This window comes from Carcharhinus amblyrhynchos, chromosome 6, assembly GCF_965287045.1.
Source record: "Carcharhinus amblyrhynchos chromosome 6, sCarAmb.v2.hapA, whole genome shotgun sequence".
Classification (NCBI taxonomy): Eukaryota; Metazoa; Chordata; class Chondrichthyes; order Carcharhiniformes; family Carcharhinidae; genus Carcharhinus; species Carcharhinus amblyrhynchos.
The window spans coordinates 9069102-9141190 of NC_137329.1; the positions used below are offsets into that span (position 1 = coordinate 9069102).

The window sequence follows — 72089 nt, forward strand, 5'->3', positions numbered from 1 at the left end:
TAGGAATCCTACCCATGCTCCTATTAAGGGACCATTGAATGGGAACTAAAGGGGCTATTCCCACCCAAATTCAATTTCTAGGCTGGCGAGTATCAACTGGATCAGGGTGCAAAACTGAGAAGGTTTTCGATCGAGAGGGAAGATGGGAATGGTGGTGCGGGAGTGGGGTGTCTGAATTAGAAGGCCCTGTCAACCATGATTGAATGACAGAGGAGGCTCGATGGCCCGAGTGGCATAATTCTGCTCCTGTGTTTTATGGATTAGGGGTGCTCTCCCAACAGGGACCTGGGACCTCTGGCCCTCCCTCTCCTTTCCCTGCCATCCTCCACACTACCCTCTACATTTAACACTGCATTCTGTAAATAAACAAATTATCTAGAACAGGAGTTGTGTGCAATTTCTCACTTCACCATCTGGCTTGCGATCCATCTATCAAAATTTTCTATTATGATTTTCTGTTCATTATATTTTTCAGTGCCTCACATTAGAATCCTATCTATAACCTAGAATCCTACAGTGCAGAAGGAGGCCATTTGGCCCCTCTGTACCAACCAGAAACCCATCCAGGCCCTATCCCCATGCATTTACCCTAGCTAATCCCCCTGACACTTAGGAGCAACTTAGCACGGCCAATCAACCTAACCCGCACATCTTCGGACTGTGGGAGGGAGCTGGAGCACTTGGAGGAAACCCATGCAGACACAGGGAGAACATGCAGGCTCTACAAAGACAGTGACCCAAGCCGGGAATCGAACCCAGGTCTCTGGTGCTGTGAGGCAGCAGTGCTAACCACTGTGCCACCGTACCATCCGTATCTCTTCCATATCACACCCGCCCTCTCTTCTCTTAAGATCTGAGCTGAAATTCTCCCACCTCTCCCGTCGTGGGAATCGTAACAGGCGAGACAGAAAGTTTGGGAGAAAGTTCTAAAGTCTAAAGTTCATTGAGCTTGGGTGGTAATGTTTGATCTTGGAACACGCATGGTGGAGAATCCCGCCCCTTGGTTTCTTTAACAAAACTTTTGGTCCCCACTCCTGCCATCCCCTTTGTTAGATTAACCTCTGTTTCTCAGCGATTGTCCCTCTGTGAGGTACTTTGGGATTATATTTAATACCAAAAGTTACATGTTGTCGTGACAAGTGTCACAAACTTTGAATCACAATTCTTCTTAGCCATTTCTGTGTATCATCAAACATTTTTTTTAGCCTATATTGACTTATGAAAAATTCAGTTAGTTGCAGCTGACAAATGACTTTTTATTACAAATGTCAAATGTGAATGAGCAAAAAATATGAAGTAGCCAGTTTTTAACTGAACCCCAGGGTATTGTATTACCACATCCTAATCAGTAATATACGTTTATGAATAGTTATGTTTTACAAGAATCTCGAACACTCTTGTAACTGAGAATATAGAAGTAAATTTTATATATTTTGCATACAACAATATGTTTGTACCAGAACTGTTGTCGAGAACCTACTGCCAACATAAACATTTCTGCCCACTGATGATGAAGGGAATGCAGCTGTCTCGTCAGAATAATGGCTTAGGGCACATCTCCACATCATTCATCACTTTGACCCACATTCTTTTCCAGAATAAGAACTTAGAGTCATAGAGCTTTACAGCTCAGAAAGAGACTGATTGGCCCATTGTCTCTGTGCCAACCATCAAGCACCAACCTAGGTCAAGAGTTTCAAGTTTTTATGTGTCCAGATCACCAACAGCCTGTCCTGGTACCCCCATACCGACACTATAGTTAAGAAAGCCCACCAACATCTTTACTTTCTTAGGAGACTAAAGAAATTTGGTATGCCCACAATGACTTTCACCAACTTTTACAGATGCATCATAAAAAGCATTCTTTCTGGTTGTATCACAGCTTGGTATGGCTCCTGCTCTGCCCAAGACCACAAGAAATTGCAAAGGGTCGTGGTCGAAACCCAGTCCGTCACTCAAACCAGCCTCCCATCCATTGAAACTGTCCACTTCCTGCTGCCTCGGAAAAGCAGCCAGCATAATTAAGGACTCCACACATCCTGGACATTCTCTCTTCTATTTTCTTCCTTTGGGAAAAGATACAAAAGTCTGAGATCACGTACCAACTAACTCAAGAGCAGCTTTTTCCCTGCTGCCATCAGACTTTTGAATGGACCTATCTCGCACTAAGTTGATCTTTCTCTGCACCCTAGCTATGACTGTAACACTACGTTCTGCAGTCTCTCCTTTCCTTCTCTATGAAGGTATGCTTTGTCTGTGTAGTGTGTAGGAAACAGTACTTTTCACTGAATACCAATACATGTGACAATAATAAATCAAATCAGATCAAAAAAAAATTTCCGGTAAATACGACTTATTCAACGTGGGGGAGTCCAACATTAGGGTACAGTGCATTGAAGATGATCGCGGATAAATGTAATAAGGAATTCAATAGAAGCATCTTTACACAGACGGCAGTTTGAATGTGAAAATTGTGATCTTGTGGTGTGGTTCAGGTGAATAGTATACATGTCTAAAAGGGTGTTGACAGATATGTGAATAGAGAGGGAATAGGGGGATACCAACTGCATAGAGGCCTTAAGATCATAAGCTTGGAAAGGCGTCATGTATGAACACAGGTGTGGTGGGCCAAAGGACCTGTTCCTGTTCTGTACTATCCTATGTTTTTCTTCGAGAATTTAGCTAAACATCTGAGGGAGAAAGGAATAGAAAGATAAGCAGATTGGGTTGGATGAAGATTGGGAGGAGGTTCTTGTGGAATATAAACAGACCACAGGTCCATCACCTGATCTTGTTGCAATTTCCATCGAGATCAATAGCTTTTAAAAACATATTTGTACATCCAGTTAATAGCTGAAAGGATGAAATAACAAGATTTCACACTTTCAGACTTTCTCTTTAACAAAAGGCTAAAAGCACTATTGATCAAACACTATTTTTGTAGGCAACTTACATACTAAATGACAGAACAGAACATTTTACTTTTGCTTTTCATGTAATTGAAAACACACTTCACAAGTCCATTTACACATTATTTGATTAGATATTCATTTATCCGTGAGATAGCCCAAAATGATTCTTATGTCCCTAGGGTTTACTTCTATTCTTTTCCTGGGAACTTTTAATTTCAGATCAGTCTTTTGCAGTGAGGATTTTTCCCTGGCGAGTTATTCTCTAGTGCAAGCCAGGTAAATCTTCCTGCCTGATTTTACTTCTCATGGAGTTCGTCTTTTCCATGTGGGCAACCATGAAAGAGAGAAGAAAAACCTTCAGAAAGTGTCAAACTGATCTACATAAATGCCAATCCTGAATGTCAGTGGAAAGCCTTTGAGGAATGAAGTATGCTTTGGTCCTGGGACTCAAGTGCCGGAATTTTACCAACATGCCTGCCCCAGAATCAGGGTAGGTGAAGATCAAAGCACAGCATTTTCCATTGGCTTCAGGTGGGACCCGATGAGTCCCAGTCGGATAAGGCAGTAAACTTCCCGCAAAGGTGTCAAACAATTATACTTGGATACAGAGGGATGAATTTTCACTACCAAGACTCATTGCTCAGGTCCAGAAATTTCCTGATTGGGCAGACCTGCTTTGGTTTAAAGGGCTCCATGACACCCATTATTCTCTCATTAGACTTGAAGTAGGGAGAGAGTCAGGTTCACTAATCCTGAATTGGAGGTGGCCATGGGGGTATGCAAGGTCAAGATGGGTTGGTTAGATGGCCTGGCTCAGTTCTCTGGGACTTCATCCTAGTTGCTGTTGAAGTTTCAAGGCATTTTAGGTCTCATTCCTCATATCCTCATACAATCCACCCATTCCACCATGCCCCATGTCTTCCATACTCCCTTCATTCCTTCCATGTCACCTCCATGCCCTACATGCCTTTAATGCCCATTCATCAGTATGCATTATGTGCAGAACCAATGTACATTGACAATTGTAGAAGTATTAAGGGATGAAAAATGCATTTCAGAATCCTTCTTTGAAGAAAACTATTACTACTACAGACCTGTAACGAAGGCTTTACCACCTTACACTCTTAACTTTGTTCGAATAAACTTGGTGACATTGACGAAAGAGACCACAGAAAAAACAAACTTAATACAACCACTTAAAGATGTCAATCAAGCAAAGTTAACAATTCACATCCCTTCTCAAAACATGATTCCTGCTGAGTTAATGCATTTGTGAATCTTAGCTCTCAGCCAAGCATTCATAATGAGCATAGCTGGATAACCCAAATGACTGGCCACCTGTTCTCACAGAAAGGGCTCTCCACATATCCTCTGAGGCATGCAAATATAGGGCCAAGAGTTTCATTATTTTTTAATTTTGTTCCCTGATCATAGTTCACTGGAAGAATCAATATTCACCAAGAGATACCTAAACAATTTCCGCTTTGGGAGCTTATCAATCCTAAAACCCATCAGCAGCAGGGACTCAAGCCAAATGCACTAGGGAATTCTGAAGAGTAATATTTGATACAGGGTGGAAGAGGAAAGATATGTAACCCACTCATAGAATCCCCACAGTACAGAATGAGGCCATTCTGCCCATCAAGTCAACACCGACCACAATCCCACCTAGGCCCTATTCCCATAACCTCACATATTTACCCTGTTAATCCCCAAAAGCATCAATTTAGCATGGCCAATCAACCTAACCTGCACATTTTTGGACTGTGGAGGAAACCGGGGTACCCGGAGGAAACCCACACAGACACGAGGAGAATGTGCAAACTGTACGCAGACAATGACCCAAGGCTGGAATTGAACCTGGGTCCCTGGTGCTATGAGGCAGCAGTACTTACCACCGTGCCACCCACTTTTTTTTTCAGCCAAACCATATACCTTTCAGATCTGGAAGATATTTTTAATTCTAGAAGATCTTGAGTTCACTCACGATATTTGCTGGGAGGAGGAGTTGGTCGCACACTCCTTTCGACTGTTGCCTCACCCCTCCCAATGTGTTTATGTGCCAGATGAACATTTCAAGTGTAAAACTCCTCCAGAAGTCCCCAGCATCACAGATGCCAAGATCCAGTCGATTAGATTCACTCACGTGATAGCAAGGAACAGTTGAAGGCAGTGGATACTGCAAAGATTATGGGCCCTGACAATATCCCAGCAATGGTACTGAACATTTGTGGTCTAGAATGCCCCTGGCCAAGCTGTTCCTGTATAGCTACAATACAGCATCTAGCCAACAATGTGGAAAATTGCTCTTGTATGATCTGGACTCAAAAATCAGGACAAATGCAACTCAGCCAATTACCAACCCATTAGTCAACTCTCAATCATCAGTAAAGTGATGGAAGGCAGTGGTGCAATCAAGTGGCACTTGTTTAGCAATAAACTACTTACTGACACCAGTTTGGGTTTTGCACACTCAGCTCCTGACCCCACTGCAGTCTTGGTTCAAACGTTAACTCCAGAGGTGAGGTGAGAGTGACTGATCTTGATATCATTTGACTGAGTGTGTCGTCAAGGAGCCCAAACAAACTTGTAAACATTTGGAATCCAAATCTCTGCTGGTTGGAGCCCTCTCTGACACAAAAGAAGATGGTTGTGGTTGTTGTGGGTCAGTCAGCTCCAGGGCAGCACTGCAGGAGTGCCTGAGGAGGGTGTCCACCATCTTCATAAGGTCAGAGGTGGGGGTATTTGTTGATGATTGCACAGTATTCCACACCAATTGCAACTCCTCAGATACTGAAGTGGCCCATGTCCAAATTAGCAAGACCTGAACAATATCCAGGCTTAGGCTGGCAATTGGTAAGTAGTATTTGCAGCACACAAAGGCCAGGCAATAATCATCTTCAATAAGAGAGGTTCTAATAATCGCGGCTTGACGTTCTGTGGCATTGCCATTACTAAAGCTCTACTATCAACATCCTGGGGCCAGAAACTCAACTGGATTAGCCATATAAAGACTGTGGTTACAACAGCAGGTTAAAGGCTTGGAATCCTGCAACAAGTAACGCCCTAACTCCCTAAAATCTGTCCATCTACAAGGCACAAGTGTGATGTAATGCCCCCTCTTTGCCTGGATACGGGCAGCTCCAACAATACTCAAGAAGTTCGACATCATCCAGGGCAAAGCAGCCCATTTGATTGACTTTCCTTCCATAAATATTCACTTCATGGTGTGAAGTTGCCGGTGTTGGACTGAGAATGACATAGTAAGTGGTCTCACAACAGCAGGTTAAATTCCAACAGGTTTATCTCCGCTCCTCACGCTGTAGAACACCGTAAAAAGTAATCAACTATTGTTAACATGTCGTAAAACAGCTGCTTTAAACAAAACCCAGACGACTGTGGGGAATTTAACAAAAGATCATCATCAAGCATCAACTATGACTCAGTTATGTACAAATATATATCCCTAACGTATGAATGAAGAGTAGGTGTAGGCCATTCAGCCCCAAGAGCCTATTCTACCCTTCAATAAGATGATGTCTGATCTGACTGTGCCTCAACTCAAGTGAACATTCAGGAGCCTTCACCAACTCAATAACCTTTGAATCTCTTATTAGCCAAGGACATCAACCTCTGTTGGTAAATATGAGGTCATTCATTTTGTTTGAGGTAATAGCAAAATGGACTATTATTTAAATGGTAAAAGAAATTGCAGCATGCTGCTGTGCAGAGGGACCTGGGTGTCCTTGTGCATGAGTTTCAAGAAGTTGGTTCCTTAGACAGCACCTTCCAAGCCCACAGCCACGAACATCTGGAAGAACAAGAGCAGTAGATACCTAGGAACACCACCACCTGGGGTTCCTCCCCAAGTCACTCACCATCCTGACTTGGAAATATATTGGCTGTTCCTTCACTGTCACTGTGGGTGTACCTACACCACCTGAAATGCAGTGGCTCAAGAAGGCAGGTTATTAAGGATGGACAATAAATGCTGCCTAGGCAGCAAGAGCCTAAATCAATGAAATTATTATTTTTTTAAAAATCCTTTCTTTTATCGTGGATTCAGAAAATAGAGGTGTGCAGGTGACTTCCTATAGTGAGCTTCCTATGGAGAACTAAACCCAGAGAAGGGTCACGGTGGCACAGTGGTTAGCACTGCTGCCTCACAGCTCCTGGGACCCATGGTCACTGTTGGAGTTTGCATGTTTCCCTCGTGTCTGTGTGGGTTTCCTCCGGGTGCTCCTGTTCCCTCCCACAGTCCAAAGATGTGAGTGTTGGATGTGTTGGCCGTGCTAAATTGCCCCCTAGTGTCCCAGGATGCTTAGGTTAGAGGGATTAGCGGTGTAAATATGTGAGGTTACGGCAATAGGGCCTGGGTGGGATTGTGGTCGGTACAGACTCGATGGGCTGAGTGGCCTCCTTCTGCGCTGTAGGGTTTCTGGATCAAATAGTACTCTAACATGTAGTGGCTCAATCTCCCAAAAAATAGTTCTGTAGAAGTGCTTCTACACACAGGGAGTCGGGATTCATTTTCCACGGGGAATCCATCTCCATTCACAGAGTAATTAAACCTGCTGAGTCTGGAATAATTTCTGATATAAAGCCATGACTTTATTCATTAAGATAATGTTGCATTTTTAAAAGTAGGAATGTTTTCTTCTATGTAACAAATCACTGAATTGGTGAAACGTCAGCGAGAGAACATGATGCTTCTGTGCTTTTATCTTCTTGACATCTCCGGCAGAATGTTTAAATCACGCCTCCTGTTATTTTTTTTTTTGCTTGTGTTTTTTAACACCAGGTTTTCCGGAACTGACTTCCGTTTAAACTGGAAATTATGCTTTGCAAAATAAACACCGAGGAAATAAAAGCGTCTGGACAATCACCGTTAAAACAAAACTGCACTCAGCAAGAATCTCATATTTTGAATATTGGTGGGGAATGAATTCTGAAATCCAGGAAGGAACCTCGGGAAATTCAGTTATTCGGGATGGGATTTTCCGGCCCTTCCCGCCGGCAGGATCTTCCGATCCTACTGGATTGCTCGGCAGTGGTGGTGGGTAGGCGTGACGCGCACATTTCCATTGACTTCGATGGTACTGGAATATTCCAATGGCGGCTAGTGGTGAGACACTTTGGAAATATCTGCTGCAGTGGGTCTGGGGGTTGTGGTGTGAGGGGCTCAATTATTCCCCATAACCCACCCGCCATAACCCTTAATTCCTCCACTGTTCAAAAATGTATGTATCCTTGCCTTAAAAACGTTCATTGAGGTAGCCTCAACTGCTTCACTGGCCAGGGAATTCCATAGATTCACAACCCTTTGTGTGAAGAAGTTCCTCCTCAACTCAGTCCTAAATCGCCTTCCCCTTATTTTGAGGCCACGCCCCCCTAGTTCTGGTTTCACCCGCCAATAGAAACAATTACCCTGCTTCTACCTATCAATTTCCTTCATAATTTTATATGTTTCTATAAGATCCCCCCCTCATTCATCTGAATTCCGATGAGTATAGCCCCAGTCTACTCAGTCTCTCCTCATAAGCCAACGCTCTTAACTCTGGAATCAACCTAGTGAATCTCCTCTGCACCCCCTCCAGTGCCAGTATATCCTTTCTTAAGTAAGGAGACCAAAACTGTCCACAGTACTCCAGGTGTGGCCTCACTTGTGCATCTGCAACATAACTTCGCTGTTTTTAAACTCCATCCCTCTAGCAATGAAGGACAAAACTCCATTTGCCTTCTTAATTACCTGCTGCACCTGCAAACCAACTTCTTGAAACTCGTGCACAAGGACACCCAGGTCCCTCTGCACAGCAGCATGCTGCAATTTTTTTTTACTATTCAGATAATAGTCCATTTTGCTATTCTACCAAAATGGATGACCTCATATTTACCAACAGAGGTTGATGTCCTTGGCTAACAAGAGAGTCAAAGGTTATTGAGTTGGTGAAGGTTCCTGAATGTTCACTTGAGTTGAGGCACAGTCAGATCAGACATCATCTTATTGAAGGATGGAATAGGCTCTTGGGGCTGAATGGCCTATGCCTACTCTTCATTCATATGTTAGGAATATATATTTGTACATAACTGAGTCACAGTTGATACTTGATGATGATCTTTTATTAAATTCCCCACAGTAGTCTGGGTTTTGTTTATAGCAGCTGTTTTATGACATGTTAACAATAGTTGCTTACTTTTTCCAGTGTTCTACAGCGTGAGGAGTGGAGATAATTGAGGAAAGCAAACACCAATTGCAGCATAAGTTCTGGCATGACGAGGTAATTCAATTCAATGTAACACTTCTATACAGCAAGTAGGAAATCTGAATGACTGATTGAATGAGGATTCATTCAGGTGACGTTCAGGGAAGAGTCAGTAATACCCTATCGCATATTTTTTTCTGTTTTTTGATGTGTTGGGTTTACCAAAGTGTTCAGTAATTCTAACACCAGGGAAGCTATTATTCAAGCAGTGAATTGAACATTTAGTTGAATAATGTGTTATCTGCGCAACTCTTCATTTGGAACGATGAGTAACTCAATGATACCCTTTCATCAATTCCATCGACATTGCCTGATTACAGATTTTATTCATCTTTTATGTCATGCACAGCAGTTAACTAGTAATCTGGGCATGTGCTTCTGTATAACTGAATAGTATTGAATGAGATTCTGCTGGCAACATATTCCTCCCTTGTCTGGCATCAGTGCTGACTGTGCAGTCATTCTCTCATTTCACACAAAGTATCAACAAAAAAGTAGGAATCTCCTCCTCTCAAGGTTGCAGCATTTGAGACCATTGAGGGGAAGATGCTGTTGGCACTGAGCTGGTAATCCAGAGGCTCACACTCTGGGGAAATAAGTTCAAATCGCCCATCAGGAGTTCAAACTTGTTGTGCAATTCGGGATATCTGAGGGGTCCCATCTTGGGGAGGTGGAGGCTAGGGGAGGGTACAACTCGTCTGTGGGCCATTGGAGACTGAGTGACCTGGACCAATGTTTCAGGTCAATGGTCTTTCATCAGAACCGAAGACAAATAGAAATGTAAGAGTTTTCTGGAAACGGTGAAGCAGGCAGGTGGAATAAAAGGAAAGGTCCAGAATAGTGTGAAGGACGGTGATGATGAGGAGCAGAAAACCGAATGGTAATAGGCAGAATAAAAAGATAAAGCACCATGATTGTCTACAATACTTGGAGCAATGTCAGCAAAAATATTTGACAGGAAACAGACTCGTACAGTCATAGTAACCCAGCAGGAGGCCATTCGGCCCATCAAGTCTGCACCAACAGCAGAGCATCCTTCCCAAGCCCTATCCCTGTAACCTCACATTTTTACCCACTAATCTACATTATTGGATACTAAGAGACAATTTACTGTAGCCAATCCACCTATCCGTATATCTTTGGACTGTGGGAGGAAACCAGAGCACCCAGAGGAAACCCACGCAGACACGGGGAGAATGAGCAAACTCCACATAGACAGTGACCCAAGGCTGGAGTTGAACTAATTTCCCTGGCGCTACGAGGCAGCAGTGCTAACCATTGGGCCACCATGCCATCCAGGAGGGCTCTCTTGGGATATCTTGAATGTATATTAGAAAAAAAATGCTTTTTAAACAGTTGTCTGTTTGTGCAAAGAACCATGAACGAAGAACAGTACAGCACAGGAACAGGCCATTTGGCCCTCTGGGCCTGCACTGATCATGCTGTTCTATCAAGGTCAACCACCTGTATCCCTCTAGAACATAAGAACGTAAGAAATAGGAGCAGGAGTAGGCCATCTAGCCCTTCGAGCCTGCCCCGCCATTCAGTAAGATCATGGCTGATCTGAAGTGGCTCAGTTCCACTTTCCCGCTTTCTCCTCATAACCCTTAATTCCCTTGTCTATCAGAAACCAATCTACCCATGACTTAAATATATTCAGCGAGTTACACTCTACACCCCACCTGTTCATGTGCCTATCCAAATAAGTCTTAAATGTTGCTAACGTGTTTACCTCAACCATCTCACTTGGTAGTGCATTCCAAGCCCCAAACATCTCCTCTGAACTTTTCCCATCTGAACTTGAACTTGTTCCCCTTTGTAATTGTCATTTCTGCCCAGGGAAAAACCTTCCAACTGTTTACCTTGTTTATGCCCCTCATAATTTTATAAACTTCCATTAGGTCGCCCCCCAGCCTCTGTCTTTCCAGGGACATCAATCCCAGTTTATTCAATCTCTCCTATGGCTAACGTAGGATTCATTTTGTCAGAGAAAATGCAACATGAAGGATGGAAAAAAAAAACCTTATGCAAATTCTTGGTGCCATTGTGTTTTCTCTGCAGTTAGTGTTTTCCTCTCAGAGAGGGTGAGGAGAGTGGTTTATCCAGCTGATGAAAACAGAGGAAATAAAACATGTTGATGAGAGAAAATGTTTGCTTGGCAAATGTACACAGGGAGGCGCTTCAAGTGGCAAAGGTGAATGAGGATTTGTGTGGGGTTATGAGTCACTCAATAAAAGTGCCCAGTTTAATGTGACTAACTAGTTTAATGAGCCATTGGCCGCGATCCGAGGGCATTTGATAATAAATCAAAACTGAGTTTTGTTTCTCATGTTGGGTTGATTAGCACAGCCATATTGAGAGAGGTCTGTGTGAGTCCGAGACGTTTATCTGTAAATTAACGCAGAGTTCAACAAGAGCAATAGCTGATTCTAGAACTTAAAATCTTCAAGAATGAAAAATGACGTAAAGACTATATTCAACTGAGGAATGACGTGCAGATGCCGGTGTTGGACTGGAGTGGACGCAGTAAGAAGTCTCACAACACCAGGTTAAAGTCCAACAGGTTTATCTGATAGCACGAGCTTTCCGAGCATTGCTCCGATGAAGGAACAGCACTCCGAAAGCTCGTGCTGCCAAATAAACCTGTTGGACTTTAACCTGGTGTTGTGAGACTTGTTACTCACTCGAGGAAAACATTGTCTCAGTTTGATACACTCGATAGCTTGAAAACACAAATCAGAATTCTGCAGGAGAGGGGACTGTCTGCATTTCCAAAGTTAAATTAAAGGTTGGCTGAGATTGTGGCAAAGTACAACTGGAGTTTGAATAACTACGTATAAATAATTTAAATCTTGCTTTTGCAGTTTAATATATTAAACTTTCAAACTGTGTTCTAGCCTTCCAGCAGTATCCCATCCATCTTAGTTTTCCATTTTGTTCCTGTGGAAATATAGAAAAGAGTGGATTTAACTCATTGAAAACCAAACCCCCCCCACTTCCCCATTCAAGAGTTAAATAAGGGTGCTGCAGATCTCAGTAATCAGCCATGAATCTTACTGCGGTGAAAGTTTTAAAGTTTAAAGTTTATTTATGAGTCACAAGTAGGCTTACATTAACACTGCAATGTAGTTCCTGCGAAAATCCCCTCGTCGCCACAGTCTGGCGCCTGTTCGGGTACACTGAGGGAGAATTTAGCATGGCCAACGTACCTTCCTGCTGTCTTGGAAAAGCAGCCAGCATAATCAAGGACCCCACGCACCCCAGACAGATTTTCTTTCACCTTCTTCTGTCAGGAAAAAGACACAAAAGTTTGAGATCCCGTATCAACCAACTCAAAAACAGCTTCTTCCCTGCTGCCATCAGACTTTAGAATGGACCTACCTTGCATTAAGTTGACCTTTCTCTACACCCTAGCTGTGACTGTAACACCAATTTTCCACTCTCCCCTTTCTTTCTCTATGAACAGTATGCTTTGTCTGTATATTGCTGCAGCTGTATAGGGCATTGGTGAGGCCGCAGCTGGAGTACTGTGTGCAGTTTTGGGCGCCGCACCTGCGCAAGGATATTTTGGCCCTGGAGGGAGTGCAGAGGAGGTTTACTAGGCTGATACCGGAGTTGAGGGGATTGAGCTATGAGGAGAGGCTGAATAAACTAGGCTTGTACTCGTTAGAGTTTAGAAGAATGAGGGGAGATCTCATTGAGACGTATAAGATGATGAATGGGATGGATAGGGTAGAGGTGGAGAGACTCTTCCCGCTCAAAAAAGACAGTAGGACTAGGGGGCACAGCCTCAAGATAAAGGGGAGGCGGTTTAGAACGGAGTTGAGGAGGAACTTCTTCACTCAAAGGGTGGTGAATCTCTGGAATTCTCTGCCCGTTGAAGTGGTGGAGGCTGCCTCGCTAAATATTTTTAAGAAGCGGGTTGATGGGTTCTTGATAAGAGAAGGGATTAAGGGTTATGGGGAGAGGGCGGGAAAGTGGAACTGAGCCACGACAGATCAGCCATGATCTTATTGAATGGCGGGGCAGGCTCGAAGGGCTAGATGGCCTACTCCTGCTCCTATTTCTTATGTTCTTATAGTGTGCAAGAAACAATACTTTTCACTGTACGTTAACACATGTGACAATAATAAATCAAATCAAATCAAATAAATGGGGGTGTTTTTGCCCCAGTCAGTTAGATGGAGGTGGGGGGGGTCAGGTTTTAAAGTTTTAAAGTTTATTCATTAGTGACACAAGTAGGCTTGCATTAACACTGCAGTGAAGTTACTGTGACAATCCCCCAGTTGCCACATTCCAGCGCCTGTTCAGGTACACTGATAGAGAATTTAACATAGCTAATGTGCACGTCTTTCGGACTGTGGGAAGAAACCGGAACACCCGGAGGAATCCCATGCAGACACGGAGAGAATATGCAGACTCTGCACAGACTGTGACCCAAGCCAGGAATCGAACCCGGGTCCCCAGTGCTGTGAGGAGCAGTGCTGACTATGACTGAATTGCACATTGTAGCTAATTGAACAGCCAATAGAAATCTGATTGAAATTCCATTGTAGAAAACAGGAGAGCTGGGTCTTGGTTCCGACCACAGTGTATCACATTCAGACAAATTTAATTGGAATTTGGAAGAAATGTGGAGTCAGGGGAGGATTTTTCCATTTGTTTGACACTCGTGATGTCTGGGGAATGAGCGGCTGTTCTTGGCTGCACACTACAGTGTCCATACTGAAAATAATGGCCTGGATTTGACAGACTCCAGGGGGCAGGTGTGGGGGTTGTATAAAATTGGACACCATGCCATAGGCACTATCCTACCTCCCTAACGCTAATGCTAATGCTTAGCATGCAGCCTCTCAGCACTCGGGTGATGACCTGTCATAGTTGGAAGGGGGAATCCCTCTTTTATGGCTCCTTGTGCCCATCAGAAGCCCCTCTCCCCACGTAGGGTTTTCCTATCCCTGCATATCTCCACTCCCCTGCCCCGTCCAACGTGAGTTAGATGTTAAATTCGCCCTCAGTGTAATCCAAACAGCTGCTGGAGTGTGGCAACCAAGGGATTTTCATAGTAATTCCATTGCAGTGTTAATGCAAGCCTACTTGTGACACTAATAAATAAACCTTAACTTTAAAAAATCTTCACTTAGTCATTTAGATGATATTGAAAAAAAAATGCTTATGTTTAATTTATTCTTCAACCATCATCTGAAATGGCACTTGAGCAATTATTTTTAATCTTGCCGGAAAGTAAACCCTGCCAAAAGCTGCACATTAAAGCTCAGTGATTTCAGATTAACTGCTTCAAGACCTTCCAGCAAATCACTTGTATCGTTTATTAGCAATAGATATTTGATGCAGTTGAAAATGTTGTAAAACATAGGGTTTTTAATATCATTCCAGAATAACTCACCTGGATTTATCCTTCTACTCGTTCTGAGATTGGTGCGGTCCCCATGACCATCCCCGTAATAGATCAAGGGTGATTCAATGTAATGTTAAATAACAAGAGTATTTACACGGCAACGTCAGCCAGATTACAACGCAATTGTTCTACTCAACTCCAACAGCGAGTCTCCCGTTGACCTATGGTCCACACCGTCCCGCCAATTGGTTCAGCTACCTGCGGGGATGATCCATCTGGTCACGTGACTCTTGGGGAGGTGCTGGCCTCGTGGTATTATCACCAAACTATTATTCCACATACTCAGCTAATGTTCTGGTGGTCCAGGTTCGAATCCCACCACGGCAGCTAGTGGAACTTGAATACAATTTTAAAAAATCTGGGATTAAGACTCTACTGATGACCATGAAACCATTGTTGATTGTCAGGAAAGACCCATCTGGTTCACTAATGTCCTTTAGGGAAGGAAATCTGCCCTCCTTACCTGGTCTGGCCTCCATGTGACTCCAGAGCCACAGCAACGTGGTTGAATCTCAACTGCCCTCGGGTAACTAGGGATGGGCAATAAATTCTGGCCCAGCCAGTGGTGCCCATGTCCCATGAATGAATAAAAAAAAAATTAAATCATTATCAGCACTCACTATCTGAAAAATGGGAGCAGGAGCCTTACCAAGCTTTATGGACTCTGTTTAGAAAAGAACAACCTGATTTTGGTACTAAAATTATCTTGTACCAGTTTGAATCTGTGAAGTAATGATGAAATGATTGGGATCATTTGTAATTCATCATGATACAACAATGAGGGAATATAGAGGACTTCCCATATCTTGAGATGCAAATCACATGCTGACATCTTTTATGCAGGTTGTTCTTCCTGGAATAAGTAGTTAGATTGAAACCAGAGGCTGTCGATTGAAATGTATCATTCTGCATTAAGCATGGCTGACCAGGAGTATCACCTACTCCTTCTACAGGCACATCGGAAGGACTTGCAGTTTGCTAACTAATCTGTTTAGCCACGTTACGAGTGCAACTTCCATGGTCATCGAATCTTGAATTGGGACTCAAACCGAAACATCTGGCTCAGAGGCAGGGGTAGTACACATGGTGCCGACAGAACATCTGGGTCAAAATGCTGGAAGTCCCTTCCTAACAGCACTCTGGGTGTACCTACAAAACGCAGACTGCAGCGGTTAAAGATGGAAAGATAGATGCAAGAAGGATGTTCCTGATGGCGGGGCTGTCTAGAATCAGGGCTCTGAGGATACAGGGTAGACTTCAAGTTTAGGACAGAGACAAGGAGAATTTTCTTCACCCAAAGAGTGGTCAGCTGATGGAATTCGTTACCACGAAAAGTAATTGATGTTAAAACAGCGAATGTTTTCAATAAGCAATTCGATGTGGCACTTGAGGCAAAGGGGATCAAAGGATTTAACTTCATTTATTAATGTCACAACCAGGCTTACACTAACACTACAATGAAGTTATTGTGAAAATCCCCTAGTCGCCACACTCCGGCGACTGTTCAGGTACACTGAGGGAGAATTTAGCATGGCCAATCCACCTAACCAGCGCGTCTTTTGGACTGTGGGAGGAAACCAAAGCATCTGGAGGAAACCCACACAGACACTGGGAGAACATGCAGACTCCAATCAGACATTGACCCAACCTGGGAATCAAACCCAGGTCCCTGGCGCTGTGAGGCAGCAGTGCTAACTGCTGTGCCATGGATCAGGCTATTGAATTTGATGATCGGCTACGATCATAATGAATGGCGGGGCAGGCTTGAAGGGCCGAATGGCCTCCTCGTGCTCCTATTATCTATTTCGAAGAAGGCAGCTCACCACCACCTGCTTAAGTACAGTTAGAAATGGACAACAAATGCTGGCTTTTATCCAGAGGTACCTACATCCCAGGAAAGAATTAGAACAAAGACCTTTCCTTATTGAAGGAACTGGAGTTTCATTGATGGATGAATTAAAATTGGGTAAAATATTTTCCTTCATCTTCTAACGAGTTAGGCAGTTTGGCATTATAGCTGCTAATTTTTTTTTCCATAACGCAGAGTTGTTGGTAATACTCAGCAGTACGCAGTTTGCCTCAGGTTTGTTCGGGCTGATAAATAGACGACAATAGGCAGCATATTTCACTGTGATGTTTCAAAGGTTGTTTTTCAAAGCCGATGAGTGAGCAATGTGCTGGAATATAAAGCAGGGGCTGAGAACCTGGCCACAGGTCTCAGTATTCCCATCGATCAGAAACAAAACACACACAAACACCTTCACTGACAAGGTACAAAACAGCAATTCCTCTCAGGAAATTGAATGACAGGAAGGCACCGAGGGGGAGTAATTTTTCAAGGGGAGAAGGACGTGCATTAAAACTGCTCCAGCAAGAAATTAAAACCGTTTAAGGTTAAAGTTTATTTATTAGTGTCACAAATAGATGATCTGGAGGAGGGAACCGAGTGCAGGGTGTCGAAATTTGCTGATGACACCAAGATTGGGGGAAAGGCAAATTGTGCGGAGGGTGTGGAGAGTCTGCAGAAGGATCTAGATAGGCTGGGCGAATGGGCCAGGAAATGGCAAATGGAATTTAATGTTGGCAAGTGTGAGGTGGTCCACTTTGGTAGGAAGAATGGTAGGAAGGACTATTACTTACGTGGCGAAAAACTGCAGCAGGCGACGGTGCAGAGGGACCTCGGGGTCCTTGTGCATGAGTCGCAAAAACCCAGCTTGCAGGTGCAGCAGGTGGTGAGGAAGGCGAATGGGATGCTGGCCTTCATAGCGAGGGGGATTGAATATAAAAGTAGGGAGGTCTTGCTGCAGCTGTATAGGGCATTGGTGAGGCCGCAGCTGGAGTACTGTGTGCAGTTTTGGGCGCCGCACCTGCGCAAGGATATTTTGGCCTTGGAGGGAGTGCAGAGGAGGTTTACTAGGCTGATGCCGGAGTTGAGGGGGTTGAGCTATGAGGAGAGGCTGAATAAACTAGGCTTGTACTCGTTAGAGTTTAGAAGAATGAGGGGAGATCTCATTGAGACGTATAAGATGATGAATGGGATGGATAGGATAGAGGTGGAAAGACTCTTCCCGCTCAAAAAAGACAGTAGGACTAGGGGGCACAGCCTCAAGATAAAGGGGGGGCGGTTTAGAACGGAGTTGAGGAGGAACTTCTTCACTCAAAGGGTGGTGAATCTCTGGAATTCTCTGCCCGTTGAAGTGGTGGAGGCTGCCTCGCTAAATATTTTTAAGAAGCGGGTTGATGGGTTTTTGATAAGAGAGGGGATTAAGGGTTATGGGGAGAGGGCGGGAAAGTGGAACTGAGCCACGACAGATCAGCCATGATCTTATTGAATGGCGGGGCAGGCTCGAAGGGCCAGATGGCCTACTCCTGCTCCTATTTCTTATGTTCTTATGTTCTTAAATACGCTCACATTAACACTGCAGTGAAGTTACTGTGAAAATCCCCAAGTCACCACACTTCAGCGGCTGTCTGGGTACACTGAGGGAGAATTTAGCATGGCCCATGCACCTAATCAGCATGCCTTTCAGGCTGATGGAGGAGCATCCAGAGGGAACCTATGGAGATACAGAGAGAGCATGCAGACTTCACACAGACAGTGACTCAAGCCAGGGTTCGAACCCATATCCCTGAGACTGTGAGGCAGCAATGCTAACCATTGTGTCACCGTGCTACCCTGTGTACAGTGAGCGTGCACGGGAGGATAGGGGTTGGTTGCTGGAGTGCAGAATATCTGGTGGCTCATCTGAGGAGCTGAATCAGTTAAGACAAATCATTATGCAAAATACCAAATTTTAAGTTAATTTATATATATTATATGTGTGTGTGTGTGTGTGTGTGTGTGTGTGTGTGTGTGTGTGTGTTAAGAGGGGTAAAAGTGACTTCAGTTTCACTTTGGTTTTGTGTATGAATCTTGGTTCCTGAGAGCCTGGATAGATTTGTAACGTAAAGTTTTCAGGCCTTTTTGTGTTTGTAGACTGACATTTTTAACGAGGCCTTACAACCCATCCTGTTAAAGTGAGGGGTCAAAAATGGTTGAAAGTTAAATGATTCTCGTTAGGGTGGGTGGCGTGCAAACAGTAGAAAAGCTGTACTGTTGCCTGATGAACAAAGAACAATACAACACGGGAGCAGGCCCTTCGGCCCTCCAAGCCTGAGCCAATCACATTTGCCTATCTAGACCAACCACTTATCTCCCTCTATTCTCCGTTTGTTCATGTGTCCATCAAAATAAGTCTTAAATGTCGCCAACGTAACTGCCTCAACCACCTCACTTGGCAGTGCATTCCAGACCCCATTACCCTCTCTGTGTAAAAAAGTCCCCCCCACATCGCGACTGAACCTTCCCCCTCTTATCCTGAACTTGTGACCCCTTGTAATTGTCATTTCTGTCCTGAGGAAAAAAGCTTCCAACTGTTGACCCTATCTATACCACTCATAATTTTATAAACTTCTATCAGGTCGCCCCTCAGTCTCTGTCCTTCCAGGGAGGACAATCCCAGTTTATTCAATCCCGACAGCGATCCAGTGACACAGACGCAGAAAATACAGGGGATTAGGGGGGGTGGGGGTGTTGGTGGTTGAGGAGGATGAAGAGGAGGAGGAGGAGGAGTGACTGAGTCAGTGTGGAGGAGGGGTTTCAGAGTAGGTGTCAGAGAGAGAAGACAGGGATCTTGAGTGCCTCAGAGAGGAAAGATACAGCAAGGCTGCTGCAACAGGGGTTAACTGAACAGTCAGTTCCAGGACTGCCTGGGAGGGTGGAGGGGGTGGGTTGCCTCACATCCTTTAAAAAGCACCTGGATGAGCACTTGGCACATCATAACATTCAGGGCTACGAGCCAAGTGCTGACAAATGTTATCTCTTAAAAAGCGTTTGGACGGTTACATGGATAAGATGGGTATAGAGGGATACTCATTCAAAAGGTCAAAAAAAAAAGCGGCCTGGACAAGTTGGGCCAAAGGGTCTTGTTTCCATGCTGTAAACCTCTACGACTCTATGGAATTAAGTGGGAGTTCAGGTGTTTCTCATGTGTCGTCGCAGACTCAATGTGCTGTGTGATTCTATGATTCGATAACTCAGTAGAGTGATCAGTTTAACAGAGGTGCCACTGAAAGGCTGAGCTTAGGAAGCAGGTTTGTTGTCTCTGCTATTGAAGAAACTGGGTTTAGAATGCCACGTTTGGGTGTCTCAGGGGAGGTACCAGTTGGCCAAGAAGCATTGAGTGAATGCTAAGGAGTTCACCAGAAGCCGTAAGCGAGAAACCTTTGTGTCAAACTAGTTTTCTTTTTATTTGTTCACAGGGTGTGTGTGTCACTGGCTGGGCCAGCATTTTACTGCCCATCCCCAACTGCCCTTCATTTCAGAGGGCATTTGAGAGTCAACCACACTGCTGTGGCTCTGGAGTCACATGTAGGCCAGACCAGATAAGGATGGCAGATTTCCTTGCCTAAAGGATATTAATGAACCAGATGGGTTTTTACGACAATCAATAATGCTTTCATGGTCATCAGTAGACTCTTAATTCCAGGTTTTTTTTTATTGAATTCAAATATCACCATCTGCCATGGTGGGATTTGAACCCGGATTCCCAGAGCATTACCCTAGGACTCTGGATTATAACATTGCCATTGCCTCCTCCAAGAGTGGTAACTCTTCACTGGTTTATGTGCCTGAAAAGATATTGCTGGGATAAAGGAATAGTGAGGATTTGAACCATCGGCTTGCATTTGTAATGAGATCTTTTTGACCTTTTTGTCGGGTGTAATTTGGTTTATTTTTCTTGTTTTTTAAGTAAATATTATAACCTTTCTATTAAAAGTTCATCAGCAGACTCCTATGAATTTGTTCAATAACTTACATCCACAATTTCTAAAACAAAAATTAGGATCTATGAATCAAGATCCTAGTTTGAGATCTGACCAGCATTAGCAGCTGGGATTGTAACAAAAGGATAGACCAGGGGTAAGAATCAACCCATCGAGGAGACCAGAGGGTTGGAGGAGTGAGAAATGGGTCTGGAATCTTCTGGGAGCCAGTACAGCCCAGGGGTGAACTTGGGACATTTCGGTCACATTTTAGTTCATAATGTAGATTATCTGAATGATTGGGGAACATAAGCAAAATCATTGCAGGAAATCTGGTCTTTTTCTGCACAGGGACATTATAGATTACTGGTGACAATGGGTGAGAGTTCACACAATACCTGTTTCACCCATGGGTGCACTAAAATAGATGGATAATTGATTTACTAAAAAAAAATCATCATGGTGTTAGATGCCAAATTATAATAAAGGCAAAAATAAAACAATTAGAATTCATAACATAACCCCCTCCATCCCTACCCAAGCACCCCACTCCCTCCACATGACATTCCTTACCCATCTGGTTCACTAATGCCCTTTAGGGAAGGAAATCTGCCATCCTTATCTGGCCTACATGTGACTCCAGAGCCACAGCAATGTGGTTGACTCTCAACTGCCCTCGGGCAACTAGGGATGGGCAATAAATGCTGGCCAGCCAGCGACAGCCATGTCCCACAAATGAATAAACCAATAGGCCACAAGAAAGAAAGAAACTATAAACCCATCCTAATCTCATTCTTTAGCTCGTTCCTTTTACACCAATCATAGAATTCCTACCGTGCAGAAGGAGGCCATTCGGTCCATCAAGGCTGCATCGACTCTCTGACGTAGTCTTATCCAGGCACTCTGCTCCACCCTATCCCCTTTACCCCATGGTTAAACCATCTAGCTACACATCTTTGGACAGTAAGGGAGTATTTATCATGGCCAATCCACCTAGACGGCATGTCTTTCGGACTGTGGGAGGAAACCAGAGCACCCAGACGAGACCCATGCAGACACAGGGAGAACGTGCAAATTCCACGCAACCACTCAAGGCTGCTGGAGCCGGGAATTTGCTTCCCTTCTTGAATGTCACCTGGCCTGAGTCAGGAAGGACAGGCAAGGCATGCTTTGAGTGCAGGTAAGTCATTACAGAGTGACAATCTGCCACTGATTGCCATTCTGAGGAAATTATGGAGCAACAGTTGCATTCTCTAATCTGTTACAGCAATGTACTTGCCTCGGGGAGACAGTCAAGTTTAAGTTTGTCTTCTCTTTGAGATTTGGATTTTTCACAAATTGTCTGCATGCATTTACTTACAAACAAGTCATGTTGAGCAATCTTTCGACAGCGCACTTGTCTCACTCGAATTTTGTGCCCTCCTTGTTTGATCTAACAGAATTCCATCCCATACAGCCAGCTGTCTGACTACTAAAGCCAGATACAAACAACATGACTGCAGAGTTCCAAGGTTGTTGATTATTTAATGAAAACACTCTGAGACGTGGTAATATTCTTTGTACGTCAAGATATCAGCTGTGACATTGCTCTGTGATTAATCAGCTGAAATTTGCAGCATTTTTTTTTGTTTCTTCATTCTTGTGGAACATCCACCTTGCTTCAAATCCATTGTTCTATTTCTACCTTTCTCACAAGTTTACACGTGTAAATCATATTGAGACTCCTTGATCCTCACTGATAATATGGGAGCGGGCATTTTACAAGTTCCGTAACCTCACGAAAGTGATGGAAATCGTACAGGACGATAAGTTAATGAATGATATTTTAGTTCACTTAGCTGCAAAATTTCCACTGAAGGATCTTCCTGTCAGAATTCCCAAAGGTTCTGCTGATGTCTGGGCTGAATCTGAAGCAGCTGTGATAACAGGTCAGAGATTTGTTCATTAATTAACCCACGTACTGCACTCAAAACCCCCGAGGCAGCCATTCCTCGGCACTGACTGAATATTTTCACTGATTTGAGCCAACTTTAACTGTGTTTTTCACTGAACAGCTGATTGACAAGTCTGTCAAAGGATACACTGAGGGTGGCCATGGGGTGGCACGGTGGCACAGTGGTTAGCACTGCTGCCTCACAGCGCCAGGGACCCGGGTTCAATTCCCTGCTTGGATCACTGTCGGTGCGGAGTCTACACATTCTCCCCGTGTCCGGCTTCCTCCTACACTCCAAAGATGTGCGGATTAGTGCATTGGCCATGCTAAATTCTCCCTCAGTGTACCCAAACAGGTGCCGGAGTGTGGCAACCAGGAGATTTTCACAGTAACTTCATTGCAGTGTTAATGTAAGCCTACTTCTGACAAAATAGATAAACCTTAAAATGACATCTTGTTGAATAGACTAACTTCACAGTTACTGCTAAGCACCTTTACTGGACCTGAAAAGTTAATCTTACATTAGTAGATGACCACATTTCTCTATAATGATCAGAATAAAATGAACATTCTTCTTTAAAGAAGTTTTAAAAGGTTTTGCTCTTTATTTTCGGGTGACAGAAGCAGAGACCATCAATGATTTATAAATTAGACCAGCAGTTGAAGGAAACTATGTTGCCGGATTACAAGGATGGAACACTGACTGGATTCCCCCATGCAGAACAGGCACAGAACCGTTGGGCTGAATGATCTCCATCTGCACAGGCTATGGCTTGAGGGGTAGGATTCTCCCATGCCACTTGCGGCATGCTGAGCGGCAGGTGGGAGTGAGCGAGCACCAAAAAGTCGGAAAGCCACTGATGGAAAAGCACATGGTAATTCTCCCGATGTGTTAATGGCAGGTCAGTTTGCCAGCTGCTTGGTGCCGTAAATGGCATTGTCATTTATTTGCAGGTCAGGAACATGCATTAATGCCCAGTGGCATTATCGCTAGACTATTAATCCAGAAACTGAGCTAATGTTCTGGGAACCTGAGTTCAAATCCCACTACGGCAGATAGTGGAATTTAAATTCATAAAATAAAATCTGGAATTAAGAACCTACTGATGACTGTGAAACCATTGCTGATTGTCAGAAAACCCATTTGGTTCACTGATGTCCTTTACGGAAGGAAATTTGCCGTCCTTACCAGGTCTGACACTACCCAGGGAATGTGGGCTGTAGCAGGAGAGGAATGAATGGAAAGGATAAAACAGACAACCTGACTATAGTATCCACACTCACTGCAGGCAGACAGGACAAAATACATATAACTACATCTCAGCACTAAAACAGTCACAGGTGGTATCACTGCAAGGTTAACAACTACATGAGAATTGGTATCACTTATCAATGCTTCAAAAGGTTTACAGGAACCATTGTGCTTCTGAAAACTTAATTGAGTATCCAGCAGATGGGATAATTTACACCCTATCAAAATCAGTTTAACAAACACAATGCTTTGGTATTGTAAACAAGAAGGCAGGAGATGTCCAGAAAATGATTCAAAGTTAAAGCACACAAGACAATGGAACCATATAATGTAATCAAAACCAGAACTGTAGACATTTCAAAGTAACAAAATGATGGTCTGATGTGAATGCAATGCTTTGTAATGTAAAGAAAGGGGTATAAGAATCTGTAATAACCAATGCTCAGTAGAATAACTCGGAAGCAAGCTGTAGTTACAGCCCCAAGTTCTGGTCTCTTTCATGCATGTTGAATAAAGCCATTTTTGTTGAAGTTTCACATGGTTTCAGAAGACTCAATCATTCACTCCCTCCTACACCCACTTAACCTGCTTTCGCTGTGCAGCCTAATCACAAGTTTTACTAAGGGGCACTCGATAAAAGTGAAATTATGTGCAGTTCCCAGTCAGCCAAAGGCAGCATGCACTAATCTCAAAGACATGGAAGAAGTTGATCTTACGAGGTCCATTTTCTGGCTGCAGTACCAGAGGACTTCATGGCTGGAAGGATGGGAAAACATGGAGTGCAGTTAACTGGAAAAGATGCCCACTGGTATCCAGTCTGGAAAATCCCACCCAGATTTTTCTGCCTCCCACCAAATTAGGTGTCTCAGTGCGCCACAATTCTCACTGTTGGTGGGCCTGGAAAATTCTGCAGTTCTGTTGCCGGAATACATTAAGGTATTTTTTTTTTACGGATTTTCAATTGTAGCTGACTTTGAATAATGACGGATTTTAAATAGCCAAGGTAGTCTGAACTAAGATAAATGAGTGCAGGTTCAGTAGGGAATGGTTCTTAGAATTGGTTGAATATTGTTTCATTTTGAATGGTTACAAATCCAGCAAGAATTGCAGCAATTGCAGATATGCTAAAAACCAGCACAGTAAGTAACTTTAAGATGTATCAATGCTTGTGAGGTAAGCTAATTAAATTTACATTGAAAATTAATTAAAAAGAACAGGAAAGATAACATTGTGGAAATTAGTAAATTTCAGTGCGATGGAAGGATACAGAGCAAATTAATTAGTGTTGCATAGCCAGAGATTTGTATATAGAGTTTCTACATAAGTTACAGTTTATTTATTAGTGGCTTACATTAACACTGCAATGAAGTTACTGTGAAAGCCCTCTAGTCGCCACAGTCTGGTGCCTGTTCGGGTACACTGAGGGAGAATTTAGCATGGGCAATCCACCTAACCAGCAGGTCTTTGGACTGTGGGAGTCATGATGTGGAGATGCCAGTGTTGGACTGGGGTAAACACAGTAAGAAGTCTCACAACACCAGGTTAAAGTCCAATGGGTTTATTTGGTAGCAAAATCCACTAGCATTCAGAGCATTGCTTGAAGGGGCAGCGCTCCGAAAGCTAGTAGCTTTTGCTACCAAATAAACCTGTTGGACTTTAATCTGGTGTTGTGAGACTTCTTAACGTGGGAGGAAATCAGAGCACCCAGAGGAAACACATGCAGAAACAGGGAGAATGTGCAGACTCTGCACGGTGACCCAAACTGGGAATCGAACCCGGGTCCCTGGCACCTGTGAGGCAGCAGTGCTAAACATTGTGCCACTTTACTTGAGATAAAGCAAAATAGGAGAAGCCTTGCGTAAGTGCCCAAACGACTTCTTCATCCCTTAAGAATTTATAATTCCCAACATATAGATATTGCAGCAAAAAAGTCAAGGGGAGTGATTCTCCCATCCCACTGCATTGTTTTTGGAGTGCAGCAGCCGGGGGACTTGAGTAGAGGTTGTTTCGTGGGCTGCCCAGTTCTGGATTTCCAGCACTTCAGCTCTGCACCAGAAGTCGGCGAGCAGCTGCCTATTACACCCAGAACTTCTTTTAGGTAGGATTTAAATGTCATTAGTGGGCCCAGGGCTAAAGTCTCCAGGTCCACTAGCCTCTCCACCCCTCCCCCGCCCCCACTCTGGCCAGGACTGGTTTATTCCAGCGGGGTTTACAATTGCTCCCCATTTTCGGGAAGCTGGTGGCCCAACCGTGCTGGAGTGAAGGGAGGACAATGAGGCCTCCAGAGGGTCGGACACTGGGGGGGTGCCCCCTGGGCATTACCTCTTGGGCAAAGTGACCATGCCCAGGGGTATCTTGGCATTGCCAACAGGGCATGGGGCAGTTCCAAGGGGGAAGAGGGGTGGGGCCTGATAGGGAGAGGCCTCCAAGGGCATTTGGAGTGGCTGGAGGTGGGGGTGGTCCTGCCACCCATTCTGCACTTTGGGCTGAGTGACAGAAGGAGGGAGGCCAGCGATCAGGGTTGACCATTGGGGTGGATGGGGGCAGCCTGTTGGGGTTGGAGGAGGGAATTGGGACTGCGGAGGGGGGTCAGTCAGCAGGGGGATAGTTCAGGGGTAGGGGGGGTCTGAAGATTGGGCCTGCGGGGGGCGGGTGGACCTGGACATGTTCCGAGAGACAGCAATCGGGCCGTGGTGGGGTGGCGGGGGGTGGGGGTGCGGTTTGCATGGCTGGCAATGTGGTGGTGGTAGGGCTGGCCAGCAATTGGGAGGCTGGTAGACAGAGGCCACTGCGCGTGCTATGATATCCACTATGACAGATCGGCGCACGCGCAGTGGCGCACTCAGTGCTATGCTGCCGGCCTCTCCATTGGGAATAGACCCCACCCGCTGATTCCTGGATGATTTACGATGGAGCACTCAGCAGTGCATAGAGTGTGGGAGATTCATTTTGAAACTCCCACGGAAAAAAACAGCAGGATTTACTCCAGTTTTTGCGTAAATTTGAAACTTAGAATTTTTTTGGGAAAATCACTCTGAAATCGTGAAAGTCACGGGCAATACCTAATTCCAAGGTGGCACTGGAGCGAGGCAACTTCTTGCAAATTGTGCCCAGCATATCTTCTGATTCTATCTTTTACTTTTGTTCTATGCTTCTAAAACTTCATTCTAACTCTTTTAAGCTTTCTAGCAATGCTTTAATGCAATTTCCTATCTTTCTCTACACCCTAGCTATGTCTGTAACACTACATTCTGCACTCACTCATTTCCTTCTCCATGAATGGTATGTTTTGTCTGTATAGCGCGCAAGAAACAATGTATGTTAATTCATGTGACAATAATAATAAATCAAATCAAATCAACAGGAATAAAGAGTGGTTTAATTAAGGATGTGTTCCTTTTTTGAAAAAAAGGACTCAATGTGTACTATTAATTTTCTAAATGTATTTGGGCATGATTGCGCATTAACAGGAAAATGGATTGCCTTCATTGGTAAACCACCCAGAAATATATTCCTATATATAAAAATGAAATGTCAACTTATCCACTTGTTAGTTGGTAAATTGCTTCAAGGTCCTGGGGCCAATTTTAACCAAGTTTGGTGCAATAATAGTTTAGATTAAGAGGCCTGTCATGGAAGATTTGACATCTAACCAAGAACACAGTTACAAAGAAAGGCCAGTGGGGGTCAGGCACCGTGGGATGCCCCCTGGGCATTGCCTCTTGGGCAAAGTGACCATGCCCAGGGGAATCTTGGCACTGCCAATAGGGCATGGGGCAGTTCCAAGGGAGAAGGGCCCAATGAGGAGTGCGGCCTGATAAGGAGGGGCCTCTATGATAGTGGACAGTGAAGAATCATAGAATCATAGAACCCTATAGTGCAGAAAGAGGCCCTTCGGCCCATCGAGACTGCACCGAACACATTCCCACCCAGGCCCTACCCCCATATCCCTACATTTTATATCCACTAATCCCTCTAACCTACGCGTCCCTGGACACTAAGGGTCAATTTCTTAGCATGGCCAATCAACCTAACCCCGCACATCTTTGGACTGTGGGAGGAAACCGGAGTACCCGGAAACCCACGCAGACACAACGAGAATGTGCAAACTCCACACAGACAGTGACCCGAGCTGGGAATCGAATCCAGGACCCTGGAGCTGTGAAGCAGCAGGTTATCTTGGATTGCAAATGAATCTTGATCAATTGGGCCAGCAGGCTGACGAATGGCAGATGGAGTTTAATTTAGATAACTGCGAGGTGATGCATTTTGGTAGATTGAACCAGGGCAGGACTTACTCAGTTAATGGTAGGGCGTTGGGGACAGTTACAGAACAAAGAGATCTGGGTCTACAAATTAATAGCTCCTTGAAAGTGGGGTCACAGATGGACAGAGTGGTGAAGAAGGCATTCAGCATGCTTGGTTTCATTGGTCAGGACATTGAGTACAGGAGTTGGGATGTCTTGCTGAAGTTATGCAAGACATTAGTAAGGCCACACTTGGAATACTGAGTTTAGCTCTGAGTCACCCTATTATAGAAAGGATATTATTAAACCAGAAAGAGTTCAGAAAAGATTTACTAGAATGCTACTGCGACTTGATGGTTTGAGTTATAAGGAGAGGTTGGGTAGACTGGGATTATTTTCTCTGGAGGTTAGAAGGCTAAGGGGTGATCTTATAGAGATCTATAAAACAATGAGGGGCACAGATCAGCTGGATACTCAATATCTTTTCCCAAAGGTAGGAAAGTCTAAAATGAGAGGGCATAGGTTTAAGGTGAGAGGGGAGACATACAAAAGGGTCCAGGGGGGCAATTTTTTCACACATAGGGTGGTGAGTGTCTGGAATGAGTTGCCAGAGGTAATAGTAGAGACAGGTACAATTTTGTCTTTTAAAAAGCATTTAGACAGTTACATGGGTAAGATGGGTAGAAAGGGATATGGGCCAAATGCAGGATTAGTTTAGGGTTTAAAAACAAAAAGGTGGCATGGACAAGTTGGGCCGAAGGGCCTGTTTCCATGCTGTAAACCTCAATGACTCCATTTTTCACATTTGATTTGTTTTTATTTCTCAGTTTCTATTTGCTTTGTGTAAGTTGTGTTCTGAGACACTACGCACATCATTTGGTAAGCGAAAGTGACAGGAGGCACAGGGAGCCAGGGAAGATGAAGAGTCGAGAAGTTGACACAAAGCGACAGAATACAAGAGCAGTGCTGCAAGGAAGAGACAAAAACAAGACTCTCGAAGGAAACTTTTGTTAGTGAGCCTTATCATAATTCTGAGTCAGATCCAGAATGTGATATCGGCAGTAGACTGGGTGTATGTGACTATTGTGGTGGAACAAAGTGGGAAAAGGAAGATCCACCTGTATTGTGTGAATGGTAAAGTAGGGTTGTCACCCTTAAGTGAGCCACCCGACCCACTGAATGTTCTCACAAGACAACAACAAAATGGAAACACTTACGTCAAAAGATATATCAGCTGAGCAGCATCACCAAGAAATTATTTTGTCTCAAGGAGGGAAGAGCTTGCAATGTGATTTATCAGGACTAGAGGGCACAGCCTCAAGATAAGGGGGGGCAGTTTAGAACGGAGTTGAGGAGGAACTTCTTCACTCAAAGGGTGGTGAATCTCTGGAACTCTCTGCCCGTTGAAGTGGTGGAGGCTACTTCGCTGAATATATTTAAGTCACGGGTAGATAGGTTTTTGATAGACAGGGGAATTAAGGGTTATGGGGAGAAAGCGGGAAAGTGGAACTGATCCACTTCAGATCAGCCATGATCTTATGGATTGGCGGGGCAGGCTCGAAGGGCTAGATGGTCTACTCCTGCTCCTATTTCTTATGTTCTTATGTTCTTATCATGAAGATTAGCCATGATAAGTATTTGGGGTTACAGGGATTTGATTCGATTTGATTTGGGGGAGATGGTGGCATAGTGGTCCTGTCACTGGTCGGGTAATCAAGGGGCCCCAACTAATGCTCCAGGGGCACAGGTTCAAACCCCAGCAGGGCAGCTGGTGGAACTCTAATGTCGATCAAGAAAATTAAGTTTGTAATTATGGGTGGCACGGTGATTAGCACTGTGTCAACGACCCAGGTTTGATTCCCGGCTTGGGTTGTTGTCTGTGTGGAGTTTGCATGTTCTCCTGTGTCTTCATGCTTTTCCTTTGCGTGTTCTGGTTTCCTCCCACCGTCCGAAAGATGTGCAGGTTAGGTGGACTGGCCATGGCAAATTGCCTCTTAGTGTCAGGGGAATTGACTAGGGTAAATGCATGGAGTTATGGGAACAGGGCCTGGGTGGGATTGTGCTCACTGCAGAGTCAATGGACCAAATGGCCTCATTCTGCACTGTAGGGATTCTATGATTTGATTCATTATTGTCACATATACCAAGATACAGTGCAAAATATTGTGGGAATTCTATTCATATTCAGTTTTCGCACTAACTCAGTGGTGCTGAATATTAAATTCTAAACCGCACCTAGTGTTGAGATGGTGTTGGATGCAGAATGTGTCTGCTAAAGAAGTCTTCAGAGCCTGCTGCGTACTAATGACAAGTCTTAATAAATTACTTGCAGCTTTATACCTATGTGTGGTAAAGAGTAAGGCAGGGATCTATCTCCATATCTGGGTCTTTACACACAATCTTTCAACAGCACACTGACACTAGCTCTGGGTCATGTGCCTTCTGACATCATCATATAGGCAGTAGTGTACTCAGTCCCACATTAACCCTATATGTACCAGACATTCATACTACACCAATTTACCATAAAAAAATAAGATTCCCATAACAATTATTCCAAGCAGAATCACATCATTTAGGAGTTAGTGTCAATGTTATAGAAGAGATTTAAAGACAGCCCATATTTTCAAATATGGCCAAAACGTTTCAAGAAGAAATTAGATATAGCGCTTGGAGATAAAGAGATCAAGGGATATGGGGGGGAAGGGGGGAATCAGGATATTGAATTCGATGATCAGCCATGATCAAGATGAATGGCAGAGCAAGCTCAAAGGGCTGAATGGTCTATTCCTGCTTCTAGTTACTATTCCTTTATTTGCCACGTATAAAACAGCTCGGGAAACTTTTCCTCTATCAAAACGAAATGCACAGCTCTGGGTTGAGCAGGTAGGTAATGAGAAACAAGATGCATTCCAGTAGCAGCTAAAATACAAAGTATCCTATTACTTGTGCCAACCCAGCAGCATGGTGGTACGATGGTTAGCACTGCTGCCTCACAGTGCTAGGGTCCAGGGTTCAATTCCGGCATTGGGTGACTGTCTATGTGGAGTTTGCACATTCTCCCATTGTCTGTGTGGATTTCCTCCCACAGTCCAAAGATTTGCAGGTCAGTTGGACTGGCCATTGCTAAATTGCTCCTTAGTGTCCAAAGAGCTGTAGGTTGGAGGGATTAAACATGGTAAGTGTGTGGGTTTACGGCGATAGGACATGAGCCCAGATAAGACATTCGGTTAGAGACTTGGTGCAGACTGTCAGGTTGGCACAGTTTAAAGACATTTAAAGGCATCTTTTTCTACGCCCCATTGCAAAGTGTGTTTTATGGTGGTACCAACTCATTGGATAATGTTTCCGCGTACAATTAAAATGGAATTTCACCATTTTTCATATAATAACCCCTGGATTATCTGGATGTGATTATGGTTAGTAACAGCAGAGAAACAATCACTTACTCACTGAGGGTAATTGAAAGCTTGGCTTGTAAACTTGCCCCATCGGGAATTGCAGACAATGCTACTGTTTACTGCCTTCATAAGGATATAGCTTCAGAGAGAACTGCAATTTCAATCTGAATTGCTTTGAACATTTTTTTATATATAACCGTGTGTAAACCTATAATTAAACCATTGTTGTTCAAACTGAAACTTGGTCTAAAATTCAGACCAAATCGGACCAGAGCCAAGAAATACCCCTCCCTTAAACAGCGACATTCTATTGCATGCATGTTTCTTAACATTACGGGCATAAGGATTCTTCCATTTGAGAGTAAATCATTATGGATTACTTTAATACACACTGCATTATCTCTTTGCAAGGATTCTGAACACATGCTGGTCTGATATTAGTTGTGTTATCCAAACTCATAGCAAAGAACAAAGAACAAAAAAAGGCACATGAATAGGCCCTTCAGCCCTCCAAGCCTGCATAGCCCATGCTGCCAGACTGAGCTAAAACCCCCTACCCTTCCGGGAACCATATCCTTCTATTGCCATCTTATTCATGTATTTGTCAAGACACCCCTTAAAAGTCACTATTGTATCCGCTTCCACTACCTCCTCCAGCAAGTTCCAGACACCCACTACTCTCTGTGTAAAAAATCTGCCTCCTACATCTCCTTTAAACCTTGCTCCTTTCACCTTAAAACTATGCCCCCTAGTCATTGACTCTTCCACCCTGGGAAAAAGCTCTTGACTATCCATTCTGTCCATGCCTCTCATAATCTTGTAGACTTCTATCATGTTGCCCCTCAACCTCTGTCGTTCCAATGAAAACAAGCCAAGTATCTCCAATCTCTCCTCATAACTAATGGCCTCCATACCTGGCAACATCCTGATAAATCTTTTCTGTACCCTCTCCAAAGCCTCCACATCCTTCTGGTAGTGTGGCGACCAGAATTGAACGCTATATTCCAAGTGCGGCCTAATTAAGGTTCTGTAAAGCTACAACATGATTTGCCAAACTCAATGCCCTGGCTGATGAAGGCAAGCATGCTGTATGCCTTCTTCACTACCTTCTCCACCTGCATTACCACTTTCAGTGACCTGTGTACCTGTACACACAGATCCTTTTGCCTATCAATACTCCTAAGGGTCCTGCCATTTACTGTATATTTCCTATCTGTATTAGACTTTCCAAAATGCATCACCTCACATTTGTCCGGATTAAATTCCATCTGCCATCTTTCCTCCCAAGTCTCTGACTGGTCCATACCCTGCTGTATCCTCTGATGCTCCTCATCGCTTTCCGCAAATCCACCAACCTTTGTGTCACCCACAAACTTACTAATCAAACCAGTTACATTTTCCTCCAAATCATTTATATATATTACAAACAGCAAAGGTCCCAGCACTGATCCCTGAGGAATACTACTTGTCACAGCCCTCCATTCAGAAACACACCCTTCCACTGCTACTCTCTGTCTTCTTTGACCGAACCATATATATTAATTTAGCCTTTTTAGCATCTTTTGCTTTTTTTTAAACTGTGCTATTCAAAAAAATCTTGGCCATTCATCAGCAGAGGCAAACTGTTTTCTCACAGGAAAGTAAGTTCAGTAGATGTAACACACCAGCTTGGCTAATGGCAAAGAAACATCTCATTTAATCAAGTTTTGTCTCATCGCCAGGGTCTACAAGGGCAAGAATTAAGAATGCTTCCACATTTAGACACCATTTAAAGTAAAGTTACGCTGCAAATGTATTGATTACATACAAGTGAAATGTCAGATTTGCTTTCAATGGAACATAGAATCATAGAATCCCTACAGTGCAGAAGGAAGCCATTGGGCCCATTGAGTTTACACTGACCACAATCCCAGGCAACCCCTATCCTGTAGCCCCACCTATTTGTCCTGCTACTCCCTCTGACATTAAGTAGCAATTTAACATGACCAATCAACCTAACCCACGCACCTTTGGGTCTTTACATAGAACATAGAACAGTACAGCACAGTACATGCCCTTCGGCCCTCAATGTTGTGCCGAGCTATGTTCAAACCCAAGATCAAGCTATCCCCCTTTCCTTTGGGGGAAACCGGAGCACCCAGAGGAAATTCGCACAAACACAGGCAGAACATGCAAACTCCACACAGGCAGTGACCCAAGTCGGGAATCGAACCTGGGTCCCTGGCACTGTGAGGAAGCAGTGCTAAAACCACTGTGCTACCGTGTCACCCCCCCCCCCCCCCCCCCCCAACATCATCGAGATATTGACCCAGAATTTGCTGGGATGAGGCATATTTTGACATTCCCCATTGGATGGTTTTCCCTTGCCCGTCAGTTCAGAGGTAGTATCCCCAGTTAGTAACTGGTAGTGTGATGATAAAGGGAGACCTGGAATCTCTGAATGATGGGACCAACAGTCTATCCCCTCAACCAATTAGATTGTACAATTAAGGAAGAAATATGGGAATGTCAGAGAAGGGAATAGACTGATTGAAATCTATGCAGGCACTTGCTTCCATCATCCTGCCTCCTTACTTGAATCAGAGGAGGACATTCGGCCCAGCAAATCTGCACTGGCTCTTCGACAGAATATCTTACCCAGGTCTACCTCCACCCTATCCCTGTAACCCTGTGCATTTACCCCACTAATCCCCCTAACCTACACATTTAGTATGGTCAATCCACCTAACGTGCACACCTTTGGGAAGAAACCAGAGCACCTGGAGGAAACCCATGCAGACACGGGGAGAATGCGCAAACTCCCCACTGACTGTGACCCAAGGCTGGAATTGAACCCCAGTCCTTGTCACTGTGATGGGGTTGCATCAATCCTCAAGCATTACAATGAGAAAATGTGCAGGGAACACAACGGTAAATAGTGGCACAGGTTAAATGAAGTGTGAAACACTCTTGTGAAAGAAGAATTAATTGGATTTGTTCTTGTAGATGGGTACATCGAGGAGAAACATTGTGCTGGTCTGTAGTTCTAATCACATAAATTAACCTTGCAACAAAAATAACATCTCCATCATTGAACTGTGAAAGCACATTTCCTTCTGCGCATCTCACTTGGCCCGATTCAATGTTACGTTTTTTTTTCCAAAAGCAATAAACAACTGAAACATTGTGATGCCCCCCAACTGTGCCTCTTGTCACATTGAATACGAAATATGGAACATTTAGTGAAGGAAGCAAAACGTGAGAAAAAATTGAAAATTCTGACCTTATATCGGTTCCGGAGAAAACGCTGCCACAATCCTCAAAGTTTAATAACGCATGGCTGGTGTTTTCAGGGCTACAGTTCATTAAACTTCCTGGGGAAAAAAAAAACCATCCTTTGGTGTAATCCTGGTTCGAACCAGATCCCTGGAATATGGTACAGATCTCAGGTATCTGGTTTGGAGGCATGACAATGGAAGTGAGTACCTGTCTGGATTTCAATCAGTCTCTGTCATTCTCATGCTTGTTTCTTAATTATACAATCTAATTTGTTGAGGAGATAAACTGTTGGTCCCATCATTCTTGGATGTCTCTTTATCATTACACTACCAGCTATTAACTGGGAATACTATCTCGGAATTAACGAGTGAGGAAACAATCCAATGGGGAATGTCAAGAGATTCTTCCTCGCAGCAAATTCTGGGTCAATATCGCTCCCATTGAAAGCAAACCTTTCATAAAATAACCAATAAATGTAATAGTTGGCTATGGCATGAATGAGGACTGAAAGGCCTCAAGGTCCAATCCTTCCATTGTCCATTCTCCCTGATAAACATATACATGATGTGGGTATGCCGGCGTTGGACTGGCGTAAACACAGTAAAACCTGGTGTTGTCAGACTTTTTACTAAACATATACAGTCACAGAGGTTTACAGCATGGAAACAGGCTCTTTGGCCCAACTTGTTCATGCTACCCTTTCTTTTTTAAATCCCCTAAGATAATCCCAATGGCCTGCATTTGGCCCATATCCCTCTGTACTCATCTTACCCATGTAACTGTCTAAATGCTTTTTAAAAGACAAAATTGTACCTGCAAAAATGGTAGCTTGTTGCAGACACTCACCTCTGTGCGAAAAAAATTGCCTCTCTGGGCACTTTTGTTTTTCTCCCCTCTCACCTTAAACTTATGCTCTCTAGTTTTAGACTCCCCTACCTTTGGAAAAGATATTGATTATCCGGCTGATCCGTGCCTCTCATTATTTTATAGACCTCTATAAGATCACCCCTTCTACAGTCCAGAGAAAAAAGTCACAGTCTTTCCAGCCTCTCCTTATAACTCAATCTGCCAAATCCCAGTAGCATCCTAGTAAATCTTTTCTGCACTCTTTCTAGATTAATAATACCCTTTCTATAATAGGGTGACCAGAACTGCACACAGTATTCCAAGTGTGGCGTTATCAATGTCTTACCATTGTCAGTATATATCAGATGCCCACATTGCCATTGTCACAGCCACAATGAACAGCTGAAATCTAATGCCTGTGTAGAAAGTAAAGAGTTAATATATTCGCCAATCAACACAACAATAGTCAAGCTGTGAGAACCTATAAAGATGCAGCTGTGTTTTGCACCATATGATGGTATCACAGGTCAAGTTAATATGCTACTGTTATCTTTATATGTTGTTTTCCAAACTTGCATGTTTATACCAAGTCTCACACAGAAGTTGTTTGTGCTACACCAGAAAAGGGGTGGCTACACTATGAGTAAATTGGACTTTACCTTGGACTCGGATAGTAAGCTTGACCAGCTATCTGATGGGTAGAAGGGCACGAGACTTGTTACTTGTTTTCATTTCTCTTGTACTTATTTCATGTTATTGACTCTTTTGTAACAAACCATTTTACTAGTTTAGGGATTGTAATTCTAGCCTGTCTCTTATTTGATATTCTCCCGGGCCATGAAAAGATCAAAACAGAACAAGCCCTAGAAATCCATTGCACATGATGAACATTCCTGCATCTCACAAGAAGCTGATTAATCTGAGCCACAACTGGGGTGAAAAATGTTATTCAGCATACACAACCTGAGTCAATTGATGATGGAGACTCCATTCTTGCTGATGTTGTGAGTTATCATGCATTGGAAGCTCTGATCGGCAGCGCACCATTCGAGAAGGGTGCAAAATCCATGGGGAAACGACACAGCAGCATTGCTGGAAATGGGAAGATTGTTGTGGTGCGGCAGGGCGAGGGATGGGACCACAGGTGTGGAAAGAAGGCAGGATTAAAGGGGTTGAGGGACATTGAAGATGAATGAGAGAGTCATGGACTTCTGGAAGCATAGTGGAGGGTCTGCATCAATGGGGACAAAGTAGAAATGGTTGAAAACTTCAAGGTTTTAGGTGTCCAGATCACCAACAATCTGTCCTGGCCCTTCCATGTGGACACTGCAGCTGAGAAAGGCCACCAACATCTCTACTTTCTCAGGAGACTAAGAAAATTTGGCATGTCGTGACAACTCTCACTAATTTCTACAGATGCACCATAGAAAGCATTCTTTCTGGCTGTATCACATGTTGGTATGGCTCCTGCTCTGTCCAAGACCGCAAGGAACTACAAAAGGTCATGAATGAAGCCCAGTCCATCACTCAAACCAGCCTCCCATCCATTGACTCTGTCGACACTTCCCGCTGCCTTGGAAAAGCAGCCAGCATAATCACGATCCTTGCCTTTTCCTGCCCTTTCTCCCCATGTTAAATGGATGGGTTGACATCGAGTTGACACTTTGTTGATGTCAATTTACATGGCATCAGCTCTAGGACCCTGATTTGCATGCAGGTGTGAGGACCCCACATGTTCTAAAGGGGAACACTGAGTAACTAAATCAAAAGTTGTTTAAAAATTCCACTGGGTGGCCATTGTAATGATTTCAAACAGGCCATTGAAGCTGGCCAATTGGAGTATATCTGCCGTCCTTGCTCAGTCTGACCTACATGTGACTCCGGAGCCACAGCAATGTGGTTGACTCTCAATTGCCCTACAAGGGCAACTATGGATGGGCAATAAATGCTGGACAGCTAGTATGCCCCATGCCCCATGAATGAATAAAAAGAAATTCAATTGCGAGTGTCAGTTCCTTTGGCACTCCCAAGAGCAGACAGCTGACTGGAAGCACTCTGTGACTGCTGTTGGAATTGCAAAGGGGTCTTGGTGAAGGGACTCCTGCCTCTGTAGACTTATTACAGCCATCGAATTGGAAGTTGGCAGGGTGATCGAGCTGTGATAAAAAGCTACAGAGAACCAAAATCAGGGGCCACCATTTCACCAATAGCCTAAAATGGAATGCATTGCCATTTGTCTTTTCACAATATGTGGCCATAACTGGCAGCGGGGGCTCTGACACCTCAGAAACTGTTCCCTTAATTCCAATAAAAATAATACTTGTGAGGCATCACATGGGGCAGTCATGATTAAATGCCATTGCGCACGACAGACCGGGTAATATCAGATAACATCGATACACTTCAATGGTGCCACATTGCAAACATATATATTCAAAGTCTACCAGCTTAGTTCAGCAATGATGAGCATGTGGAAGGACATGCGGAAGGATATATTGGCCTTGGAGGGAGTGCAGAGGAGGTTCACTAGGCTGATACTGGAGATGAGGGGGTTGGACTATGAAGAGAGATTGAATAGACTGAGTCTGTACTCGTTGGAGTTTAGAAGGATGAGGGGGGATCTTGTCGAGACATATAAGATAATGAAAGAGATGGATAGGGTAGAGGTAGAGAGATTCTTCCCACTTAGAAAGGACAGCAGGACTAGAGGACACAGCCTCAAGATAAGGGGGGGGCAGTTTAGATCAGAGTTGAGGAGGAACTTCTTTACTCAAAGGGTGGTGAATCTCTGGAATTCTCTGCCCATTGAAGTGGTGGAGGCTACCCCACTAAATATATTTAAGTCACGGGTAGATAGGTTTCTGATAGACAGAGGAATTAAGGGTTATGGGGAGAAAGCGGGAAAGTGGAACTGATCCACTTCAGATCAGCCATGATCTTATTGAATGGAGGGGCAGGCTCGAAGGGCTAGATGGCCTACTCCTGCTCCTATTTCTTCTGTTCTTATGTAGTTCCATCAAAGAGTGATAACATGAAGTAATAATGACCCTGTTGTACTTGACATGCGGCATTCGGTAAAATTATCTCTTATCATGCAAAACCACAAGACTGCCATTCCTGTGGGCAGGATTTAATAATTAAGAGATGTAGAGATAAGGAATAGAATTTATTTTAAATCAAAATGATTATCTATGGCCTAATGATAGATTGCATGAGCTTCTAATCTGTCTTGCTGAGTTTGAATACCAGATTCAATTGGCATTGGAACTTGTGAGTGAGTTCAGTTCCCAGTTCAGCCAGCAGGTGGACTAACTGCATAGAAGCAGAGGGCTTGAATTGTGAAAGAAGTGAAGCTTGCTGGTTTTTCCCCTGGTAAAGGATCTTTCTTTGTGGCACCTGTTTAAGAAGCTGCATTTGCTTATGGAATGTCCATTCTGTGTGCGTACCCGAAGAGGAACAATGCAGCATCAGGAAAGAGATCATAAAAGACAAAATCTGAATGCGTTGTAGTCACTCTGCCTCCCACCGTCAACTTTTGATATCTTGGTTCCTGTCATTCCAAATAATACTCTTCATTACTTTCAATTCAAATCTACAAGTTATGTATCGTCGTATTATCTGTAAATACCTCAGAACGGTGTAGCTTGGAGCTGATGTGTTACATACAAGTATTCTAGGGGGTTACATTTCACAGTTGCACAAGAGTCTGTAACAGGCAGCTTGGCAAAATTAAATATAATGGACGTGATCCGAATGTCTTGTCCCACCTCTTATGCGAGGCGAGGTGGTAAGATTGTGTAAGGTAAGAGGCAAAAAATGGGATTTGCCCTCATTTTCTCACCGCACACCGCCTTACCGGTATTGGACAAAATCAAGAAGGGCACGTGGTTGATTTAAATATTAATCGCCGCAGAATTCCGACAGTGCAAAAAGAGGCTATTTGGCCAATCGAGTCTGCACCGAGAACAATCCCACCTAGGCTCTATCCCCGTAACCTTATGCATTTACCCTGCTAATCCCCGTGATAGTAAGGGGCAATTTAGCATGGCCAATCAACCTAACCTGCACATCTTTGGACTGTGGGAGGAAACCGGAGCATCCAGAGGAAACCCACGCAGACACAGGGAGAACATGCAAGATCCACATAGACAGTCACCCGAGATCTGGGTCCGTGGTGCTGTGAGGTAACAGTGCCAACCATGTTTAACATGTCATTAACGAATCCCTGCTCAGTTCAACTTACCCGGTTCACCGGTCGAGCTTCACACTGGCGAGATACACAGCTAGCCTCCTGGAGAGTGTTCATTAACACGATGGGTCAAATAGTCTCCTTCTGTACTCTAACCATTCTCTGATTTGACAGCTTTATTTTGATGCCCAGAGTTGCCTCAAACTATTCTTAAGTAAGACAATTGTTTTTCAAATGAAGTTCCGGGCTTTGAAAAGCCTCATTAACGAGAATTGGCTCCAGGCTTAAATTAGTTTGACCAAACAAGCAGGCGAGAGCTTTGTGAGAATTGAAGTGCCTTCAGTTCAGTGAGGCCATTTCAGATGGAGATTTCTGTTCAAGCTTGGGTGAACATTTCAAAACTTTCCCTCAAGCCAGGTCTTACTCTGTCACCCAAGTTAACAAAACAATATCTGAAGGATGTCTTCAGTGAGTACTTCAGTTATCAAGACCTGTTTGTGATGAATGCAGATCCATATGGAATAGGACTAACCAAACAATTCATGAATTTCCCAACTTTAATGATCAGGGAATAGCCTTTGTTACGACCAAGTGAGACCGGATGAAATGTTCCCCCTCTACACAACCTTCTCAGTTGGACACAAAAGAGGTTTAAATTTACTTTTTTATGAGGATGTGCCTTTTCCAAATGAGAATGCATTTAATTATTTGAGCTGTGAGTCAATCAAGCAAGATTTTCTTTGAGTCAAAGAATCTTAGAATCCCTTCAGTGCCATTCAGCCCATCGAGTCAGCACCAATCACAAACCTACCCATCTAGTCCTATAACTCCATATATTTACCCTGCTAGTCTCCCTGACACTAGGGTCAATTTAACATGGCCAATCAACCTAACCTGCACAGCTTTGTACTGTAGGAGGAAACCAGAGCACCCAGAGGAAACCCATGCAGGCAACAGGGACAACCTGCAAACTTCACACAGACAGTGACCCGAGGCCGGAATTGAACCTGGGCTCCTGGCACTGTGAGGCAGCAATGCTAACCACTGTGCCACCGGGCTGCCCTCATGGCCCAAAGAAAGAGTAGACTTATTAGCCCCTAATCCCAAGAGGATAATAAAAATGCAATGTCAAGCATTCAGCCCTTATACAGTCAATTGGACAGACACACACACGCACACGCACACACACACATGTACACACACACTCAGAAACACACGCATGCACACACAAACACATGCAGTGCACACGCACACATATGCACATAGACAGACAGATATCAGAAATGAGTGGCATTAGAGTCAAATAAAAAAGGGTAAAATAATGTACAGCTAAGTGTCCTATAACTTTCCTTGAGGTGTGGGTTTTAAAATGCCATGGCTAGTTTGGTAGATGTCACAATCCTTAGAAGATCTTGGTTCACTGGTAGGTTTCTGATAGATTTGGCTTCTTAAACTGGGCAAGACACTTATTCTGAAAGAGAGGAAGGGAAAGGGAACAGCCCTCCGCCTGCTTCCTCTACTTAAGATTTCCTTGACACCACTTGTGTCACATGCAATCTCTCTCTTAAGAGGCTGGGTATCCTTTCCTTGAAATGTGTCTTTCCAAGGGGTTTTGAGTGTGTCGGCCTGTGGCAGTCATTGTTTCAATGTCCTGTACTTAGCACTTCCTTAGTCACAAAGTTTGTTGGGTGTCTCAATTATAGGAAACGTCCCTCTCTGAGGGCAATTTGTTTATTTCTCACAATCATGATGGAATGTTGTCTTGCATTTTTTAGAAGTTAGACCTGTCCCTGTTCAAATTGCAGAATGTCGATTCAGTTGAGGATCTAAAAAAAATCAATTTTCAGAAACAAAGGGGACAGTCTCGTGCCACTCTCATCACAAAGAATGAAATGAGATTCATCCGTTTTGTTACAAGATAAACAACACAGAAAAAAATTACATTCCCTTCCGTTCACTCACTTTGCCTGGGTCTCAATTATCTTTGATGTGGAGGTGCCAGTGTTGGACTGGGATAAACACAGTAAGAAGTCTCACAATACCAAGTTAAAGTCCAACAGGATTATTTGGTAGCACAAGCTACTAGCTTTCGGAGCACTGCCCCTTCATCAGGTGATCCACTGGCCTTTGATAGTTGACTGGGACATTTCTGACTCCAAATGGTAGGACTTAACACTGGTAGAAGCCATGTAGAATCACAAAGGCAGAGATATTTTCGTGCAGGCAGTCAAGGGAACCTGCCGGTGTGTCTTGAGTAAATCTATCTTTGTAAAGTAGACTGCATTACCCATCCTAGCTATGTAGTCTTCCAACACAGTGTTGGGTAGAAGTTGGCTCAGGTCACTGCATTAATCTTTTGGAAGTCAATGCAAAGCCTTGTGGAGATGCCTGGCTTGTGCACAAATACAACTGGAGATCTCTAGCAACTGCTGCTGGAATCTAATAGTTGGTGCTCAGGGAAGGCAATGGCCTAGTGGTATTATCACCAGACTATTAATCCAGAAACTCAGCAGGGAGAGAGGGGATTAAGGGTTATGGGGAGAGGGCGGGAAAGTGGAACTGAGCCACAACAGATCAGCCATGATCTTATTGAATGGCGGGGCAGGCTCGAAGGGCTAGATGGCCTACTCCTGCTCCTATTTCTTATGTTCTTATGTTCTTATGACCCAGGTTCAAACCCCTCCTCTGCAGATAGTGGAATGTGAATTCAATAAAATATATCTGGAATTGAGAATCTACTGATGATCATGAAATGATTGTCGGAAAAACCCATCTGGGTCACTAATATCCTTTAGGGGAAGGAAATCTGCCGTCCTTACCTGGTTTAGCTACTCCAGAGTCACAGCAATGTGGTTGACTCTCAACTGCCTTCTGAAATGGTCTTGCAAGCCACTCAGTTGTATTAATATTTCAAGAAGACAGTTCTCCACCACCTTCTCAAGGGCAAGTAGGGATGGGCAATAAATGCTGGCCAGCCAGTGATCCCACATCCCACGAATGAATAAAAGAAGTGTAGTTATTCTGCTGAACTTTGGCCGGTTTTTTTGTACCCAGACGATATCTATGTTGCCTGATGTGAAAGGCCTCTAATGCATCCTGTTGTGTTAAAGTAATGCAGCCTGGCTATAAAGGGGTTGGACATGTACCCTCCTTCAATGCCCTTTAACCAATATCTTGACACTTACTGCACTGCCTGGTGGAAAGTTCATGATTTTTCCAGCAGTAGAACATAAGGAAAGGATGTTCTTGCACTCAAGGGAGTGCAGCGAAGGTTTACCAGGCTGATTCTGGGAATGGCGGGATTGATGTATGAGGAGAGAATGAATAGATTACAATTGTTTTCACTGGAGTTCAGACGAATAAGCAGGGATCTCATAGAGACTTATAAAACTCTAACAGGACTAGACAGGGTAGATGCAGGGATGATGTTCCCTATGGTGGGGGTGTCCAGATCCAGGGGTCACAGTCTGAGGGTAGATCATTTAGGAGGGAAATGAGGAGACATTTCTTCATCCAAAGAGTGTGAGCTTGTGGAATTATTACCACAAGAAGTAGTTGACGCCAAAACATTGAATGTATTCAAGAGGTGGCTGGATATAGCACTTGTGGGAATGGAATCAAAGGTTATGGGGAGATAGCAGGATTAGGCTATTGAGTTGGATGATCAAGCATGATCATAATGAATGGTGGAGCAGGCTTGAGGGGCCAAATGGCCTCCTCCTGCTCCTATCTTCTATGTTTCTATGTTCCTATCTGCTTGTGGTAGTTCCCTCACCAGAACGTGTCTTCAATGGGCACAGGGGGATTCTTCCTTCACAGCTCGAGCTCTTTTGATTTAATCTCCTTTTCCTTTTCACTTTCCCTTCCTGAATTTCTCTATCTTCTTTTTGTTCCTGCCTCTCTCTCCCTCCTTTTCCTGTTCTTGCCTCCCTCTCTCTCTCCCTTTCCTCAAATTCGCATTCCAATTCCCATTGCTCAAATTTTAATTTCTCTAATGTTATTTTCCCTTTTTCAGTGTCCTCATTTTCCACCTCTAAATGTTTCACTACCCATTTTAAAGTTTCCAATTTCCTGGCTTTTGGGTGGAACGTTACCTCTAAGGAGAGTGTCCTTAACCTCTCGTCAGTTATCTCATCCCGATCTATGAAAGCATTGACATAGAAGCGGACATTTTAGCATTTTAATATTACACATCCAACTGCAAATTTGTTGTGGTTTTTAAAACTGCTTTTGAAAGACAATTTACTTTCCCAGCCCAGCCCAATTCTTCCATCCATCTGTGGGACCAATTCCAGACATGGGCCCCCAAATTTAGTACCATCAGGTGTGTGGTTGGCACGGTGGCACACAGTGGTTAGCACTGCTGCCTCACAGCACCAGGGATCTGGATTTGGCTTTGGTGACTCTATGGAGTTTGCACATTCTCCCTGTGTCTGCATGAGTTTCCTCTGGTTTCCTCTCACAGTCTAAAAGACATGCTGGTTAGGTATATTGACCATGCTAAGTTCTCCCTCAGTGGACCCGAACAGGTGCTGGAGTGCAGCGACAAGAGGATTTTCACAGTAACTTCATTTGCAGTGCTAACGTCAACCTATTTGTCATACAAATAAATAAACTTAAAGGAGCAGTTAACAGCAATAACGATGATGTGAAAGTTTCCCTGAACGTACAGCAATATTGTCTGACACGTATTGTATGGAAAAGATCTTTTCCAGGGAGCCCTTAACTCCCCATCTTTTCTTTCAGTAACAAAACAGTTTTCTGATTTCAAAAATCCAATAATCTTCTCGAGTTCATCACTGATGTATAAAACACACACAGCTTTCCTCTTCTGACAGGTTCAGGTTGAGAATGATCCGTGCTCACACAGAACTCAATTTCCCAGGGGCACAAATCAAAGCACGAAGCAAGTGTGTCCCATGGCACTGCCGCAGAACCAAATATTCCAAAATCAGACAGCCGTGTGACACGATAGAAGCTCTGACTACAAATGTGCTGCTGAAGATATTGCAGACAGCTCACCGCTGCCAGGGCGCTTGTCTGTTTATTCTGATGAGGCATCGCAAGCGTGGTGTATTAATAATTCTTTCAAAGTTGCAATCAAGTTGTTTCGCTTCAAGCTAATGAGGCTGCGTCGAAAGGACAATTTAACTCAAAGCTTTGGCACCTGGTTGCAAAATATTTTATCTGAGTCAAGCTTTTTATGAAGTAAATCTTTCCTTAGTCTCTAATCCTATCTCAAACATTGAAGAATTCATCCTCAAATTGACTCATCATGGTGTTTAATACAGAAACATGCACACTTAACTGGATGTTTGCACTCATGACCAATATCATCTGATATTTCTATTTAAATCCGTATATAAATATACAATCCCCACCGCTTAATCCACCAATGTAATTGTAAACAATCATTTGTACTAAGTTTAATTTATTTATTAGTGTCACAAGTAGGCTTACATTAACACTGCAGTGAAGCTACTGTGAAAATCCCCCTAGTCACCACACTCCAGCGCCTGTTTGGGTACACTAAGGGAGAATTTAGCATGGCCAATGCACCTGACCAGCACGTCTTTCAGACTGTGGGAGGAAACCGAAGTGCCTGGAGGAAACCCACGCAGATATGAGGAGGATGTGCAGACTCTGTGCAGACAGTGACCCAAGGCAGGAATGGAACCTGGGTCTCTGGCATGGTGAGGCAGCAATGCAAACCACTGTGCCAGCGTGCCACCTACTAGGTAGCTAGTGGTCCCAACTTGCCATTCCCACGGATGTTAATTACAGGTCACTGCGTACATAAAAATCCAGCTACTTCAGGCAGTCAGCTTTTCCAACAGATGTTTAATCAGTTCTTCACGCCTCATCAAGATACAATTACCTGGAACACTTAAATGTGAGTCTTTAATCAGCCTCCAGGGCAGAGGAGCCTTTACAGGAACTGTGAGAACCTGTTTCAGTGAGTAATATCTGTGCAGTCCAGGTGAAATCAGCCAGCGCTGAAGGATTTTTTAAGAAATGTGATAGAATTCCTCTAGGCCAGTCTCTCAGGGTCGAGGATTTGCTCCCATTCCAGTTCGATGGGTTTGGAGATGGGTGATAAGTCCAATGTGTGAACTGTGGGCTCTGCCACTTGTAAGGCAGGTGGTGCTTGAAGGTTGAGTTGGTGCATTACTCACAGGATTGTGCACCCTGTCAGACACTTCCACTTCACCACCACATGTTCCCGATGAAACCTCTCAATATCTCTGGTACCTTCCCGAATGAACTTTCCTCCACTTTGGTTGGTGAACCCAGTGAGTTAGTGATGGAAGAAACCCTATAGTGATAAAGGAGGCCATTCAGCCCATCACCTGCTCTGCCCAAGACCACAAGAAACTACAAAGGTTCGTGAATGAAGCCTAATCCATCATTCTCTGATAGAACGTCTCACTCCAGCCCACCCCTCCCACATTTCCCATGGCCAAGGCACCTAATCTACACATTGTTGGACTGTGGGAGGGAATCAGAGCACCTGGAGGAAACCCACGCGGACGTAGGGGGAATGTGCAAACTCTGACTATACTGGAAGTTTGGAAAAGGAATGGGTGACGGACAAGGTGGAGATGGACAGAGATGTTCAGCCAACATTGTGACAACTACAAGCAAAGGAAGCTGAAAGAGTAAGTAGATGAAGTATATTACAATTTGTTGTTTAGGCCTTGTTATATAGAGCAGAAATGCAGACAGCAGCAAGAAAGGAGGGATAATGAATGGAGACAAATGAGGTGCGGATGCAGGGGTGGCTGTGTGGAAAGGAACAAGTCAGGAACCAACATATCAGGGGGACAGGGAGGATTGGGGGAGCATGGAAATAAGTGACTAAGAGATTAAAATGGTCATGTGTTGTGAAGCAGAAGATAATCTGTGGGGCAAGTGATGAAGACGAGACTATTAGGAAGAAGCAGCAATGGAAGAGAATCTGGTGAACTGGCGCGAAGGCAATAATCTCTCCCCCAATGTCAACACAATGAAGGGGATTGTCATCGAGTTCAGGAAGCGTAGTGGAGGACACGCCCTGTCTACATCAATGGGGACGAAGTAGAAAGGGTCGAGAGCTTCAAAATTTTAGGTGCCCAGATCACCAACAGCCTGTCCTGGTCCCCCTATGCTGACACTATAGTTAAGAAAGCCCACCAACAGCCTCTACTTTCTCAGAAAGCAAAAGAAATTTGGTGTGTCCACTACGGCTCTCAACAACTTTTGCAGGTGCACCATAGAAAGAATTCTTCCTGGTTGTATCGCAGCTTGCTGTGGCTCCTGCTCTGCCCAAGACCGCAAGAAACTATAAAGGTTCGTGAATGAAGCCTAATCCATCATTCAAACCAGCGTCCCACCCATTGATATTGTCCATAATTCTCGCTGCCTTGGAAAAGCAGCCAGCATAATTAAGGACCACATACTCTCTTCCATCTTCTTCCATTGGGAAAAAGTCTGAGGTCATGTAGAACATAGAACATAGAATACTACAGCACAAACAGGCCCTTCGGCCCACGAGTTGCGCCGATCACATCAACACCTACCAATCTATAGACCTATCTATAACCCCCAATCCCATAAAACCCCATATACTCATCCAGAAGTCTTTTAAAAGACCCCAGCGAGTTCACCTCCACCACCACTGACGGCAGCCGATTCCATTCACTCACCACCCTCTGAGTGAAAAACTTACCCCTAACATCACTTCTGTACTTTCCTCCCCGCACCTTAAATCTGTGTCCTCTCGTAGCAACCATTTCAACCCGGGGAAATAGCCTCTGAGAATCCACCCTATCTATCCCTCTCAACATTTTATAAACTTCTATCAGGTCGCCTCTCAACCTTCGTCTCTCCAGGGAAAAGAGACCCAGCTCCCTCAACCTAACTTCATAAGGCATGCCTCCCAGTCCAGGCAACACCCTTGTAAATCTCCTCTGTACCCTTTCAATAGCTTCTACGTCTTTCCTATAGTGAGGTGACCAGAACTGCGCACAGTACTCCAAATGAGGCCTGACAAGGGTCTTGTACCAATGGACTCAAGAACAACTTCTTCCCTGCTGCTGTCGGACTTTTGAATGGAGCTACCTCGCATTAAGTTGACCTTTCTCTACATCTTAATGATGACTATAACATTGCATTCTTCACCCTCTCCTTTCCTTCTCTATGAATGGTATGCTTTCTCTGTATAGTGTGGAAGAAACAATACTTTTCACTGTATACTAATACGTGTGCTAATACTAAAAGAAATCAAATCCAATCAAATCAGATGGAAGGATCCAGTGGTGAGATTCATAAATGCTGGAAGTTTGGAAGAGGAGTGGGTGATGGACAAGGTGGAGATGGACAGGGATGTTCAACCAGCATTGTGACAACTACGAGCAAAGGAAGCTGAAAGAAAAAGTAGATGAAGTAAGACTGTTGGGTAATTATCAGAAGTCAGTTCAGTCAAAATGGAACCACAAGTACTTTGTTTCAAACATATAATTTTGAAAAATATGCAGGAAGACTTGATTCGCTTCACTGTAGGAAAATGCACAAAATATCCCATAAAGCTGGGGAGGGCCATTGTGCAAACTGTGAAATATCCAACTGGGTGCAATTCCTTTTCGAGCATGTCATTATAAAACACCTCTTCCAGAATGACTAACCTACTTTAAAGGTGAAGAGAGCCAGCGGCAATGTATTTGTCTCTCGCCTAATGATGAAAATATGATTCAGATTTTGTAACAATGCCCTTGCCAACAAACATAATCACACAAATCACATTAGGTGGACATTTTTACTGGTGCTCCACGCTGGAGAATCTCACAAGGAGCGAATTGAGTTGATGAGGTTCTCTGTTCTAGCCTTTTGCTTTGTAACACAGACGATTTAAGGAAAGCAAGAATTATGATTTATAGAGAACCAATTGCAACGATGGCACATCCCAAAGCACTTTACTACACTTTCACGTACTTTTGAATTGTAGTTGCTCTTGTAAGGTAAGAAATACAGATGCCAATTTGGCCACAGCAAGATGGCACAAAGTGCTAGGTGATGGTGACTCGATCATCTTGTTTTGTTCCAGTGATGACAGCTGAAAGATAACAGTTGGCCTGGAAACCACAGAGAATCCCTTGCTTTTCTGCAAATAATTCTGGACAGAATGTAGAAATGATTTACTAGGATGCTACCGGGACTTGATGGTTTGAGTTATAAGGAGAGGCTGGGTAGACTGGCACTTTTTTCGCTGGAGCGTAGGAGGCTGAGGGGTGATCTTATGAGGTCTATAAAGTAGTGAGGGGCACAGATCAGTTAGGTAGTCAACACCTTTTCCCAAAGGTAAGGGACTCTAAAACTAGAGGGTATAGATTTAAGGTGAGAGGGGAGAGATTCAAAAGAGTCCAGAGGGGCAATTCCTTTCACACAGAGGGTGGTGAGTGTCTGGAACAAGCTGCCAGAAGCAGTAGTAGAGACAGGTACAATTTTGTCTTTTAAAAAACATTTAGACAGTTACATGGGTAATGTGGGCATTGGATAATGTCGACCAAATGTGGACAGTTGGGACTAGCTTCGTGGTAAAAACTGGGCAGCATGGGCAAGTTGGGTCAAAGGGCCTGTTTCCATGCTGTAAACCTCTACGACTCTATTGCCATGGGATCTGTTACATTCCCGAGAGTGTAGATAGGATGTGAAAGATGCCAATTCCAACAGCACAACTCTCCCTCAGCACTGCACTCAAGTGCCAACATAGATTTAATGCTGAAGTCATTATTGAGGGCAGTCCCTTGCCTGCTCTGATTCCCGTGATGGGGGGGGATGGTAAAATTCCAGCCTGAGAGTCAGAACGCCCCATTGTTGTTACATTTGATGTTATAATATTGAATCAATGACACTAATATTAACAATAATTATTGAATTTGGCTGTGAGCTGTTACTGATTTCTCTCCTCATGGCTGAATCCATAACTAGGGGGCACGGTTTTAAAAGTAGAAGTTGCACTTTTAGGACAAAGATGAGGAGAACATGCCTCTATCTACATTAATGGAGATGAAGTAGAAGTGGTCGATAGCTTCATGTTTTTAGGTGTCCAGATCACCAACAACCTATCCTGGTTCCAGCATGCAGACACTATAGTTGAGAAAGCCCACCAAAGCCTCTACTTTCTCAGAAGACTACGGAAATTTGGCATGTCAGCTACAACTCTCACTAACTTCTACAAATGCAACATAGAAAGCATCTTTTCTGGTTGTATCCCAGCTTGATATGGTTCCTGCTCTGCCCAAAACCACAAGAAACTACAAAGGGTCATGAATGGAGAGCAGTCCATCACTCAAACCAATCTCCCATTCATTGACCCTGTCTACACTTCCCACTGCCTCAGAAAAGCAGCCAGCCTAATCAAGGATTGCACGCACCCTGGGCATTCTCTCTCCCAGGGATTTTCACATTGCAGTGTTCATGTAAGCCCTACTTGTGATACTTGTAAACTTTAGATGAGTCTAAGATTTAAACATATATAATGGCAAAGCCCTGTCACACCCTGCCTGCTCAAGTACTGTGGAGGTGGCAGCGTTGGACTGGGGTGGACACAGTAAGAAGTTTCACAATACCAGGTTAAAGTCCAACAGGTTTATTTGGTAGCACGAGCTTTTGGAGCGCTGCTCCTTCATCAGGTGAGTGGAGAGTCGGGTTCACAAACACGGCATATGTAGAAACATTACAAGATAATGGTTAGAATGTGAGTCTTTACGGGTAATCAGGTCTTTACAGACGCAGACAATACAAGTGGAGAGAGGGATGATCATAGGTTAAAGAGGTGTGAATTGTCTCAAGCCAGGACAATTAGTAAAATTGGGCCCAGGTCAAATGGTGGGGGTTACAGATAGTGTGACATGTACCCAAGATCCCGGTTGAGGCCATCCTCATGCGTGCGGAACTTGGCTATTATTTTCTCTTGGCGATTCTGCGTTGTCGTGTGTCTTGAAGCCACCTCGGAGAACGCTTATCCGGAGATCAGAGGCTGAACGCCCTCGCCTGCTGAAGTGTCCCCCCCAGTAAGAAATCTCACATCGCCAGGTTAAAGTCCAAAAGGTTTATTTGGTAGCACAAGCTTTCGGAGCGTCGCCCCTCCTTCAGGTGAGTGACGTTCCTGGCAGGAAGGGAACACTCCTGTCCGGAATTTAACCTGGTGTTACGAGACTTCTTGCGCTCGAGTGCTAACACTGTTGCTGCGTTTTTGCTTTGTGGCATCAGCATCTCGATAAGCATGCAGTTCCCTAACAACGACACTGGGCGGCACAGCACAATAGAGGGATATATTTAAAAAGCTGCTCTTACCAGCATCAGAATACTCCTCCCCGACACGATAACCAGATGATCAAAAACTGCAAGCAATTTAAATAATGGTTTCAACACTAATGCATTCCTGATGGACGGGAGAGTGTCAGTGGGAGAAAGGGTGTGGGGGGCTAGGAGGTGGGAGGAATGGCGGGGGGGGGAGGTGGGAGGGAGGGGTGGGGGTGGTGGGGGGGGGGGGGCTCGGCAGGGGGCGATGGCGGTTAGATCGCAAGCAGGAAATGGGGAAAGCAGCCCCAAGCTTTCACATGGGTTTTCTCCGGGTGCTCCGGTTTCCTCCCACCTCCCAAAAACGTGCTTTTTAGGCTGATTGGTGTCAATAAATTGCCTCTGAATTTAATTTAATTTAACCCTGGAGAGAGAGATGGGAAACATTTAATACATCTCAACCAGGCACCCCCAGCACAATGAGGGGTTGAATTTAACTTGTGCAGAATACAGCAGTCACTCAGATCTTGATGCAGTTACTCAGTGCAGAGAGTGAACTTTCTACCACGGAGATACACGTGCCAACGTTCACAACCATACATGCAGGTTAGTGCTTCTCGCTCTCCAGTGGGGTATTCGTACTCAATTGCTAATGGGTATTAGTGATAAGCTCTACAATTCATTCAACTGTTTTATAAGTGTACAGCTCCATTTGATATACATTCTGATGTACCGTGGGCAGCACGGTAACACAGTGGTTAGCACGGCTGCTTCACAGCTCCGGGGTCCTGGGTTCGATTCCCGGCTCGGGTCACTGTCTGTGTGGAGTTTGCACGTTCTCCTCGTGTCTGCGTGGGTTTCCTCCGGTTTCCTCCCGCAGTCCAAAGATGTGTGGGTTAGGTTGATTGGCCATGCTAAAAAATTGTCCCTTAGTGTCTAGGGATGCGTAGGTTAGAGGGATTAGTGGGTATACTATATAGGGAGATGGGGATAGGATGGGATTGTGTTCGGTGCAGACTCGATGGGCCAAAGGGCCTCTTTCTGCACTGTAGGGTTCTATGATTCCCACATGTGGATTGAAATCAGCAAGGACTGGCTATCTTCAACTTCAACTTTGTGATCAAAGTCCAAACGGACAGCGACCCGAGGCTGGAATCGAACCCATGTCCCTGGAGCTGTGAGGCAGCAGTACTAGCCACCGTGCCACCCCAAATCATTGCCCCGCCATCCTACATTTGAAGATTTTCTGTTACAGGAGTGAGAGAAGGTTGCAAAAAATACTGACGATGGAACTTGTCACTCAATACAGATACTTCTGCAGCAACATCAATAAGAGTGACATTGATCTCCCTGCAAGTCAACTCAGCACTCCTCCAGATGACCTTGCGTTTTACCATTCTAGATCATACACACACATGCTGTACCTCATTCTCAGCAAGAGACTCCCCTACATGTCAAACCAATGAAATTCCCCACGTCAGTAACCTGTACACCTTTGTAAAGCGATCCTACTTGTCAGCATGATTCATACATTTTCCCTTAGTCATGACATAGAATCATAGAATCCCTACAGTGCAGAAGGAGGCCATTCAGCCCTTTCAGCCTGCACCAACAACCATGCCCTATCCCTGTAACCCCATGTGTTTATCCTATTAATCCTGCTGTCACTAAGGGGCAATTTAGTCTGGCCAATCAACTTAGCCTACACATCTTTGGACACTAAGGGGCAATTCAGTCTGGCCAATCAAACTAGCCTGCAGATCCTTGGACACTAAGGGGCAATTTAGCATGGCCATTCAACCTAACTTACACATCTTTGGACTGTGGGATCAAAACCGGAGCACTCGGAGGAAACCCACACAGACATGGAGAGAAGGTACAAACTCCACACAGTCACCCGTGGCTGGAATTGAGCCCAGGTCCCTGGGGCAGTGAGGCAGTAAGTGCTAACCACTGTGCCACCATGGTGGCCACATAATGCTGAAATTTGGGCACACATGTTTTTGGGCGTCTGACTGAGATTGGACACATCTTGATGAGATTGCTGAAGTGTCTTTGTCCGCAACCCTGCTTGGGCAAGCTGTGTCTCAGACCTTGGCCGGCATTCTCCTACCTTGCCCGCGGCTGGGATTCTCCAGTCCCGTCGCTGTGAACGGAGATTTGGCTGGGCACCAAATTCTCCATTCTTACTGGCAGCAATGACAGAGGTGTGAGAGGCCTATCCCCCACTGAGCGTACATTTAGGTGTAGCTTTTTGAAATCAAACATGGCAGGTTCAATTTGGACTGCACTGTGAAGGTGAAACCATCACCCTCCATGAACAGACACTCCATAACTCACAGAACACTTCCTTTTGCCCTACTTTGATGGAGAGCTTGATGAAGCTTCAAGTTCTACTCAAATTCATTTCTAATCAAAGGGCCCATGACCATCTTTACCTTTAGTGTCTTTTATGAAAAGCTAAAGAGAAACTAACTAAAATGGATGCCGATTACAAAATCACTATTTCCACATGTGGCAAATCCTACTTTGCTGCTTTTCATCAGGGTCAGCATTCCCTCAGGATGAAAGCAGATTACTGCGGATGCTGGAATCTAAAACCAAATGAGAAAATGCTGGAAAATCTGAGCAGGTCCGGCAGCATTTATAAGGAGAGAAAAGAGCTGAGGTTTCGGGTCCACATGACCCTATATCAACGCTGCTTTGTGTGACAGCTTTGACATAGGGTCATCTGGACTTGAAACATCAGCTCTTTTCTCTCTTTACAGATGCTGCCAGACCTGCTGAGATTTTCTAGCATTTTCTCTCATTGGATTCAACATTTCCTAAGCCATTTTCACTCTTCATCACATGGCAGTGATGTTAGTTTGTGACTGAATTAATATTGTGTGACACAAATCATTTAATTTGTTATTTAGGCCATCAAACACATTGATGTGAGGTCAATGCATTGTAATAATCAGCTGTAAACTGGCTTTGCCGTTTTCAGTTCAAATTTGTGTAAAATTTCTTCTGGTGAATCTGTTCCCTTCATTATGTACTTTATCACATCAACGTGATGTTGCAAGTTGGTCCCTCTCCAATTCTCTTTATGCCTATTCATGGCATGGATGGCACGGTGGCGCAGTGGTTAGCACTGCTGCTTCACAGGAGGAACTTCTTCACCCAGAGGGTTTATGTAGATGAACGCAGATTGTCTATGACTCCAGGGCTGAAAAGTGACCACATATTGGCCCAGATTTTCCATCCTCATTTCAGCTGGCGTGCCACATTTTCCATTCTCGCTGGTGAACAGATCCCGCGATGGATGGGACCGCAGAATCCCGCCCATTGTACCAGCAGCAACAAGCTTCCCTATATCACTGGTCGATATATCAGAAGCCAGACTGGAACATGATCTCTTCACCAGGTGGAAACATATGGCACCATCAGACCATATTTGATTTGATTTGATTTATTATTATCACATGTATTAGTCTACAGTGAAAAGTATTGTTTCTTGCATACTACACAGGCAAAGCATACTGTTCATAGATAAGGAAAGGAAGAGTGCAGAAGGCAGTATTACAATCATAGCTAGGGCGTAGAGAAAGATCAACTTAATGCAAGGTAGGTTCATTCAAAAGTGTGATGGCAGCAGGGAAGAACATAGAACACTACAGCACAAACAGGCCCTTCGGCCCACAAGTTGCGCTGATCGCATCCATACCTACCAAGCCATAGAACTATCTGTAACTCCCAATCCCATTAAATCCCATAAACTCACCCAGAAGTCTTTTAAAAGACCCCAGTGAGTTTGCCTCTACCACCACTGACGGCAGCCGATTCCACTCACTCACCACCCTCTGAGTGAAAAACTTACCCCTAACATCTCCTCTGTACTTGCTTCCCAGCACCTTAAACCTGAGTCCTCTCGTAGCGACCATTTCAGCCCTGGGAAATAGACTCCGAGAATCCACCCTATCTATTCCTCTCAACATTTTATAAACCTCTATCAGAAGATGTTTTTGATTCGGTTGGTTCATCACCTTAGACTTCTGTATCTTTCTCTTGACAGAAGAAAGTGGAAGAGAGAATGCCCAGGCTGCGTGAGGTCCTTAATTATGCTGGCTGCTTTTTCAAGGCAGCGGGAAGTATAGACAGAGTGAATGGATGAGAGGCTGGTTTGAGTGATGGACTGGGCTTCATTCATGACCTTTTGTAGTTTCTTGCGCTCTTGGGCAGAGCAGGAGCCCATACCAAGCTGTGATACAACCAGAAATAATGCTTTCTATGGTGCCTCTGTAAAAGTATAATTGAGACTGAAACCATAAGGAAATGTGTTCAAAAATTAAATACACACAGAAGCAAAATATTGGAGCAGCTAATAAATATATTGTTCAATTTAGATCAATATTTAACGCAGTTTCCAGAGGCAAAATCATTCATTTTTAAAAGTTATTGGCAATAAGATTTTAATTGAAGAATGTCTGAGAATTTCATCTCACTGCGATAATGTAAGAATACAGATAACAGAATAATCTGAAGAAATGTTGCGTGCCTTATAAAGATCGGCTCTGATCGATTTGAATGGTCTACTTGTGTTCCCGTGTCCCTACTTCCCTCTCCTTGAAGAATGACACAGAACTGGCAGAAGAAGGACACAATGTGGAGATGCCAGCGCTGGACTGGGGTAAACACAGTAAGAAGCCTCACAACACCAGGTTAAAATCCAACCAGTTTATTTGATAGTAAACCCACAAGCTTTCGGAAACGCTGTTGTTCTCCAGAGCTTTCCACACACCTGGCGAAGGAACAGCGTATCCGAAAGCTTGTGGGTTTACTATCAAATAAACTGGTTGGACTTTGACCTGGTGTTGTGAGACTTCTTACTGAAGAAGGGCACAACAGTGGGAAATGCATCTTTCTGTTATTGGTTCAATCATCCATAACATCCACTCAGAATCACAGGATCATAGAATCCCTACAGTGCAGAAGCAGGCCATTCAGCCCATCAAATCTATAAAATAATGAGGGGCACAGGCCAACTAGATGGTCAACACCGTTTCCCAAAGATAAGGGAGTCTAAAACTAGAGGGCATAGGTTTAAGGTGAGGGGGGAGATACAAAAGGGTCCAGAGGGGCAATTTTTTCGCAGAGAGGGTGGTGAGTTTCTGGAACAAGCTGCCAGAGGTAGTAGTGGAGGCAGGTACAATTTTGACTTTTAAAAAGCATTTAGATAGTTACGTGGATAAGATGGGTATAGAGGGATATCGGCCAAACACAGGCAATTGGTTTGGTTTTAGCTTAATGGTAAAAAAAAGGCGGCATGGGCCGAAGGGCCTGTTTCCATGCTGTAAACCTCCGTGACGCTATGTCTGCACCAACTCTCTGACAGATTTTTACTACAAAGGGTCAGGAACAAAGCCCAGTCCATCACGCAAACCAGCCTCCCATCCATCGACACTATCTACACTTCCCGCTGCCTCGGAAAGTAGCCAGCATAATCAAGGACCCCATCCACCCCGGACATGTTCTCTTCCATCGGAAAAAAGATACAAAAGTCTGAGATCACATACCAACCGACTCAAGAACAGCTTCTTCCTTTTGAATGGACTTAACCATATATTAATCTGACCTTTCTGTTGATTGTAACACTACATTCTATACTACACTTCTATGATTGTAACACTACGTTCTGCACGCTCGCCTTTCCTTTGCTATGTACCATATGCTTTGTCTGTAAAGCGTGCAAGAAACAATACTTTTTGTGACAATAATAAATCAAATCAAATTATCAAGGCCCTTTCCCCCACCCTATCCCCGTAACCCCACATACTCACCGTAATCTGTCTAACCTTCACATCTTGGGATACTAAGGGGCAATTTAGCATAGCCAACCCACCTAACCTGAAAATCTATGGGCTATGGGAGGAAACCAGAGCACCTGGAGGAACAGGGAGAACGTACAAACTCCGTACAGTCACCCAAGGCTGGAGTGGAAGCCGGGTCCCTGGCACTGTGAGGCAGCAGTGCTAACCACTGTGTCACTGTAACGCAGACAATGTGCATTTGAACTTCCTCTTACAGCAGTAACATTTTCCTGGTGGCCCATCCATTGGAGGTAATGAAGGCATTTGCCAGATTACATGCTTCTAGAAGTTTCAGGACCATGGAAGAATTGCTGCGGCAATTAATCTTGACAGTAATTTATGGATTTGGCTCTGCCCAGTCCCACACAAAGGCCACTTTATTAAAAAAAAGCAGCCAGCATATGTTCACAATACTTGGCCTCATTATCCACAATCCACTGATGTCTCCTTCCATAGTCAGAATTCACATTTGATATCTGGCAGTGGAAATCTGCATGTGATCAATCACTTACCTATTTATTTCACTCTGAGAGAAGCTTTTGTCTGCCTGTTCACTTACTGCTGCATCAGATGTCTACACCAGTCCTGTCACCGCCCTGGAAATCACTACTGGATGAACTCAGTATTTTTATAGTTGTTTCTCACGGAAAGATTGAAAGTAAACTCAGGGTGAATAGAAAACATTAAGCATTAAACAGGGCACTCGATCTAACAGTCTGCAGTCCACCTTCAATCTGCAGTCAGATCTCCATTGACCCACCTTAGCATGCACTCTCACACATACATACATAAGAGCACATGTGTTAGGAGCATTTGATTTGATTTATTATTGTCATATGTATTGGGATACAGTGAAAAATATTATTTCTTGCACGCTATGCAGACAAAACATAGCCTTCATAGAGTATATCGGGGAGACGGAAAGGAGCAGGTACAGAATGTAATGTTACAGTCATAGCTAGGGTGTAGAGAAAGATCAACTTAATGCAAGGTAGGTCCATTCAAAAGTCTGACGGCAGCAGGAAATAAGTTGTTTTTTTAACTGGTTGGTATGTGACCTTAGACTTTTGTACCTTTTTCCCAAGGGAAGAAGGTGGAAGAGAGAATGTCCAGTGTACATGGGGTCCTTAATTATGCTGGCTGCTTTTCCAAGATTGTGGGAAGTGTAGACATAGTCAATGGGTCAGAGACTGGTTTGCGTGATGGACTGGGCATCGTTCAGGACCCTCTGTGGTTTCTTGCAATCTTGATCAGAGCAAGATCCATACTGAACTCTGATACATATGGAAAGGATGCTTTTTATGGGGCATCTGTAAAAATTAGTGAGTTGTAGCGAATGTGCTGAATTTCCTTAGCCTCTAGGAGGAGGCTATTCGGTCCCTCGAGCCTGCTCCACCCTCCTATAAGATTATGGCTGATCTGATTGTAACCTCATTCCCACATCCCTGGGGGTAATCTTTCACCACCTTGTTTATCAAGGATCTATCTATCTCTGTTTTTAAAATATTCAAAGGCACGGCTTCACTCCTTCTTGAGGCAAAGAGTTCCAGAGACTCCCTATCCTCCGAGGGAAAAAGACTCTCTTCATTTCTGTTTTAGATAAGCCACCTGTAATTTTTAAACAGTGACCCAGCCCTTTCTCCCTATCCCCTTAGTTCCCCTAGCAGAGGAAACATCCTTTCAGTATCCACCCTGTCAATAATCCTCAGGATCTTAAAAGCAAAATGCTGCTGATGCTGGAATCTCAAACAAAGACAAAGGGCCATCCAGACTTGAAACATTGGCTCCATTCCCTCTCCACAGATGCTGTCAGATCTGCTGAGATTTTCTACTATTTTCTGTTTCTGCTTCCTTCGGGATAAGAACATAAGAAATAGGAGCAGGAGTAGGCCATCTAGCCCTTCGAGCCTGCCCCGCCATTCAATAAGATCATGGCTGATCTGTCGTGGCTCAGCTCCACATTCCCGCCCTCTCCCCATAACCCTTAATCCCCTCGCTTATCAAAAACCCATCAACCCGCGTCTTAAAAATATTTAGCGAGGCAGCCTCCACCACTTCAACGGGCAGAGAATTCCAGAGATTCACCACCCTTTGAGTGAAGAAATTCTTCCTCAACTCCGTTCTAAACCGCCCCCCCTTTATCTTGAGGCTGTGCCCCCGAGTCCTACTGTCCTTTCTGAGTGGGAAGAGTCTCTCCATCTCTATCCTATCCATCCCATTCATCATCTTATACGTCTCAGTGAGATCTCCCCTCATTCTTCTAAACTCTAACGAGTACAAGCCTAGTTTATTCAGCCTCTCCTCATAGCTCAACCCCCTCAACTCCGGCATCAGCCTAGTAAACCTCCTCTGCACTCCCTCCAAGGCCAAAATATCCTTGCGTAAGTGCGGCGCCCAAAACTGCACACAGTACTCCAGCTGCGGCCTTACCAATGCCCTATATAGCCGCAGCAAGACCTCCCTCCTTCTATATTCAATCCCCCTCGCTATGAAGGCCAGCATCCCATTCGCCTTCCTGACCACCTGCTGCACCTGCAAGCTGGGTTTTTGCGACTCATGCACAAGGACCCCGAGGTCCCTCTGCACCGTCGCCTGCTGCAGTTTTTCTCCACGTAAGTAATAATCCTTCCTACCATTATTCCTACCAAAGTGGACCACCTCACACTTGCCAACATTAAATTCCATTTGCCATTTCCTGGCCCATTCGCCCAGCCTATCTAGATCCTTCTGTAGACTCTCCACACCCTCCGCACAATTTGCCTTTCCACCAATCTTGGTGTCATCAGCAAATTTTGACACCCTACACTCGGTTCCCTCCTCCAGATCATCTATATAAGTGGTAAATAGCTGAGGCCCCAGCACCGACCCCTGGGGCACTCCACTAGTCACCATCCGCCAATCCGAATAGCACCCATTGACCCCCACTCTCTGCCTCCTATTTGACAACCAATCCTCTATCCATGCTAACACCCTACCCCCAACTCCATGCCCCCTTACCTTCTGCAATAACCTCTTGTGAGGCACTTTGTCAAACGCCTTCTGAAAATGAAGAAAGACCACATCCACCGGCTCTCCTCTATCCACCGCCCTAGAATCTTATGGGTTTCAGTCAGGTCATCTCTTACCCTTCTAAACTCCAGTGGATGCAAGCCTAGACAGTCCAACCTTTCCTCAAAAGACCACGTCTTCCTTTGTTTGTATGTGAGAGTGCATCCTAACAGCCTCCTACACCCCAGGGAAAAATGGCCCAGTCGATCCAGCCTCTTCTTATAACTCAAACCATCAAGTCCCAGTAGCATCCTGGTAAATCATTCCTGCACTCTTTCTAGTTTAATAATATTGTTAGAAAATTGACAGCCTTTCTCTGAGTAATCATGGGGCTCTTTAGAGGCCTGACGTATGAGTGCTTGCTGCATACTGCTTAATGTAACGTGCCACAACCAAGGTGCAACTCTGCCCACACATTCTGCCTTCAAAAAATATGAACATTAGAGTTAGGCACGATGGTGTTAGTTTTGGAAAATCCTGGAGCTCCCTTCCTAACAGCATATTGGCGTATCTACACTTCAGGACCCACAACAGTTCAAGAAGGCAGCTCACCACCACCTTCTTCAGGGCAATTAAGGACAAATTAGCCACTAACATACACATCGTGTGAACAATTACAAAAAAAAACAAAACCTGCCACTGGGGGTTAGAAATTAGCCAGGGCCCATCTCCATGGGAACTCTCTCTCTCTATGTTAAAATGTGTGAAAAAATGCAGCTGTTTTTTACACAACCACAAGAAAAACTTTTGATTTGATTTGATTTATTATTGTCACATGTATTAGTATACAGTGAAAAGTGTACTTTTTTGCGCGCCAAACAGAGAAAGCATACAGTACATAGGGAAGGAAAGGAGAGAGTGTAGAGTGTGGTGTTACAGTCATGGCTAGGGTGCAGAGAAAGATCAACTTAATATGAGGTAGGTCCATTCAAAAGTCTGATGGCAACAGAATAGAAGTTGTTCTTGAGTCGGTTGGTACGTGACCTCAGACTTTTGTATCTTTTTCCTGACTAAAGAAGGTGGAAGGGAGAATGTCCAGGGTGTGTGGGGTCCTTGATTATGCTGGCTACTTTTCCAAGGCAACAGGAAGTGTAGACAGTGGGTGAGATGAGAGGCTGGTTTGAGTGATGGACTGGTCTACGTTCATGACCCTTTGTAGTTTATTGCGGTCTTGGATAGAGCAGAAGCCATATCAAGCTACAATACATCCGCGACACATCAATACGCTCATTAACACCTTCTTGCATTCTAGAATGACAGCAACTCACTGCTCTCCAGGCTGGGAGAAGAGTGAATCCACTGTACTCAGAGGAAATCCATGCAGACATGGGGAGAATGTACAAACTCCACATGGACAGTGACCCAAGGCGGAAATTGAACCTGGGTCTCTAGTGCTGTGAGGCAACAGTGCTAAAGAGTGTTTAAAGTTTATCAGTTCACAAGTAGGCTTACATTAACACTGCACTGAAGTTACTGTGAAAATCCCCTAGTCGCCACACTCTGGTGCGTGTTCGGGTACACCAATGGAGAACTTTAGCATGGCCAATGTACCCTAACCAGTACATCTTTTGGACTGTGGGAGGAAACCAGAGCACTCAGAGGAAGAACCTACATACTCCACACCGACAGTGGTCCAAGCTGGGATTCGAACCGGGGTCCCTGGTGCTGTCAGACAGCAATGCTAAAGGCAGAAAATAAGTACACTTTGGTCTAGATACTAACAAGAGATTTTCAGCATCTCAATTCCATTGTGCTGCATTCAAAATCCCAATGACACTTTTCCCCAGTTGCAAGAATGATCTGAACTTAGCAATTTATTTTGCATTGTGTTTGTTCTTCATCCTTTCAGCATAAGCTTGTACCAAAAACAGTGTTTTCCTACGCTTCACTCTCCCTATTTCCCCTCTGAATACTGTTCTGTCCAGTATATTCCAACACTCATTGAAGAATCCCGATCACCATTCCCTCACAGCCCTGTATTGCTTTGGGAGACATGCTGATCTCTTTATAGTTGAGTTAAAGAGCAGCTGAGACTGGTTAATTTCAACTGCAGCCCATTATTACTCAAGTACAGTGGAATTGCTGCTTTCATGTGAAGTTAGAACTCAGAGGGTGCAATTCTCCCAATGGGATGAAGCTCCCCCCCACTGGCACCAGGGGGGAAACGGGACTGTTTCCTGTTGGTGTTGGCAGTGCCTCCCAGCTGGACGATGCAAATGTATGCATCTCTGGTGACACAGTAAGAAGTCTCACAACACCAGGTTACAGTCCAACAGGTTTATTTGGTAGCAAAAGCCACAAGCTTTTGGAGAGCTGGCTGCCCCTTTGCCTGATGAAGAAACAGCCAGCTCTCCGAAAGTTAGTGGCTTTTGCTACCAAATAAACCTGTTGGACTGTAACCTGGTGTTGTGAGACTTCTTACTGTGTTTACCCCAGTCCAATGCCGGCATCTCCGTATAATCTCTGGCAATACGCCAAGCAGGCTAGCTGTTCAGAGATTGGGGCACCCTTATTAACTGAGGCACGGTGGCACAGTGGTTAGCACTGCTGCCTCACAGCGCCAGAGACCCAGGTTCGAATCCCGGCTTGGGTCACTGTCTGTACAGAGTTTGCACGTTCTCCTCGTGTCTGCGTAGATTTCCTCCAGCTACTCCGGTTTCCCTCCAGCTACTCCGGTTTCCTTCCAAAGTCCAAAGATGTGCAGGTTCGATGGATTGGCCATACTAACTTGCCCCTTTGTGTCAGGGGGCTAGCTAGGGTAAATACATGGGGTTGTGGGGAACAGGGCCTGAGTGAGATTGCGTTCACTGCAGACTCAATGGGTGAATGCCCTCCTTCTGCACTGTATGATTAAAGGGTGCCCCAATGTCTATGGCCACTGGGAGCAACCCCTCTCGCACCCCACATTGGAAGCAGTGATACCCACTGGCAAGGAGAGTACCCAACCACTCAGCACAGAGGGTTATCCTCCTCCTACAACCAAGAAATGGTCACCCACAACCCATCCTCCCCCCCCCCCCCCCCGCCCACCCTACACCACACAGGCACGAGGGTGGGGGGGAGGAGGCAGGGGATCAGAGCACAACAGGTTTCCAGCTGGCGTGGGGTGATGTCAATGGAATTCCCTTCGACAGCAGTGGGGCCAGAGAATCCCACTGCTAATAAACAACCCACCACCTCCCACTGGCAGGAAACACACAGGTGGGAGGCCGGAGAATCTCATCCCAAATGTCTAACTTTAGATGTGCTTCCATGATTGGACAGCACTTGCTGAACAATCCCGAGTGTGATGAGAATTATACGAACAATAAAGTTAAGAATAGGTCGGGCTCAAAGTTCAATTATTCTTGCTTGGACTACATGTGTTCTTATGCAGAGGCTTATCCTCTGCAGGCAAACGGAATATGTCCAGATATTGCACTTTTTGAATAAAAAAACCATTGGGGCAATAATTCGCTGTTGCATTTGCCCAAGTAACATCTTAACCAATCAGAACCGATTTATCAACCAATCTGTTCTCATGCAGTATAAATTGTTGTTTCCTTTGAAATTTGGCATTCTTGTATCTATCCTAACTGGTTCAGACAAAAAGCCATGGTAACACACCTCTTTCTTTCAGCAATGCTCAAAATCTCTACAACCTAGTGGCTGATTTGCAACCACCACCATAGAATCAAGGTATCCCTACAGTGCAGAAGGAGGCCATATAGCCCATCAAGTCTGCACCGAACACAATCCCACCCAGGTCCTATCCCCGCAACCCCATGTGTTTAACCCTTTAATCCCCGAATGCTAGGGGGCAATTTAGCATGGCCAAGCCACTTAACCTGCACACCTCTTGAATGGGGGAGGGAACCAGAACACTTGGAGGAAATCCACGCAGACACGGGGAGAATGTGCAAACTCCGCAAAGGCAGTGACCCGAGGCCGGAATTGAACCACGCTGTGAGGCAGCAGTGCTAACCATTGTGCCACCGCATACCGCCCCATTGAATGCACAACTCAAAGGTAGGGGTAAACCTTGTCACTTCATCCAAGGAAAAGATATAATTCCATCTTATTATAAACAATTCTACTAATAAACACAGAAAATGTGTGATCCTTGTCCAATTTAACATAAAACTCAATCATCTCATCATCATTAGCAATAGATTGGCTGCAACTTTCTTCAGGCAGCCTAATGGCTCATAGTTTACTGCCAAAATTGTAGCAAGGTTAATAACGCCCATTGTCACTTACACGACTTTATCTTCAGACACGGGCAGGTGCATGATTAAATGTGGAAGTCCAAATGTTCCTGTCTTAGCTTCACCATGAGGCGTTTGGCCACAGCAGGTTACAGCCGCACTATCTGGTGATCATCTGGAATCTGATCGTGTTGGGTCTATGAGTGAACACGTCCTCAAATAGCTGAATTGGGAATAGTGTGACACGAAAACAAAAACAACAGTGAATTAAGTAGCAGAGCACGGGATAGATATGTTACAGCGGCTACAGTATATATCTGTAATGATCTGCGCTCTATCAATGCAGTTGACAAATGCAAAGTCTCCTTTTCCTCCGCTATCCATTTAGCTGAGATGAATATGAGTTGGGATGAGCAATCCAAGACCTCCTGCCTCTTTCTCCCGGACTCACAGCCCTCTGTCACCCAAGTGTAAAAGTCTTCTTTAAAATTGGCATTGGGCTCACCCCAAGAAACCTTTCCCCCCTCCACCGATCCATTTGTCCAAACCTCAACAGTAAGTTGAAGAAGAGTTCCAGAGGTAGAACTTTCCAACTTAACCATGAGAACCAGGCTGGAATTTTCCCCACCGTCACAGCCAGAGAGGTCGGAGAATTTGGCACACAGCCAAACTTCCGTTCACTGCAGCCAGATAGGAGAATACCGCTGGCATGAACGGCCAGAGAATCCCTCTCAAGGTCTATAATTGCATCAGAACAATGAAAGCATCGTAGAATCATAGAATCCCTACAGTGCAGAAAGAGGACATTCGGACCATCAAGGCTGCAGCAGCAACCAGGCTCTATCCCGTAACCACATGTATCTACCCCGTTAATCCCCCTGACACTATGGGGAATTTAGCATAGCCAATCAACCTAATCCACACATTGTTGGATCGCAGAAAACATGAGGAGACTTTTCAGCCCGTCTTTTCCAATTTAGCCTTACCCTCCCGTCCCTTTTTATTGTCTCAAAATTCCTTTCGGAAGCTACTATTGAATCTGCTTCCACCATCCTTTCGGTAGTTGGATTCCAGATCAGAATAACCGGATAATTATACCTCACTTCTTCCCCGGATTTCCTGCCGATGACCTTAAATCTGTGTTCTGTGCAGCTGAAGGCTGTTTCTTGGTGTGGTTGCCCGAACCAGGCTCAGCCAGCGAATGAGATACAAACAGAAGTCAGGGGTAGCACAGTGGCACAGTGGTTAGCACTTCTGCCTCACAGCACCCGGGAGCCGGGTTTGATTCCCAGCTTGGGTCACTGTACACAGTCTGCACGTTCTCCCCGGGATTGCGTGGGTTCATTCCGGGCGCTCCGGATTCCCCGCATAGTCTGAAACATGTGCTGGTTAGGCGCATTGGCCATGCAAAATTCTCCCTCAGTGTACCCGAACAGGCACCAGAATGTGATGACTGGGGGATTTTCACAGTGTTAATGTCAGCCTCTTTGTGACTAATAAATAGATGTAAGAAAAAACACTGAGGAACATCAGGGCAAAAGATGGACCTCAAAACATTTCATCTGAACCCCGCAGTATTACATAGAACATGCACTGTGGGTGGAAGACTAAAGTGTAATGGCATGAGATTCTGAATGGTGCCTAATTCTGGCGTCTAACAGCATATAATTAGATATAATTTGACTATAGGCATTAGAGTTTCATTTGGGTAAGTGAAAATATACCTCAGCAAACATGTCTAGAAAGAAATGATGCTGCAAAGCACTTGAAAACGGAATCCCAACGATTAGCGTAGAACGTGCCCCGAACTCCTAAAGACATTGAATTAGTTTTTGCACAGGATAGTTGGGTCATGAATAATTACTGTAGTGCACAGCAAACTCATTAATAATGAGCTAGCCTCTATCAGTTACAACAAACAGTTACCTTCATTATCGCTTGCATCAAAGACCGTGGGCCTTCTATTTGTTCAATGAAAATCAGTGGAATAACAGGCTCCTTGTCTACAGCTTTGTCTGATTAAGATCTACCCCATCTCAGCTAACAGGCTAGGATTAAGCTCTCCAACAGGAAACCGTAACTCTTGTTGCTATCACCATGTTATGTTGGGTATTACTGCATGCGGTGTCTTAGTGTTCAGAGCTAACAATGCGGTGTACAAAGAAATATGCATGCTTAACTGCTTTCACAAGAGTAACATTTGCAGAACATTTAACAAAAGGAGCATTAATTGAGAATGAGGGAACCTATGTCAGGGAGAAATCCTTGGTTCTTCTCATGAGTGCATTGAGTTCAAACCCAGCCCCATCCACAGCACATTTGCTCATGATTCTTACAGCTATATTTTCATCGCCGAGACAGATAACAGGACAAGTACATGGGACTTAATAGGATTGAGGGTTATAGGTAAGCCTAGTAAGTAGAGATATGATCGGCGCAACTTGTGGACTGAAAGGCTTGTTTGTGCTTTAGATTTTCTATGATTCTATGATTCTAAGTCAGGAGAAAGTGCCCACCAGTTTAGGAATTTCATTGGGTGGTGTGGGGGTAGAGGGGGGTGGTCAATCTAGCTGTAGGGTGCAGAGGTACGTTGTTTAAAAGGCCCATGTTGGGTGGGAAAGGTTTAGAGGGACATGGGCCAAATGTGGACAAATGGGACTAGTTCAGTTTACTGAGGTCAGTATGGACAGTTGGACTAAAGGGCCCATTTCTGCACTGTATATCTCCCATACACTACCAATGCCTCATCCGTGCTACCTCATAGCCCTCCACACATCCTGTGACCACTTTTGCCCTCCCATGTCAAAATATGCCACCAATCCATCCCCTACAATCTCTTATGCCCCATCAACCAACCTTTCTGGACTCTCAAGTCCCTCATCCCAAGGTATTCCTCCACCCATCCCTATGTCCCCTCATTCTCCCCATGCCAAGCTATGGTACTTCCATGCCAATTCGCACACTATACACTGTAAAGAACCAAGAAAATCTATAATGACAGTACAATGTGTTTAAAATGCTTACAAAAATTAATTTCTAAGTGATAACTTTCCCAAAGAAATCTACTTTTTACTGCATCCAGATCCTCTAAAATATTAATAATAGGAACCACAATCCCTTGAACCCTCTTTATCAGGTGTTTCAGTACTCCAATGGACTTCTGGACTCTCAGATAAAAATACATAATAACACATGGCTGAGAGCCCAGAAAATCATTAATCTGTTGAAATATCTAGGCCCCAGGAGAAATATTGCTGGATTGATAACTCTGGCTCTCTGATCTATACTGTCAATTGCACTTTTTTATATTTGAGCATGAGATTACCGCATGCAGATTATGGTCCATGACACCTCTGTGGCGTTATGAACCATGAAGGACTGCCTTGCCTCCATAAAAGTTGTGAAGGAATGGGACTTGCCTATCTCCACAATGGAGCCAACCAAATCGTAGTATAGGATACACAAGCCTAGATGGACAATTTACCTCAACAAAATGGAGCCCTGGGGAGTCAGGTGACTTTCTTGGTGTTTTTCATACAGACAAGGATGAAATCATGTCTGTAAAATCATTAAAATGTAAATGTTCTTTTACAGGACCTTCCACTGAAGAGATGCAAGTGCAACATAATCGTTTGTTGAATTTACAGGTATTGTTGTCTAGTTATTTACAGAAACTCAAACACAGTGGTCACCCTAGACTCAATATCTGCCAACATAAAATCTCGCAAGCAAATGTGAAAGACCATCACTTATTCCCCATTGCGTGATAATGGTGTATGACCATTTGTATAAACAATGGAATACATCGATATTGTTGATGTGGAGATGTCAATGTTGGACTGAGGCAGGCAGAATGACTCAGCTGATGAAGAAGCAGCGCTCCGAAAGCTTGTGATACCATATAAATCTGTTGGGCTTTAACCTGGTGTTGTGAGACTTCTTAATACATCGTTGTCACAGGACTGTTTGGTGATAAGCAACACCCTATTATTCCATAAAAAACCACACAGTAAGTCAGTTTGAGATACAAAGACCAGTGGAAAGCTTGCCCGACAGAAGGGAGGACCCCCTGCCTCAGAAATAATCCTTGGCAAGAGAACTGGGGCACGTTCATATTACCTGCAAGAATATAGTTCCTTATAACAGGGGATCAACGGTGGGAAAGCCAGAACGTGCTGTTGTTTGGGGTGAACAAGTGTGAATCCATCACCAGGAACCCCTGACATTCATTTTCCTTCAATGCATTGAAAGGGAGAATTCTTCAGGCCTGCGGACCGATTAGAATTCAACTACGCCTTCGAAAATAATATTTCCTAGTGTGTATTTGGCGTGATTGAGGAGTGGGTGTTTGTTGTGTTTCTCGCTCATGTTTTGTGAAAAATAAAAATTTCTTTTCCCTTTAACTCACAAGACAGCCAGTTTGTGCATACGCTTCATAGACACAACACTCAAGGGGTTAAATCAGTCCTTCTCTAAAATGCACCTTGTTGAGGTCAGAGGCGATGACCTAGTGGTCTTATCTCTAAACTATTAATCCAGAAACTCAACTAATGTTCGGGTGTCCCAGGTTCGAATCCCGCCAGAGCAGTTGGTGGAATTTGAATTCAATTTAAAATCTACTGGTGACCATGAAACCATTATCGATTGTCAGAAAAACTCATCTCGTTCACTAATGTCGTTTAGGTAAGGTTAAGAGCAGTATGGGGGCACAGTAGTTAGCATTGCTTCCTCGCAGCGCCAGAGAACTGGATTCAATTCCAGCCTCTGTGTGGAGTTTGTACATGGAGGGTGTGTTTGCTCCAGTTTCCTCTCGCAGTCCAAAGGTTGATTGGCCATGCTAAATCGCCCCTTAGTGTCAGGGGGATTAGCAGAGTAAATGCATGAGGTTATGGGGACAGGGTCTGGGTGGGATTGTTGCAGGAGCAGGCTGAAATTTCCAGAGCCATGGTTGACTCTCAACTGCCCTCGGGCAATAAATGCTGGCCCAACCAGCGATGCCCATGTCTCACAAACGAATGAAAAAAAGGCTGAGAGGTGGTAAAAGGGGAAGTTACCCCTCTCTGTCCAATAAAATAACCATGATGTGGAGTTGCCGGCGTTGGACTGGGGTAAACGCAATCCAGAAGTTATCAATCCAGAAGTCTGACAACACCAGGTTTAAGTCCAACCGATTTATTTGATGGTAAACTCACAAGCTTTTGGGGTTTGCCCCTGCATCAGGTGACTGGAGAGTTCTGGCCTCAGACAGAGCATATAACAGCACAGACAGTTTACAGATTACTGACTAGAATGTGTTAGAATGCACCAGCTTAGTTGTAAAGATTCGCATTCTAATCAGTAATCTGTAAACTGTCTGTGTTGTTATATGCTCTGTCTGAGGCCAGAACTCTCCATTCATCTGACGAAGGGACAAGCCCCGAAAGCTTGTGAGTTTACTGTCAAATAAATCGGTTGGACTTCAACCTGGTGTTGTCAGACTTTTTACTATAAAAGTAACAACAGTTTAAGTGAGTGGAGTTATTTTTTAAAAGCAGAATTCTTTGCACGCACACATTAGATTATAGGCAACTGTTAACATTTAAAGTGCTGCATATGATGTTTATAAATACCATATTTAATTGATGCAATTGTCAGAAAATATGTCACCAGGGACTTATGAAGATTTACTGTGCTTGTGGAATACACTTGTAATTCAATTACTGCGCAATTATTTTATCAAAGTTGCTGTGAGTTGGGCTTCTGATCCACAATGGAAAACTGTTTTGTTCCATTTACCTCACCGCCTTAAACTGGGCCACAGGCACAAAGTAAATTGTTTAAAATGCACAATGATACCACACCACAACTGGTTAGACTCCAGTGGAAGCAAGCCCAGTTTGTCTAACCTTTCCTCATTAGACAATCGGCTTAGTCCAGTTATCAATCCAGTTAACCTCCCATGAACCACTTTCACCATCATTCGGTATCAATGGCTTTACGCCCTTCCTGAAATATGGAGACCAAATCCGCACGCAGCATTGGAATAAGGCAGTAGGACCTGTCAAAAGTCTCCTCCTCTTCTGGCCATCATTTCCTTTCATCGTTCCAAACAGACATCACTCAACATCCAGGCAGTGATGTTTAACTCACAGTGCATTGTCTCTTGGGTCACCCTTCCTACTCTCCCTAACTTCCTCCTACCCTATGACCTTCCAAGATGTCTGCTCTCCTCTAAGTCAGTTCCTCACTGAAACTGGGGCCAAGATTTTTCTTTTACGTTGCGCAACTCCTCTGAGAGAAAAAAAGATTCTCCTCATCTGTGCGCTGTGAGGGCGACCCCTCATTTTAAAACCATGCCCCCTCACTCGGGACTTGCGCAACACCTTGTCAAGACAGCTCAGAGTCTTATAGACTTCAATCAAGTCACCCCCTCGCTCTTCCAAATTCCATGATGTAGAGATGCTGGTGCTGGGCTGGGGTGGACAAGATGAGATGTCGCACGACACCAGGTTATAGTCCAACAGGTTTATTTGCAATCACAAGCTTTCAGAGCGCTGCTCCTTCATCAGGTGAAGTGGAGAGAGGCACACAGGCACAAAGCAAGTGATGATAGTAATCAAGAATGTCAATGGACAAGTGCAGACAGTGCACTGCACTGTGAGTGTTGGGTTATGGTCACTCCGCCTGTATATTTTTGTGTCTGCCCACCTCTCTCCCCTTTACCTGCGGAAGGAGCAGTGCTCCGAAAGCTTGTGATTTCAAATAAACCTGTTGGACTCTAACCTGGTGCCGTGTGACCTCTCTCGCCTTCTCAACTCCAGCGGAAGCAAGCCCAGTTTGTCTGACCTTCCCTCATTAGACAATCGACTTAGTCCAGTCATCAACCCAGTTAACCTCCTCTGAACCACCTCCATCATCATCCACCATCAATGGGTTTACGCCCTTCCTGAAATATGGAGGCCAAATCCGCACGCAGCATTTGAAAGGTGGGCTGGAATTCTCCGACCTCGCCCACAGCTGGGATTCTCCAGTCCCGCTGCTGTGAATGGAGTTTTGGCTGAACGCCGAATTCTCCATTCTCGCAGGATGCAGTGCGAGGCTGGAGAATTCTGGCCCCGCGGTAACTCAACAATGCTCTGTACGGCTGTAGCAGAACAACCTTTGGTTCAGTTCCTCCCTTCTTGGGACATTTTCCCACATGGCAACGGTGCTATATAAATGCAACTTATTCCCTTGTTCCTTTACCTCAGGTTGGTTTCGGGTTGATTTAAGCGGTGTTTACACCATTTTATTCTGGGTATTTCTGTGAGTCAGCCGTGCAGTTGCAGCGAGCTTTTTTTTTTATTATTGTTGTGTTTATGTCCCAGAATGTTTAGGGCAGTCAGTGAAGACGTTGCCATGGTTACGGCTGATAATGGGAACAAGTTCGCAGTTTTACGATTTATTTTTAAGTTGTTGGTGACTCACGAGAAAATCATTTTGGCCGGAATAGTTGAGTATCAGGTTGAATCCCATATTTTGCATGTTTTGTGTTATTCAATGGATTTTGTAACATGATTGATGCCTCTGCACAGATCTATCCAAGAAATGGAAACTCCTTTGGCACTGCTATGATGGTACGCAACTATACCCAGCAGATTTTCTCGAACCGCAATACCAAATATGTTAATTTAGAACATAAAACAGCCCGGGTACAGGCCCTTCGGCCCACAATGTTGTGCTACGCAAGACACCAAGTTAAACGAATCCCATCCGTCTGCCCTTGCTCCATACACTCTCATCCTTGCGTATCCATGTGCTCATCTAAAAGCCCCTAAAATGCCCCTGGCTGTAGAATCTTGCCTTCCGAGCAAAAAAACTTGCCCCTCACACCCCCCTCTCACCTTAAGTGCATGCCATCCTAGGGTGGCACGGGGATACAGTGATTAGCAGTGTTGCCTCACAGCACCAGGGACCCAAGTTCAATTCCAGCCTCGGGTGGCTGTGTGGAGTTTTGCACATTCTCCCCGTGTGCGGGTTGGGCGGACTAAGGATGCTAAACTGCCTCTTCGTGTCAAGAGGATATGGGCTGGGCAGGATTGTTGTTGCTACAGGCTTGATGGGCCAAATGGCCTCCTAAAGCTAATTTATTAGTCGCAAGAAAGCCTACATTAACACTGCAGTGAAGTAACTGTGAAAATTCCTTAGTCAGCACATTCAGGCACCTGTTTGGGTACAT

At 44.4% G+C, this 72089-nt stretch overlaps 1 long non-coding RNA gene across 3 annotated transcripts; it reads right to left on the reverse strand.

Annotated features, from left to right (window-relative positions):
• Positions 1-11838: 11838 nt before the first annotated feature.
• On the reverse strand, positions 11839-39660 carry LOC145344402 (uncharacterized). 3 transcript variants are annotated; one of them, XR_013886860.1, is made up of 5 exons: positions 39580-39632; positions 35683-35752; positions 34495-34585; positions 12385-12458; positions 11839-12115 (listed from the first exon to the last, which is right to left on the reverse strand). It is a non-coding gene; the product is annotated as an uncharacterized LOC145344402 (long non-coding RNA). The 3 variants fall into 3 exon arrangements; XR_013886858.1 differs by having other exon boundaries at positions 12385-12461; XR_013886859.1 differs by lacking the exon at positions 35683-35752 and having other exon boundaries at positions 12385-12461; positions 39580-39660.
• Between the last annotated feature and the right edge of the window lie 32429 nt (positions 39661-72089).